The following is a 68027-nucleotide window of genomic DNA, read 5'->3' on the forward strand; positions in this document are numbered from 1 at the left end:
TATCGGCTACGACCAGGAAAGGGGTGAATATACACTGAAATGCACAGGATTGCTAATTTCTTTCCTTACCAAAAACGGGTTTATGTTGATTCAAACTTCTCCACATTTACATTACAGAAGGTTTTACAAATGTACAATTGTACAATCAAAAGTATGTTCCACTACTAGGGTGCAGTATAGATACAGATTAGACATCAAAACAAGAAAATACTACAAATTTGTATATATGCAAAGTCTACACCAAGTATACACTAGATATTTATAGAAGCAAGACCAAAGCCGTGGTGGATTTTTCTCATGCGAAAGAATCGATTCTGACCGTCAATGGGAACAGAAGAAATCAAGAAGCCCAGCCCCCGCCCGCCGCCCCCTCCCACCCCCCCCCGGCGTCCAACCCGCCGCCCGGCCGCCCCCTCCCCGCCCCCCGACCCCGGTCCACCCTCCGAAAGGAGCAATTTAAAAAGTTCCAGAAACTTAAAAAGGCATCTGGGGTGGGAGGCTGGCACCACGGGGAGCTCGGTCCGGGCGCAGCAGGGAAGGTGGCCACGGGCACCGGCCAGCCGGCCACACACTCACCCAGGGGAAGCCGGATGGCCAAACCCGCCTTCCCGCCCAACAATTAAAAACTTTTTTTTCTCTTTGACATCAGCCCTGAGCCGAGTCTCTGGGGGTGGGGGGAACAGGGTGGGGAGCGTCGGGCCCAGGGCCTCTGGGTCGGTTGCTACCTATGTACAAGGATACTATACAACCAGTAAAACAGCAGGGCAATTTGTTAATTAAAAAAAATAATTAGTACATGTTATGCATAATAAAATTAAAGGAATTTACAAAGGGGGAGAGGGACGTGTGTGTGTGTGTGTGTCTGTGTGTGTGTCTGTATGTCCGGTTCCCGGATCCGCGGACCTGCTGGAATATCAGGGGTGGTGGTGGCAGGGGATGGAAGGCAGGGACGGGGGTGGGCGGAGCGCCCCCGTTTTCTCAGATGATGCCGTTGGGGGGGCCGCAGATGGGTCCCAGGTCCACCCCGTTCTTCATGTAGTACTTCTCCAGCTTGGCCAGGATGTGCTTCCCGTACGTGTATTTGCGCAGCGTGGCGATATGTGGCCGGATCTGGGGTGGAGCACAGCGTTGGTGCCAGGAGAGGGGGGCAACGGAAGGGTTAGGGATGGCAAAGGGATCACGGGAGGGATGGGAACACACACACAATCGGTCCTTGAGGGCGGGTTAGGATCAGGGATCGGAGGCAAGAGGCCCGACACCCCAAGGCTCAAAAACTAGGGGAAGCCAGATTCCGGCACCCTGGGCCTGAATCGCAACCCGTCCTCCACTGCCCAGCTGGACACAGGATGGTGACCCCACCTGCAACGCCCTAGCCCCCACCATGGTCCCAACCCCCACCCTAGCCAGCTCAGCTCTTCTGAGCACGTACAGGATCTCCTCACCGAACACCGTTCTCCGTGAGGGCAAGAGTGTCATCATCGCTGGCCCCTATTGGAAGCACAGTCTCCCCTCACCTGGAAGACTGACTCCCAAACCCGCCCGGGAAAGCATAGCTCGCCCTCCCCACTTCTTCCCCCGCCGCGCCCACCTTGTGCATGACGATCTTGCGCTGGGCGGGCTCGGCCACATCGATCATCTTCTGCACGACGTAGTTGGCGTACTGGTCCTTCATCATGGTGTACAGCGCGCTGTGCGGCCCATCGTTCACGCTGCATACCTCATCGATCAGCATGGCGCGCTCCGTGCGCGATGCGTGGGTCACGCACTTCTCCACCACATTGCTGGGCGGTGGCATCGGGGGGAGGAGGAGGTGGAAGGGGAGAAGTGGAAAGGTGGAGGAAGAGAAGGAGGGGGGCGAATCAGAGCCCATAAATTCCCTGCTTCCAGGCTACCCGCACCGGCCCCCTGCATCCCAAATCCAGAACGAGGGATGTCACATCGCTCATGCCAACGAGCAGGACTCCCGAATGCTGGCCGGTCATCTGAAGGGGCACACTACCAGCTGCTCCCGGCCCACCCCTCTTCTCTCTTCCAGTTAGACTCTGTCTAACCTGACGTCAGATCTCCCCCAGGATTTGGTCCGGCGCCGGCCACAGAGAAAACGCTCAAACAGATCCCAAAGTGCCTGTCGCGATTACCTGGCAAACTTGTGCTGACTCAATACAAGTACGTTGCCCCGAATTTCGGCTACAATCTTGCTCTTGTCCTCGGGACGCCCGTGCTCCAGTACGTGCTGGATGACGTAGTTTCCGTACTGGTCCTGGGGACACCAGGTAGTGAATGAAGCTGGGCCCTTCAGCTCTCTGGGTCCCCCGGCTCTCCAGTCCCTCCCTCGGTTCCCTGGCCCCCCGAGCTCCTGGCGGCCACGTCCCCTCGGGCACCTGCACGAGCTGCTCCGTGTGCTGGTGCAGCTCCTCCAGGACGGGCAGCGTCTGATCGGGGAGGCAATGCTCCAGGATCCTCTGGATCACGCGGCAGCCGTACGGGTGCGTGGACAACGCAAACACCTAGGGGAGGGGACACGCACGCACACTCAGATGTGCGGGGTGAAGGTCCCCGGAGCCGCTGCAGCCAGCCACCCCGCCTCCTCACATGGGCGCACTCCACAACACAGAGGATGCGGCGCTGGGCACAGGCCCATGGGCGCCAAGCATGGACTCAGGGGTGCCAAGGCGCTCTGCCCGCTGAAATCTCCTGAAGGCAAAAACCAGCCCCGGCTCCAGTGTGCAACTAGGAGGGGCAGGATTCTGCAGCAATTCCATAACCCGCCGTCTCACGCGCCCCGGGCCACGTCCAGGGCCGCACCTGGCCCTTGAAGGCATCGATGATGAACTGCAGAGACTGTGGCTGGACACACTCGATGCACTTCTGCACTACATGGTTTCCGTTCTGGTCCTTGACGCACTTGAGGACGTGGCCGTCCAGCTCCCGCACCATGTCGTTCTACGAGGAGAGGGAGACCGGGAGCACCACCGGCACTGGAACAGGCTGGCCCGCCGGCACCCCCCTCCCTCCCACTAACCGGGGATATGGGACCCATATGGTGTTGTCAGTGGTGCAGGGTTGGGCTGGCCACGGACTATGTCCGGGAGAAGGAAAGCAAAACTCCCTGCCCCTATTCCTATGCCCAGAACTCAGCTCTCCAACTCTGAGGCCCAAGCACCCACATATCGATCCTGCCCACCTGCCCACCCAGTGAGGCGGAAGTGAGGACAGCCAGGGTATCTGCTGAGACTGCCTGAACCGCCGTCTGGCTTGCCCCCACCCCCTCCACAGCCCCAGAGGGGCTGGACAGAACCCTGCCTGCCTTGTGTTCGAGGTCAGTAGCAGACCCCTACCTGAGGGCAGGCATGCGTGGTGCCTTGGGGGGATCATCAGAGTGGAGTCACGGATGGCGGGGTTTGGCTAAGACTCTACGAGGCAGGAAAATCGGGAGGAGGGGAGGGGAGACTAACTGGAGAAAGTCTCAGGAAAAGGTTGGAGCTATCAGGCCTGGGCCAGGAGGGCTGAGCCCGATTCCCAGAATGTCGGGGGGGCTCTGTGCCGAAGGCACTGGCCATCTGCATCCACTGAGCTTCATCCTGGCCAGCAGAAATGGCTTCTGCAAAGCAGGAGGGCCCGAGGTTGGGCCTGAAGAAGAACAACCACATAGAAGGATGACAAGAGGCCTGCTCTGTTCCGGGCGGATCAGGGGGTGGGGATGCGGGCAAAGGGGAGGGGCAGGGGCTCCCCCAGCCCCCAACCCGGCCTTCTCCCAGCCCGGCGGACCCCAAGAAAGAAGGTAAGGTAAGGCGGAAACTTACAATTACCTGCTGGTCAGGGGGAACGAACTCGAGCGCCTTCTGGATGACGCGGCAGCCATACATCTGCAGTGCCAGGGACAGCACATGTCCCCGGATCCGCTCCGCCAGCGCCAGCTTCTGCTCCAAGCTCCCAAACTGCGGGTGGACACACAGACACATCAGCCCTGGGCAGCGGGTGCCCTGGGTATCGGGCGACCCTCCCTGCAGCGCTCCATGGCAGGGTTCCCGGGGGGGAGGGAAGGGCCCTCTGGTTCTTAGGCCATCGTGCCCGAAACAGCCAGATGCTCGTCTGGGGCGGAAGAGGTGGAGGGTGGGGGGGGCTCAAGTGGTCAGGGACAGGAGAGAGGGCAGGGCAGGGATCCAAGGGTCTGAGGGGCCGAGAGGCTGTGAGCAGGCAGGCTTACTTCAAAAAACTTCTGGATGACATAGTTCCCAAACACGTCCACCATGAGCTGGTAGGCCGCCTGCAGGATCTCACTGAAGACCAGCTGGCGTTCAGCTGGGGTCGCCCGCTCCAGTTTCAGCTGGATGAACCTGTGGGCGGATGGGGAAGGAGGTGAGAGCAGGCTGAATGTCTTGGGAGGCAGCCCCTGACCCCGACTGCCCGCATGGACGGGCCAGGGCGCCGAAGAGAACAGAGCAGAGTCCTGAGCTGAGCACCGTCCTGCACCCTGGGCAGAGAGCCACAGACTGAGAGGCCCAGAAGCCTGGTCCTGGCCCTCCAGGACCTCGCCATCCAGCGGAGGAGACGGATGCTGAGGAATGCTTGGCGGAAGGAAGGAGAAGGGGATCAGTCTACAAGTTAGTGCTCCAGGAATCAGGGGTACGAGGTGGGCCGGACGTGCAACAGGAGGTGGGGAGCTTAGAAGCTGTCAGAGGGCACCGAGGCACTAGATTGGCTGAAAGTCAGGGGAAACGGAAAACCCAATTCATTTGATCTCATCTATTGAGCTCCTACCATGTGCAGAGCACAGTACTAAGCACTCGAGAGAGTAGAGTAAAGCAAAAAGAAATGAGATGAGTTGGGAAAGGCCTCCTGAAGTAGAGGGGAATTTCAGGAGGGCCTTGACTCTGGGGAGAGCATAGGTCTGGTCTGCGAGTAAGAAGGGAGAGGGAAATCAATCGTATTTGGGAAAGGTGCAAGAACGGGTGTGGCGAGGGAGCTGATGGAATAGCTGGTGGTCACTAGCGCTTGTTTGATGCAGAGAAGACAGCAGCCAACAGAGAGGCTTGGGGAGCGGGTCCTGGGGTGAATGCAGGGAGCTGAGCCCACTCCCCAGGGGGTAGTAGTGAGGGGGTGGGAGGGAGGGGGAGGCGGGGTGCCACCGGCCCGGGGGGTCTCACCTGGATCCGTGCTGGTCCTGGGAAAACTCCATGATGTGGCCGGCGATCTCACGCAGCTGCAGGTTGGGGTAGCGGTTGTTGCGGAAATCCTCCAGGAGGCGGCTGCGGCCGGACGGCATGACGTCGGACATGCCGTAGCGCAGGCGGGACGGAGGGAACAGGGCGCTGCTCGGGCTGAACAGGCTGGAGGCGCTGCTGGCGCTGCGGTACTTGGCCTCGGCCCCGGGGGCTGCCGAAATATATCTCCCGCTGCCGTTGGTCAGTCCACCTGTGGAAGCCGCCAGACACACGGCTGTGAACGGTGACGGGGGCCAGGAGGAGGGGTGCCGCCTCTGGGCCCACCCTGGTGGAAGGGGACCGACCCACCCCGGGACTCGTTGACTGCTAAAGGCAGAAAGGTCCTGGGATCGCTCCCCTCCCTTGCCCCAGAGGGCCTGGGTGAGACTTCAGGAAACGCTCCCGCTCATGGCCGGTGAGCTCCTCCACCCTCAGGATGGAGAGAGCCAGGCTCCGGTAGTTTCCTCTCGGCAGATGATGCAGGGGAATGGCCAGGACAGGATAGGAGATGGGGGAGATGCGGCAGGGGGAGGACGCCTCTCTGGATCCCTTACCCAGGTTTAGACTGGACGAGGACCCGTGCGAGGAGAGGGATGGGGGCGGTGTCTGGGAATGTCCCGGGGCCTGGCTGGGCAGGGGCATGCCCACTGGGCCCGGTGACGAGGAGAAGCCCAGGCCGTTGTAGAAGCTGTGTCCAATGGGGGTGAGGTTGCCAGAGGTGCGCTTGTACAGGTCGCTACTGCCCGTCAGAGAGTCACGGCGGGAGGCGCTGCCGGCACTGGAGTTGGCGACTGCGGAAGGACAGAGGCGGACCTGTTTTCCGACCGGCCCCAGGTGCACCTCCCCCGCCCCACCCCGCGTGGCCCCTGGGTTCCCCCTACCCTTTACCTGCCGTGCCAAACCCACCGAGGGCAGAGCCCAGGGTGGCACCCAGAGAGCCGCTGCCCCCAAAGCCCAGGGAGGGGCTGGCAGGCTGGGCCGAGCCCTGGGAGAACAGAGAGCTACTCTGGGCGTTGTTGCTCAGCGAACTGTTGCCGTAGAATGAGCTGGAGGCCAGGTTGCTGCTGGGCTGTGGCTGGGGTTGCGGCTGCGGCTGCTGTGTGCCCAAAGGGCGGAACGGCCCGTTCGTCGTGCCCGCGAGGCCCCCCGCTGCGCCGTTGGCCGAAGCTGCGGCCGCTGCGACTGCTGAGGGCCAGAGGGGGAGATTTGGATTAGGTGCCCAACCCCAGCCAGCCGACCCCAAGGCCTCCGCCCCCTCTCACGGGGCGCAGCCCGCTCACCTGCTTGGGCGGCCGAGGAGCTGATGATGACGGGGGCGGGAGCCACGAGGCGGACGGGTGCGCCCAGGCCGTTGCGGGCTCCTGCGTTCACCACCAGGGCGCCCGTCTGGTCGTAGTATGCGGCGGGCGCCAGGACTGGATAGCCTGTGGAGCCACCGACACACTGTCAATCCATCGACCCATCATCGATTGACCCATCAAGCCCGTGCCCACGCCTGCCATCCCCAGCCCCAAGGACCCCACGGGCCCGAGCCGGTCGCTAACGGGCACCTGCTCTGGGGGTGTCTGTGGCCCGGAGGCTGGCTCAGAACAGCCGAGTACGGACAGATGTTCTCATCAGCAGAGTCTATGCGAGGGCAAGTGCATCATCCCTGCCAGCCCCCGGGGCCCCGCCCCCCAACCCCCCCGGCCCGAAGGTCGCACCCGGCATCCCAGCCGCCAGCCCCTGTCCGAAGGCCAACGCGGAGTTGACGGCTGCAGCTGCCACGAGGGGGTCCGTCTGCTGTCCCTGCTGGTTCTGGTTTGGGGTCAGGGGCCGCTGGCTGGCCGCTCCCCGCAGCACCTAGCGGAGGAGAGCAGGGGAGATCAGCCCCTCCCCCAACGTGGACCGCAGTCTTGCCGTATGTGGCCAGGTCATTCAGGGCAAGAGATGAGGGAGGCAAAGGTTGAGAGGGCTTCTAAAGTTCTCCTCCTACCTCTCTGGATGCTCATTCTAAGTCTCTTTCACAGGCCCCTCCTCTCCCTTGCATCACCCCTAACTGTGGGAGTCCCTCAAGGCTCAGTTCTGGGTCCCCTTCTGTTCTCCATCTACACCCACTCCCTCAGAGAACTCATTCGTTTGGATTGTTTCTGACCCAATCACTGCTCCACCCTGCTATCACTGAAACCTAGCTCTCCCCTGCTGCTCTTTCTAGAGGGGGCTTTGTCTTCGCCTAATCCTCCAGACTCACAGGGAAAGGGGGAGGAGTTGGCTTCCTTCTCGCTCCCCAATGCCGCTTTCGCACCATTCCAACTCCCCCGTCCCTCTCTCCCTTCCTTCGAAGCCCATACCGTCCAACTCTACCACCTACTCCAGATGCTAATCAACGCTACCTACATGCCCCTAAGCCCTACCTCAAATTTTTTGAACCACTTTGATCCCTTGCTCACTTTCCTTCTCTTTCTCCATCCCTACAATGATCCTTGGGCCTCTGCATCAAACCATCAGCTTTAAAGCCCTCAGTCACCTAGCCCCCTCCTACCATACCTCATTGCTTTCCTACAACCCAACTCACGCACTTTGCTCCTCTAATGCCAGTCTTCGGGCTTGTCTAGCTCACCACAGGACCCTTGCCCACATCCTCTCTCTGCCCTGGAACTCCCTTCCCCTTCCCATCTGACAGACCACCACTCTTCTAACCTCCAGAGCCCTACTAGAGGCCTTTACTGACTAAACCCTTATTTCCCCTACTCCTTTCCCTTCTGTATCGCACATGCACATGGATTTGTCCCCTCGAGGACTGGCCTAGGGGGTGAGCGATCACTGCCCCAGAAGGTTGTTTCCAGTAGGGCAGGTTCGGCTTGAGTCTGACAGCAAGGGTCAGATTGCCCCATTCGCTCTCAACGCCCAGAGGCCAGTATCAAGCCAAATGAGCTCGAGCCTGGAATCCTTCCCGGCCTGAGCACCCTCCCAGTGTGGACCCTGCCGGACAGAGAGCCAGGCCCAGAGGTGGCGTGTAGTGGCCAGATGCCACATTCCTGCAAATCCCGGAGGGCTCCGGAAACAGCCGGCCCTTAAGTCCCCCGCCTCCCTTTGGTCCCGAGCCGTGGGGGACGTGGCCAGTGCCCGTGGACACGGAATGCAGAGGGCCGTCATCACCGTGAGCCGGGCACACCTGTTGCTGGCCTTGCTGGGTCTGCTGCGTCGTCTGCTGATTGGCTGAGTTGGTGGCGGCGGCGGCGGCAGCGGCGGCCGCCTGCTGCTGGAAGAGGCTGGCTGGATAGACGCCCCAGGGGGTGACTCCATAGTACTGGTGGGGGACCACGGCAGGGCCTGCAGACACACCGGAGGGGGCGGAAAGAGGGTGTCAGGAAATCCCCGGGGAGGATAGTTGCCGGGAGAGACTGGGCGGATGGACCCAGGAGGGCCTGCTGACCCAAGACAGGACCTGTTCCTGGGCCCACCGCCCCTCCCTGCCCTCCGGTCTCTCCCCTCCTACTGAGGAGGGGCAGCGGGCTGGCAGCTAGACGGGAGGGGAGACACTGCTCCTGGCTCCGGCCTCCCACAGCCGGACCCTGACAGACCGGGCCACACTAGCTGGCCGGTGGCCCCATCTGCCAGGGTCCCCACTCGGGGCTTCCCAGGGGTCTGGCTCAGGGCTCAGCATAGAGCAGGTTCTCATCACCACACTGCAGTGAGGGCAAGAGTGTCATCACTGCCAGACCCCAAAACCTCAACCTCCCTTCGGCCGAGGAATGCTCTCGGGGCACAAGCCGGCTCTCTGCCCCCAACCGCGGCCCCAAGACAACACCGGGTGGGACTGTGTGCTGGCTGTGTCCCCCCCACCCTCAGACACCCACCCTCACAGTTAGAGATAGACCACCCCCACCCACACCTCTTACTCTCCCTCGGGGACCCGGTACAGGATAGCTGACAACTCTGACCGTTCCCTCACCCTGGTGGGCTGGGAGGTGGGGAAACGGCAATTCTGTATGCGCCCCCGGCCAGCCCGAGCCCATCCTGTTCCCGGGACGGCTTGGCTCCTGGGTGGCGGTCCCGGGGCCTGGGGGAGGTGGACTCACCAAGGGTGGCCGCGGCGGCCGCCAGTCCGGCCGTGTAGGGGTCCGTCCCCGGGGGCGCAGCGCTGATGATGTAGGGGTTGGGGACAAAGGCGGCGGGAGCCAGACCTGCTGAAAACATACCTGTCAGTAAAAACAGAGCGGGCTAGCGGCCAGCCCAATGCCCCCTCCGCAGGGGCCACGGCGGCGGCGTGGGGGACACCGCCACGGTGGGCAGGGCCACAGCGGGCAGTGCCATGGGAAGAGAAGGAAGCCGATGGTTGGCATTCCTGTAAACTCCGAGGAAAACTCCAGGGGCCCCATCCAGCCCTCCAGGAGGCGCTTGGCCGGCCCCAGCGGGAACATGTCCATGTGTGCTGTGGGCATGGGGTGGTGCTTGTACGCATGTGTCTGCATCTGCCTGCCCTGCTCTCCCTCGAGCAGACACGGGATCCGGCCCCCTGCCTGGCCCATGCCCTGGGAATTGGGGAGGGACTCATCATTAAAACGGGTCTTCAGGGAAGGCAAGGGGGTTCCAGTTGCCGGGGGGGTTGGGGGAAGGGGTGGGTCCCTGTCGTGACAGAGGCTGCTTACCGATGTGTGGTTGGTGAGCGGCGGCCAGCGCGTACTGCTGCTGCTGGGCTGTGGTAAGTTGCTGGACCGCAAGTGCATTCGGCCTCTGGAACAGCTGAGGGAAAAGGAAGAGGAGCCTGGCACCCAGGTTGGCCCTTCCCTCGAACCCACTGCCATCAACCCCTCCACGAGCCTCTTGAGGAAGGGGGTAGCACTCAGCCAGCGGGAGGGAAGGCGTGCCCGCCCTCCAACGCTCTCCCTGTCCATCAGCCTCCCACAGTCCACACGACCCCCGTGCCCGCCACGCACCTGCTGCTGGGAGTTGTAGTCGAACAGACCCACGGTGGCCGCGGCCGAGTCGACGGGCACCTGTGTGCCGGAGTAGTCGAACTGGAGAGGCTCCATGCCCACGTGCTCCATGGCGTCCAGTGGCACGCTCTGGGATTCCATGGCCGAGAAATCCTCCACGGGCTTGGCCCCGTTGCCACCGCCCAGCTGGGCCAGGCCGTCGGCTCCACCCGGGTTTGGGCCCAGGAGATCCACCTCGGCGGCTGACGTCGGGCAGTTCCCGGGGGTCCGGCTGATGGGAGGGCAGGAACGGGAACGACATTCAGACCCACCTGGAGAGGGGCGCAAGCCCCCACAACCAAGGCCGATTCCTCAAGTCCGACGGCCACCGTCGTCTGCTGGCCTGGGCCTCCTGCCCTTGGCGCAACCAGCTGGGGACATCCGGCTGGGCACAAGGCTCATCAAAGGTCTGTGGGGAGCACGCTCCTACCCCAGCCCCTGGTCTCCTGCCATTGCCCCGCCCTCCCGTACACCCCCACCTCAGAAGGGCCCCAGGCAAGGCTCAGCAGGGGCAGAGGAGACACCCACCTGAAGTCTTTGCCATCCCCGTCAATTCCGTTCTGCACGGGTAAGCACCCATTGGCCTTGTCCATGCTGTCACCCTCCTCCTTCAGCTCTGCCAGCTTGTCCCCGTCAAAGGTGCCTTTGCTCTTCTTCTCCCCTTTGTCGTTGTCGTCGCCATCTGCATCCCGTGGGCCCTGCTCCCGGACACAGGGCTTCCCTTAGTGCCACCGACAATGGCCTAGGCTCCCCTGGTCTCCCCAAGGCTTCAGACTCTTTTCTGGGCCCCTGCTTGCTCAAGTGTGAGAAGCGAGTGGCCCAGGACACATGTGCATTTCCCGCCCTTCAGACCCAAGCTGCCGCCGCCACCACCTCAACCCATCACCCAGGCCCTCCCGTGGTACTCACAAATCCGCCTTTCCTGAGGCAGGAGTCTCCAGGGGAAGAGCTCAGGACGTACTCCACCATGCTGACGCCCAAGCCCCCGCTCTCCGACCGTGGTGACAGTACCGAGTTGACCTCGCTGTTGACATGGAAGCTCTGACCAGGCCGGCGCTGCACCATGATCGGCTGGGAGACGGAGTGGTCTGCAACAAGCACACGTGGTCTGAGGCACGCTCACCTCGAGCCCCGGGCGGGCCACGCCCACTCCGAGCCCTGGCTGACATGACAGGGATGGGGTGGCTCAGCCCAGATTGGCACAAGATCCACCCTGGGGTCCCCGCAGCCCGCCTGTGGCCACAGCTTCGGCAAGGGGTCCTATCCTTAGGCACAGGAGGGGACTGGATTCAGTCAGGCCATCAGTGGTATATACTGAGTGCTTCCTGCATGTGGAGCACTGGACTCAGAGCTTGGAAGAGGGAAATACAACGGGAGACACAATTCCAGCCCCCAGGAAGCTCACAGTCTGGCAGAGGAAACAGGCACTAACAACAATTACAGACTAGGGAAGCAACAGGGTACAAGGATATGGACATAAGCACTGAGGGGCTAAGGGGGTACAGATCCAAGTGCTCAGGTGAGGCGATGCAGAAGGGAGGGTGAATGCGGTGGGGTTAGTAAGGGAAGGCTTCCTGGAGATGTGACTTTAATCAGGTTTTGTAGGTGGGGAGAATGAGCATCTATTGGCTAAGAAAGCAGAGGGAGTTTCAGGGCGGAGAGAGGATGTGAACAAGGGATCAGAGGCGAGACACGCAAAATCGAGGTACAGTGAGAAGGCTGGCATTAGAGGAGTGCCGTGTGCAGGCTGGGTTGTAGTAGGAGATGAATGAAGACTGGTGGTGATGGGGGAGCTGACTGAGTGTCTTAAAGCAGATGGTCAGGGGTTCCTGTTTGATGCAGAGATGGGTGGGCAATCACCGGAGGCTTAAGAGGAATGGGGCGGGGGGGGGGGGGTGGTCCTTGTGCAGAACCACATCAATCAATGGTATTTAGTAAGTGCTTACTAGGTGAAGAGAAGTTCAATAGAACACATTCCCTACCCACAAGGAGCTTACAGTCTAGAGTGGGAAACAGATATTAAAATCAATTACGGATATGCACACAAACACTGTTAGGCTGAGGGTGCGGTGTCAAATCCGAGTTCCAGGGCAATGTAGAAGGGAGAGGGAGATGGGGAAATGAGGGCTAGAATATCCCAGCTCACATGTCTACTTGTTTTGTCACCTGTCTACTTGTTTTCTTTTGTTGTCTGTCTCCCCCTTCTAGACGGTAAGCCCGCTGTTGGGTAGGGACCATCTCTACATGTTGCCGATTTGTACTTCCCAAGCGCTTAGTACAGCGCTCTACACACAGTAAGTGCTCGATAAATACGACAATGAATGAATGAGTGAGGCCTCTTGAAAGAGATGTGATTTCAATAAGGCTTTGAAGGTGGGGAGAGTGGTGGTCTGTTAGATGTGAGAGGGTGGGTGTTCCAGGCCACAGGCAATATGTGTGCCAGGGGTCAGCAGTGTGATAGACGAGACTGAGGTACAGTGAGTAAGTTGGCATTAGAAGAGCAAAGTGAACATGCTGGATCAGAAATCAGTGCAGTAAGACAGGAAGGGGCAAGGTGACTGAGTGCTTTAAAGCCTATGACAAGCTTTTGTTTGATATAGAGGTGGACGGGCAACCACTGGAGTTGCTTGAGGAGTGACTTTTTTTAGAAAAATGATCCGGACAGCGGAGTAAAGTACAGACTGGAGTGGGGAAGGAAAAGAAAGCAGGGAGGTCAGATAGGAGGCTGATTTAGTAGTACAGCTGGCAAGCAGTGAGTCCTAGTGGTTAGAGCACGAGCCTGGGAGTCGAAAGGACCTAGATTCAAAACCTGTTTCTACCACTCATCTGCTGTGTTACCTTGTGTAATTCACTTCACTTCTCTGTGCTTCAGTTACCTCATCTTTTACATGAGGATTAAAGACCGTGAGTCCCATGTAGGGCACGGACTGTGCCCAACCTGATTGGGTTCTACCTACTTCAATGCTTAGTACAGTGCCTGGGCACACAGTAAGCGCTTAACAGATACGATAAAAAAGATAGGATCAACCTTGGACCAAACTTGGTAGCAGTTTGATGAGGAAGGGGCAGATACTAGAGATGTTACAAAGGTGGAACCAACAGGATTTGTTAACGGAGTGAATGTGTGGGTTGAATGGGAGAGATGAGTCAATGAGAATGCCAAGGTTTTGGGTTTGTGAGACATGGTGGCTGTTGATGTCATCTACAAGGATAGGAAAGTCAGGAGGGGGCAGGTTTTGTGTAGGACGATGGGGAGTCTTCCCCCACTGGGACCTGTCCCCCCACTTAAGCCTGACAGTGGCCACGGAGCGTGGGGAAAAGACACGGCTCATTGGTCCTGGGGGTGTTTGCACAGGGGAGGGAGAGGGCCGAGACCTGAGGCCGATACACAGGGCTGGGGAAGTTGGGGCATGAAGACAAGCTCCCCTCCATTGCTTACCTGACGTTCCCCAGGCACTGTCTCGCCACTGGTCACCCAAGAATATCCCCTTTGGTCCGTCTTTGCTGGAATCATCTGTTTCCCAAAACTTTTTCCCTGGCAAGAGCTGCTGCAATAAACGAGGATGAAGACAGGGGTTTCGCAATCAATCATGTGTGCAGAGCACAGTACTAAGTGCTTGGGGAAGTACACTACGACAGAATTGGTTGGCGCGGTCCTTGCTCACAAGGAGCTCACAAGGAGAGACAGCAGGAAAGCTATTGCGCCCGCTGGGAGTGGAGCCCCAACCCACCCTGGGGCCCCTGGGCCATTCCCGATGGCCACCCTCTCCTTCCCGGCCTCTCCGCCTCCCCATAGGACTGGTGGCAGCAGTGATTCTGGACCTCAACCTCCAGGTCTCCCCTCAGATCTGCCATGCTCTCCTGGGGGCTGACAAACCCCACGTGCCCGCCACATCCCCGAACAGATTTGGTTCCCTGACGCCTTTAGAATCCACACTGGCTGGAGTCTGCCTTCTTCCGAAGGAAAGAAGAGAGAGGATGTACGGCAAGGCAGGGGACAGCAGGGGAAGGAAGGGAAGAGTAGGTTCCAGGAAGGCAGGGGAGGAGAGCAAAAGAGGGGAGCGAAGGGAAAGGAGGGAAAGCTGGGGTGGGGAGAGGGAGGGACAAAACAGAGAGAGAAGAGGAAAGGGAGCAGAGGAGGGAAGGAGAAGGTGTGGAAAAAGTGGGCTGCCTGTTCTTGCAGGGGGCTATGGGAGAGGGGTCTGACCCACAGGCTCCCCCAGCTTCACGGCCCCAACCCATGAAATCCCCAGGTGCTGCCTCCAAGGCCAACTGCTTCATTCTTCTTGTTTCCCACTCCCGCTGCTCCCTCCCACAGGCCCAGCTGCAGGGACTCTGGGAACACGTTCCACCACTGTCGGAACAAGTCCTAGTCTCCGCCGGCCAGTGGCACGAGAAGCAAGCCCATCCCATTTGTGCCCAGGTGTTCCCTGTGCCCATCCCGCAGGAGACCTTGCGCTGGATGGACAGGGCTCAGAGTGTCTAGGGTTGCGGGGGAGGGTCAATCAGTGGTGTTTATTGAGTGCTTTCCGTGCAGAGCCCTGCACTAAGCACTTGGGAGAGTATAATACAATGGAGTTAGTAGACACGTTCCCTGCCCACAATGAGCTTTCAGTCTAGAGGCTAGCGGGAACACAAAATTCGAGCACGCCCCTGAAAATGGAAGGCGGTGGTAGAACGCTTGGGGAAAAACCACAGGAAACCACACTACGAGCAGGAGGAAAACTTGGTATTCGACACAAGTCGGGAAACCAAAAAAGCCAGGGGGCTCGGGGGCCTCACGCAGCAATGCCAGATCAGGTGGGGCTCGGGCAGCAGCGCGTAGCCATCAGGGGGCTCTGGCGTCTGTCAGCTCCTCACCCAGCCCCTGCTCTACATGTTGGGAGGGGATGGCTGAGCCGTGGCTGTGCTCTTTGGGGAGGTGAGACCTTCCTCACGGAACAGGTTGGACCAGCTGGGGAAGAAAACCTTGGGAGGCCACCGGGAGGCAGGCAGGCAGCAAAAGCAGCAGGGAAGGCTAGAAATCTCGGGATGAGGAGGTGGGGGGGGGGGGGGGGGGGGGGGGGGGGGGAAACGACGCGATGGAGGAATGGGGTAAAATGGATCCATCTAACTCTGCTATTTCATGATTTCTGGGACAAAAATTCTTGCTCCCTTCTCCAAGGGCTGTCCAGCCCCTGCTGGAGGAGTCAGGGGTGTGGGATGAGGCCTTCCCAGACTGAGCCCCTTCCTTCCTCTCCCCCTCACCCCCCTCTCCATCCCCCCCATCTTACCTCCTTCCCTTCCCCACAGCACCTGTATATATGTATATATGTTTGTACGTATTTATTTCTCTATTTATTTATTTTACTTGTACATACCTATTCTATTTATCTTATTTTGTTAGTATGTTTGGTTTTGTTCTCTGTCTCCCCCTTTTAGACTGTGAGCCCACTGTTGGGTAGGGACCGTCTCTATATGTTGCCAACTTGTACTTCCCAGGCGCTTAGTACAGTGCTCTGCACACAGTAAGCGCTCAATAAATACGATTGATTGATTGATTGGGATGGCTTGTGCTGGGTCACTGGCAGAGAGTCAGGGGTAAGAATAATAATAATAATAATGGCATTTGTTAAGCACTTACTATGCGCCAAGCACTGTACTAAGCGTCAGGGTGAGTACATGCAAATTGGGTTGGACACAGTCCCTGTTCCCACATGGGGCTCACAGTCTCAATCCCAATTTTACAGATGAGGTAACTGAGGCATAGTGAGGTAAAATGACTTGCCCAAGGTCACACAGCAGACAAGTGGCGGAGCCAGAATTAGAACCCATGACCTTCTGACTCCCAGGCCTGTGCTCTATCCACTCTGGTTCAGGCCGGGTCACTGAGGGAGATCCTGGATTGGACTGCGGAGGGGTCAGGGGTGTTGGGTGGGCTTTATTGGAGAGAGTGAGGGGCGAGGGATGGTCTGTTCTGGGTCACTGGGCAAGGGTCAGGGGCGTTGGACAGTCTGTACTAAGTCACTGGGAGAGTCAGCGGTAGGGGGGTAGAGTCAGAAAGCTGGATGAGCCACCCCTCCCTCCAAGGGAGGGTGACCAGAAGGTCACCAGGCCCTGGTTCCTCCCAGCATGGGTCACCAATGTTGGGAGACAGGACCGTGGGCTGGCAGAGTGATGGGTGAGGCTGACCTGGGGGCGATTCTCAGGTTTGTGAATTGGCCTGGGTGAGGGGCCTGGGCCCAGGGCCCAGGGAGTGCCAGGGTTTCCCCGCAGGGAGCGGGCAGGGAGAGCTCTGGGGAGGCAGCTGGGGACGAGCGACCCCCAAGTACCCACCAGTGGGCCCGGCACAGCAGCTGCTTCTGCCCAGCAGGTTTCCGGAGCCCGTGCAGCCGGGACCAGCTTGACCTGAGCTGCCATTTACACCTGTGAACCCTTCCTCCACACTGCCTCTAAACTGTAAATTTCCTGAGGACAGGGATCGTGTCTATTAACTCCACTATATTATACTCTTCCAAGTGCTTAGTACGGTGCTCTGCACACAGTAAGCGCTCAATAAATACCACTGCCTGACCACCCGGGTCATTCGGGGTCAAGTCCTTGCCTGGCACGGATGGGCTAACCTAGGCGGACCGCCCAGTTTCCCCTACAGTAGAGCTCTGCGTTCATTTACCTTTTCCACCTAAGTGGTGACTCTCTGACTATCAGAGACCCCACAGATTCATGCCCACACAGCTCAGGCCTGCTCCTCATTCCCGCCATTGTTGGTTCGCCCAGCCAGGTTTCCTATACTGCTGGAGCGACCCTGGGCCAGAGAGCAGGCCGTGGCTCAGGCCGCTGGCTTTGGCTGAGGGGCCGCTCCCTTGCCCGCTCACAGCAGCGCCCAGTGCCAGGTGGCAGTGACAAGCAAGGAGCCCGGGGGGCCCTGGTCGAGGGTGATCCCAAACCCACACACCCCAGACTGCCACACCCCAGATATACACAGAGTCAAATAAGCACAGATACACACATGCAGACTCACACCCCCAGGATCCACACAGTCTGCTACACCCCCAAATACACAAGCACAGACACGCAGTCTGATACACCTCCCCCATATGCAGGCAGGCGGGCAGGCAGGCGCGCATGCACGCACACACACACATACGCATGCACTCTTGGAATCTGACCCACCCACTGGTGTGCACGTGCAGTCTGACACGCCTCCAGAAGCACACTCACAGACCATCCATCATCCACCCTCAGAAACACCTGCACACGCACACACACACACACACACCCACACCCCCGACCACGTGGAAAAGCCCAAGCAGGCAGAGAGACAGGGAGGCTGTTGGGCACCAGAGTATGGAGGGAAGGGAGGAGCAGAACATAGCAGAGCAGAGCAGAAAGCCTACTTCCCAAAAGAAGACTCACCAAACAGGAAGTTGGCATAACAACCACAGTTAATCACCCACCCGACCGGAGACCTGCCTCTCAGGGGGAGCAGGGGGAGGGTTTCTTGCCAGGCAATGATCCATCCAGCCCCCACCCTACCCAAAGGTGTGCCAGGAGACTACCCAGCTGGCAGAGGTCAGAGGTCTCGTGTCCTAAGGCTGGCAGCTCATCCAGCCATGCACCCAGCACAGGGCTACCGCCCATACATGCTGGTTCGGAGCCACAGCCACCTGGATCGGGTGAGGTTCCTCACTGTTCCAGACCATCCCCTAGGTGACGAGGAGTGTTGGCATGTGGCAAGAGGGCTGAAAAGGGGGCAACCGACACTATTGTCCTGCCTCGGGGCAAGGCCCCTCCCTCTCCTTGGGGCAGCTCATTGTATGGAACTGGCAGCTGGGATGCCAGGGGTGCCAGGAAGCCAGGGAGTGGGGGGGCACCAAAGGGACATGGGGCAGTGAGGAAAAGAGCACTATAATGCCAAGGGACTGGGATGATCTACGACGTCAAAAGGAGTAGGGAGCAAAAGGGATGTGCCAAGGAGCCGGCGGGGGAATGGAAGGGATGGCAGGGGATCCCAAAGGGTGCACCTGGGGGGTCACCAAGGCGGGGCAGAGCCGGAAGGCCGGCGGGGGGCTGCTGACACCCCTGCTCTCCCTGGGAAATGACAAGATGGCTGAACACAACTAATCCCACTGCCCAAAAGGCCCTCCCTGAATCCATCCTGCAGCCTGAGCCAGACCCCAACCATGCAACCCAAGACTGCCTGACCCGAGGCCAAACCCAGTCCCTGAATCCTCCCTGATGGTGTTGGGGAGAATCCTCACCCACGGAACAGAAAGGAGTTTGCCGTGAGAAGGGCCCTCCACCCCAACCCAGGGCAGGCCGCAGGCCCAAGGCCCAAGACCCGAGGCCCGAGGCCCAGGTCGCAGTGAATCAGTGAGATGATGGTACGGGCTCCTTCCTTAGGATCCTCCCCACACCTGACCCCCAAATCACTGCTCTTCTTCTTGCTCCAAAATCAGGGGGCAGTGAAGCTCAGTGGAAATAACCTGAGACCGAGAGTCACAGCTCTGGTCTGCTGTGAGGCCGCAAGCCAGTCACTTTAGCAATCTCAGCCTTTTCCACGCCTGTCTCTTCTGCTGCCCAGGGAATTTATCATAGGAATGTGCAAGCACTCTGGAAAAATTAACAGTGCTGGCTACCACTAGAATTATCCCCCTTCTCTCCAACTCCTCTACAGCATAGGTACCCGAGTCAGAAGGAGTGAAGCCGCACGCGTGTGCGTGTGTGCGCGCGTGCTTGCGCGCATGCGTGGCTCAGTGGAAAGAGCAAGGGCTTTGGAGTCGGAGGTCATGGGTTTGAATCCCGGCTCCGCCACATGTCTGCTGTGTGACCTTGGGCAAGTCACTTAACTTCCCTGAGCCTCAGCTACCTCATCTGTAAAATAGGGATTGACTGTGAGCCCCACGTGGGACAACTTGATCATCTTGTATCCCCTCCAGCGCTTAGAACAGTGCTTTGCACATAGTAAGCGCTTAACAAATGCCATCATTATTATTATGTGGTGGGGGTCAGCGACTGGAATCCATTCCTTCAGGGAGGTGCAGCTGATACCACCCCAATTTTAACCCTGTTCTCAAGACTCAGGTGGCAGGAGGGTGGACACATGTCATCCCGTGGGCCTGCGCGGTCCCCGAGGTATTTCAGAGCCAGGCGTGGGCATGGGCTGGGTCTGCCATCACCGTCCCTCTCCTGAGCTGAGCAGCAGACTTAGCGGGACCAGACGCCCCAACTGCCCAGGCCTGGCCCGAGCTGCCACCCTCAAGGAGTGGGGAAAGGACCCGTGGGGAGGGAGGAAGGGAAGGAGAGAGGGAAGGAAGGAACCCCTCCCTGTCACTGCATGGTCTGGGGACCATCCCCAAGGGAACTGACAGGCAGCCAGCCCAGCTCCCTCCTCCCCAGCTCACTCACCTCGCCCATAGCTCGGCCCTCCAGAGCAAGTGCTTGGAAATCATGATTCAGCTCGTCCATGGAGCGCACCTGCCATGGGGAGAGAGAGAATCAGTCAACTTAGTACAAAGCACTGTACTAAGTGCTTGTGTGAGTACAATACACCAGAATTAGCAGACACGTTCCCTTCCCATGACGAGCTTACAGTCTAGAGGAGAGCCAGCCAGCCAGACAGGCAGACAGACAGAAAAGTCGTCACCTCACATCCAATGCCCATGAACACAAGCCAAACACCTGTGGATTTGGGTCCCCTTTTGGGCCCAAACTGACAACCTCGCCGGCTGGCCACCACGCCACCAACCACCAAGCAGCCAAGTCCACTGCCTGCAGACTGGTGGGTGGACCGGGGGAGGCCAACCTGGAAGAAAGGTGGATGAGGAAGGCCAGTGCCATCGGCAAGCCACTGAGACTACCTGGTTGGATGATCCCTCTGGCACCCAGGACTGCTTCCGGACTAGGGACGGGGAACCCCAACAAGGGGACCGGGGAAAGGGAAATGGGGCCTGGGGGCCAAGGAAAGAAGGCTACGGCCTGGGGGCTCGGGACAAGGGATAGGGAACTGGGAATCGGGACTCTAGGAATAGGGAAAGGGGCCTGGGACCCTGGGCCCAGAGGAATGGGATCAGGGAAAAGCCTGGGACATGCCGCAGCTATGCGCCTTCTCGTTGCGGACTTTGGAAGCACCCATGCGCACGCGTGCTCACACACACAGACACCCACACACCCTCCGCCCCCGGCCCCTTCGTGCCTCGGACCCTGGCTCAAACACCCAGCTCGCCATCACCCGTCTCCAGCTCTACAGTCAATAACATCCTGCCATCAGAATGCTAATATATGCTATAATAACGACATGTTCGGCTAATTCTTAAATCAAATTCAAAGAATTCCATTATAAATCTGCTGATTCGGCCTATCTGTGTACCTTAAAAACCACAAACATTTTCTGTGAGGGATGGGACAGGCAGAGGGAGGCATAATTCAGAAAAACGAAGTCGGGGTGCTGTGACAAACTCTGGAGAGAGTGAGGGTCTGGGGAGGGGGGGAACGGAGCTCCTGGGCAGGGAGCCGAAGCACCCGACTGGGCCAGGTTCTCCTGGCAGGGCTAGGGGCCTTGTCTCAGAGTCCCGGCTGGCACTCGCAGCCTGCAGCCCCTACCCTGCCACCGCCTGCTCCACACCCAACCGGTGGCTCTGTGCAGACTGGCAGGCCGGGGTGGAGAGGAGAGGAGGAAGGGGAGGGACAGGATGAGGGTGAGGAGGAGGAGGAAGGGCAAGGACAGGGACAGGAGGAGGAGATCTGATTACTGCCATCAGCCTCTTCACCGACCTCCCAACCTCCAGCCTCACAGCCCTCATCTTCCTGCTCCTTCTCCTCCACCTCCTTTTCTTCCAGCAGCAGGGCCGCCCAGGCCTCTGCCCATCCAGAAGAACTTCCTGCCTGTTGGCTTCAAGGCTGAGTCCATCAGCACACCTCCTCATAATAATAGTAGTATTAACTGTGGTATCATCATCATCAATCGTATTTATTGAGCGCTTACTATGTGCAGAGCACTGTACTAAGCGCTTGGGAAGTACAAATTGGCAACATATAGAGACAGTCCCTACCCAACAGTGGGCTCACAGTCTAAAAGACGCTTACTATGTGCCAAGCACTGTACTATGTGCAGGGGTAAATATATGATCACCAGTTCCCACACAAGACTCACAGTCTAAAGAGGAGGAGGAACAGGTATTGAATCCCCATTGTGCAGATGAGGGAACTGAGGCCCAGAGAAGTGAAGTGACTTGCCCAAGGTCATATAGCAGACAAGTGGTGGCGCCAGAATTCGAACCCAGGTCCACTGACTCCCAAGTCCGCGGTCTTTCCACTAGTCCACACTACCTCCCATCCCTCCTGCTGTACTGCTCCCCAGCTGGCAGCACGCTTCACTCCTCCCCAGCCAACGTGAGCTCATCGTGGGCAGGAATGTGTCTGTTTGTTGTTATACTGCACTCTCCCAAGCGCTTAGTACAGTGCCTTGCACACAGTAAGGGCTCAATAAATACAACTGAATGAATGGACAGAACTTGCTCCTGGGCCTTGTTCATGCCTCCCTGCTCATGCCAGGGCCTGCCCTACTCATGTCCTCACTTCTGCCAGTAAATCCTTTCCTCTTCAACTCTGCCAGGGCCACCACTCTTCCCATCGTCAAAGCCCCTCTGAAATCCCATCTCCTCCAGGAAACCTTTGCCGACTAATCTCTCATCTTCCCGCTCTACAATCTCTCAACTGACACTTCAGCACTCCTAAGGCACTTGGGTACTCCTGCCCACCGGCCCCTAGCACTTATGCCCATTACCTTTACCCTTTTATTCCCCACTCCAGTTTTTTTCGCACACCTGTCTCTTCCTTCAGATTGTAAGCTCCTTGAGGACAAGGATCAGGTCTGTTAATTTCACCAGCAGAAGAAACAAGGACAACGGTAGGTACCAAGAGGGCCGAGGCTCTGTGGCAAGAGGAGGAACAAGCAGAGTTCGGGGTACGCGGCGGCTAAGATGCCAGCAGGCCCAGCCACGGCTCGGCAACCTTCCAGAAGCTGCGAAAGCCTTTCGCTGCCCCTGCTCCTGCCCCTCCTGCTCCCATGCCCTTGACCCTCCCACTGCCCCTAGCTCTGACCCTTCCACTGCCCTGCCAACTGCAGGAAGAAAGGCACTCTCCCAATCATTTAGTACAGTCTCTGCTCACTCCAGACGCTCGGGAAACATTACTGGTTGATAGGAAAGGATGGGAGAGCTGTGGGAGAAAAGAGACAGGAGAAACGCAGCAGGCAGCAATGTGGGAAAATTGGGGAAGGACCTGGCCTCTTCACACTGCCCTGAGCCGAGAGGTTTGTGCGCATGCCTCTCAGCCCCGGGCAGGAAAGCTACAACCCTGATGACCGTAACAATGCAAGCCCCAGAGGAGGCAGACAAGAACTGAATTTAAGGAATGTTTCTTCATTGGGGGAATGGCACCTCCATCGGCACTGCCGCAAAGCGAACCCACAGATCAGCTCACGTCTCTCCGGGTGTTCGGTCAGAACGGCGAGCCGCTTTAGGGCTGGAGCATGGACTTGCAACCCCTCGTCGCTGCCTAAAGTGGGCCTCCCCGTGCCCCGCTCCAGAAGGGATTCTGGAAACGGACCCCAAGGTGTGGTGATCGTGGTGTTGACGGCTCTCGGAAGGCTCCGGGAGGAGCACCCTCCCGGACAACCCCGCGGTCTTCCCTGAGCCCAGATCCCTGCTCTGCCCGGTTCCTCCGGTCCCCTGGGCCTGCAGGTGCCCCTGCACCGCCCCAGCCCCTGCCCCTGCCCCACCCCAGCCCCTCGCTCCCAACATGAGAGGGGAGTCGGACAGATTCCTCTCAGAGCTGCAACTTAGAATAGCTGTGTCTCTGGAGCAGGTCACTCTGCATGTGGGGGCCTGGGCGGTAGGTCCTCCCTGGCCAGTGTAGGCATGTAGTTCTGCCTGGCCCAGACTCAAAAGTTGGGGAAGACTCAGGCCCCTGCCTCCTATGTGAGATGCAAGGACTTTCCCGCCCTTTGGCCAAGGCAAGCGGCCTTACATAAGCACATGGACACAATGGACACCACGCACACCCGTGACCACAAGCGCGCATATGTGGGCACTCCAGGATGGACCCTCCCCTCACCCACAGAACAGATAGAGGTGGGGTGGAGAGTGGGAGATGCGGAGGGTAGGGAGATGGGTCCTCTCTCCACCCTTGACGGGAGAGCAACGAGGCAGGGCATGTTACGCATGCCACCGCAAGAAATGGGCTCCCAGTCTAGACATGCCCTTGCTCCCTGGTGAGCCCCAAGCAGCAGCGTGACCTAGTGCCTGGGAGGCAGAGGACCCTGGTTCTAATTCCAGTTCCACTATTTGCCTGCTGTGTGACCTTAGGCAAGTCACTTCACTGCTCCTCAGTTCCCTCAAAAATGGGGTTTCCATACGTGTTCCCACTCCTACTTAAAATGCAAGCCCTGTGTGGGATGGGGAGGGGGCGGCTCTGATCTGATTAATGTGAATCGATCCCAGGGTTCAGGATAGTGCACGGCACATAGTGAGTGTTTACCCAACACCACGCTTCTTATGATTACTAGGATTGTTCTTGGACCCACGGGAAGGACACCCGCCCAAGCATGGACATCCGGACCATCGGACAATGCCTCAGAGTGGGAGGAGGGTGGGTAGGCGGGGGTGATACGCACTGGGAAGAGGAAAGAGAGCACTGCTACTTCCCAAAATGTACCTGAGAGGACAGACCAAGTCCAGTGGAGTGTAGACGAGCGGTGAGTTTTCCTGGCTGGCAGGCACCGCACTGCCTCCCCACAACCATGCACTGGCTCCTCACAAGCACACCCTGGCACCACGTGACCCAGAACTGGCACAGACTTGCACCACATATGCATGCGCTGGCACTAGACAGCCCCTCACTAGCCCCGCATGACTATGCCCTGATGCTACACTGGCACTGTGTGTGTACGCACCAGTGTCGCACGGCCCCGCCAAATGGCATGGCACGGGCATGCATTGGTGTCACACACGCCCATGCTGGCACTGCTCAGGCATGTGCTGGTGCCACAACAACCCTCAACGGCACTAAGATGTGGACAGGCACTGGCATCCTACAGCAGCACCACAAGGTTATGAACTGATGCCACACAGCCCTGCGATGGCACCACATGGGTACATACTGATGCGCACAGCCCTGCACTTGCTCTACATGGCCATCCGCTGATGCCACAAAATCCCGCACCGGTACCACCAGCCCCAAGTGGGCTCACATGGTGGAGGGGGGAGCAATCGAAACACACGCCCCATCCTGGCATCGCATTGGCATGGGAAAGAGCTATGGTACCCCGGAGAAAGGAACCAAGATACCTGTGAGGGGAAGAAAGGTGAAATGTGTTTTTCTGACTCACTAAGACAACATGTAACCGAGGCCTTATGAACTACAATCTTACTAATCGGCGGGGCATCTTAGCTAATGGTTTTTCCAACCATGATGAAAAGACCGAAATCTAGAGGGTGGGGATGCAGGATGGAAAATGGAAAAGCTACAGTGCTGTCTTGAATTATTCATCTTCAACTGTGCCCGGTAACCACAACTAACCCACCTGTCCACACCCCTTGGTCTGGGGCCAGGGGCCGTGGGAACCATGGCAAGGGGGGTGAGGGGAGTGGGGGGGCGTGAAGAGCATCCAGGGGCTCAGACCCCATTTACATCTGGAACAGTGACCGCTTCCCTCTGCCCCAGAGGCCAGAGACATGGACGGAGACAGGGCCGGAGACACGGTCAGAGACATAGCCAACTCCCAACAAGATCAGAGACCAGGGGCAGCTGGAGCTCTGATAAGCAACCTGCTAGACTATAGGCTAGGGCAGGGTCCGTGTCTTCTAACTCTGTCTTCCAGTGGTCCAGGCCTCTGTGCACAACTGGTGATCCATAAACTCTACTGACTGACTGATGGACTGAATGACTGATGGATGGGATATGGCCCAGCTCACTGACCAAGCTGGTGGGGCTGAGTCTGTTCCAGGAGCTCCCAGTCTGTTCCAGGAGCTCCCACTCTGCCCCACCCCCTGCCACAGGTCGATCAAGCAGTGGCGTTTAATGAGTGCTTGCTGTGTGCCCTTAGGACAACACAATAGCATTGAGTGGGGGAAGCAGAGTGGCCTAGTGGAAAGTACCACTTTGTGACTGTGCCACTTTGTGACTTTGCCACTGTGTGACTTTGGGCAAGTCACTTCACTTCTCTGGGCCTCAGTTACCTTATCTGTCAAATGGGGATGAAGACTGTGAGTCCCCGTGGGACAACCTGATCACCTTGTAATCTCCCCAGCGCTTAGAACAGTGCATTGCACATAGTAAGCACTTAATCAATTCCACTATTATTATTATTATTATTATTTACCAGGACCCAGGAGTCAGAGGACCTGGGTTCTAACCCCAGCTCTGCCACTTGCCTGCTGGGTGATCTCGGGCAAGTCACTTCACTTCTCTGGGCCTCAGATACCTCACTTGTAAAATGGGGATTAAATCCTACTCGCTCCTCTGAGACTGAGAGTGCCATGTGGGACTAGGACTGTGTCTAACCTGATCATCTTAGTATAGTGCTCTGCACACAGTAAGTGCTCAGTATATATGATAATAATAATGATGATGGCACTTATTAAGCGCTTACTATGTGCAAAGCACTGCTCGAAGCACTGGGGAGGTTACAAGGTGATCAGGTTGTCCCACGGGGGGCTCACAGTCTTAATCCCTATTTTACAGATGAGGTAACTGAGGCACAGAGAAGTGAAGTGACTTGCCCAAAATCATACAGCTGACAATTGGCGGAGCCAGGGTTTGAACCCATGACCTCTGACTCCAAAGCCCGTGCTCTTTCCACTGAGCCACGTTGGTTCTCTATGATTGAATGAATGAATGAATGAATCAGCTTCTATCTACCCCGGCGGTGAGTACAGTGCTTGGAAGACAGTGAGCACTTAAATACCATTGAAAACAAACTAAAAAGTGGACCTGGTCCCTGCTCAAGGAGCTTAGAGCGGGGAGACAGATATTAGAATAAACTCCAGTTGGGGGAAACAGTAGAGTGTAAGGATACGTACCCGAAGTGCTGAGGGTGCGGTGACCCTTAAAGCGCTTAAGGGTTACAGCTCTGAAGGCACAGGCAACACGGAGGGGAAATTCATTCAATCGTATTTATTGAGCGCTTACTGTGTGCAGAGCACTGTACTAAGCACTTGGTGAGGGTTCAGTCCGGGAAGGCCGCTAGGAGATGTGATTTTTAGAAGGGCTTCGAAGATGGGGTGAGTGGTGGTCTATGGAGTATGAAGAGAGAGGGGGTTTCAAGCCAGAAGGAGGACATGGGCAAGATGGAGGTACAGAGCTCTAAGCTGGTGTTACATGAGCCAGGTATGTGGACTGGGTTGAAGCAGGAGATCTGCGAGGGGCGGTATGAGGGAAAGAACTGACTGAGCGCTCCCTGACGGAGGCAGCCCCGAACTCAGCCGATGGGCAGTCACAGCCCGACCCTCAGACCATAAGGGTCCTTCGCTCCTGGGGGCATGAAGCCCTGGTCCGGCTGACTCCCCGTTCCCCACCAAACGCCCACACGAGTACCCCAACAAATCTCCCGCTCCCCTCCCCAGCTCCTTCCTACCTCCCCCATTCACCCTGTCACCCTTCCCAGCTGCCTCTCCAAAGGAGATCTCCCATCTGCTTTGGCATTCTACCCCCTCCACCTGCGTCTCCGACCCCATCCCCTCACACCTCAGCAGCATGGCTTAGTGAAAACAGCACAAGCTTGGGAGTCAGAGGACATGGGTTCTAATCCCATCTCCACCACTTGTCTGCAGTGTTACCTTGGGCAAGCCACTTAACTTCTCTGTGCCTCAGCTACCTCATCTGTAAAATGGGAATTAAGACCGTGAGCCCTACGAGGGACAACCAGATTATCTTGTATCTACCCCAGTGCTTAGAACGTGCTCGGCACATAGTAAGCACTTAACAAATACCATCATTTATTTAAACCACCTGCTCCCTTCCTCCTTCCCTCCTGGACCACCATCTTCAATCCCTCCTTCCCCACTGCCTTTCAGACACACCCATGTCTCTCTCTTCTCCTCTCCCTTGACCCCAGAGCCCCCTCCAGCTATCACCCCACTTCCCTCCTCCCATTCCTGCCCACACTCTTAGCACGAGTAGCTGCAATAATGGAATCTGTGATGCGCTTACTTACTAGGTGCCCAGCCCACGTCCTCCACTTCCTGTCCTCCTTTGAAACAGTTCTTCTCCCGGTCACACGTGACCTCCTCCCTAAATCGAATGGCCTTGACTCCATCCCAATCCCCCTGGACCTCTCAGCCACCTTCGACACCACGAACCATCCACTTCTGGGAATGTTATATCTAACCGTGGCTTTGACCCCTTCTGGAAAAATGTTCTAACCGTGGCTTTGACCCCTTCTGGAAAAATGTTCTAACCGTGGCTTTGCCGACACTGTCTTCTCCCGGTCCTCCTCCCCCTAGCCTCTCTGGCCATTCCTTCTCATTCTCCTCTGCGGGCACCTCCTCCGCCTCCCACCCCCATCTGCAGGCTCTGTTCTGGGTGCCCTCCTCTCCTCCACCTGCTCCCACTCCCTTGGGAGCTCACCTGCTCTCCTGGCTTCAACTCCCACCTCTAGGCAGATGATTCCCAAGGCTACCTCTCCAGCTCTGACCTCTCTGCTTCACCTCAGTCTCACATGTCATCTTGTTTTCAGAACATCTCCACTTGGATGTTCTGGTGCTGGGACACATCAACTCGTCCCCCTACCCCGAATCCTCTCCTCCCCCTAACTTTCCCAACATGCTGACAACATCACCATTCTCCGCACGTCTGAAACCTACAACCCCTATCCCACCTCTCTTGATCGCTCTGTTTCTCTCTCTTTACATATTCGGCCAGTCACTAAACCCAGTCAGCTCTTTCTTCACAGGGTCACTAGAATCATCCCCTTCCTCTCCATAAAGAGCGCTTCCATCTCCGTATCAAGCGGACACCCCTCTCACCATTCCCCCACTCTTCCTCGCTCTTTTCACCCTAGTTCTATATTCTCATTCATTCATTCATTCATTCATTCAATTGTATTTATTGAGCGCTTACTGTGTGCAGAGCACTGTATTAAGCGCTTGGGAAGTACAAGTTGGCAAAATATAGAGACGGTCCCTACCCAACAGCGGGCTCAGTCTAGAAGGGGGAGACAGACAACAGAACAAAACATATTAACAAAAAAAAATAAATAGAATATGTACAAATAAAATAGAGTAATAAATATGTACAAACATATATACATATATACAGGTGCTGTGGGGAGGGGAAGGAGGTAAGGTGGAGGGATGGGGAGGGGGAGGAGAGGGAGAGGAAGGAGGGGGCTCAGTCTGGGAAGGCCTCCTGGAGGAGGTGAGCTCTGAGTAGGGCTTTAAAGGGAGGAAGAGAGCTAGATTGGCGGATGTGCGGAGGGAGGGCATTCCAGGCCAGGGGGATGACGTGGGCCAGGGGTCGATGGCGGGACAGGCGAGAACGAGGCACGGTAAGGAGATGAGCGGCAGAGCAGCAGAGGGTGCGGGCTGGGCTGGAGAAGGAGAGAAGGGAGGTGAGGTAGGAGGGGGCGAGGTGATGGACAGCCTTGAAGCCGAGGGTGAGGAGTTTCTGCCTGACGCGTAGGTTGATTGGTAGCCACTGGAGATTTTTGAGGAGGGGCGTAACATGCCCAGAGCGTTTCTGCACAAAGATGATCTGGGCAGCGGCGTGAAGTATGGATTGAAGCGGGGAGAGACAGGAGGATGGGAGATCAGAGAGGAGGCTGATGCAGTAATCCAGTCGGGATAGGAACATATAGAGACGGTCCCTACTCAACAGCGGGCTCAGTAAGTACCCGATAAATATGACTGAACTGAAATGAATGAATGGTACAGATCCAAGCGAACGGGTGACACGGAAGGGGGAGGGAGTTGGGAAGTGAGGGAGGAAGGCCTGCCTCCCAAAGGAAATGGGTTTCCAGGCCAGCTTCCCTCAGCCTGGAGCCCCCTCCCTCCCTCCCTTTCTCCCTCTCTGCACCGTGCTGACTCCGGCTCTCCCCTTCTCCAGAGCCGTTCTGAAGGCCCATCTCCTCCAGGAGGCCTTCCCTGCTTCATTTCTCATCTCCCTACCCTATTTCCCCCTCTCCCACCACTTCAGCACCTCTGTCACTCTTACAAAGTTGGTACTCAACCCCCAGCCCAGAGAGAGCACTCAAGCAATACGACCGACTGGCCGCCTAACCTTGGTCACACCAGATGGAGAGTTTTAGAAGCCAACGATTCCCTTATAATCCTCACATGCCAATTCTGCCCACATCCCCCAGCCCAGAAATCACCTCAGGGTCATACATCACTAACTCCTAAGCCACCCATAACTAGCCAAGTTCCCCATAACTAGCCAAGTTCCCCATAACTAATCCCCAAACTGCCCATAATTAACCCCCAAGTTACTCCCAAGTAACCGTTTTACCTAGAACTGACCCCCTAGCTCCCAGTACTTCCCGAGTGGCCCTTAATTAACACCTAAGCTCCCCATAATTAACCCGAGTTACCCAGAACTAACCCCCCAAGTTCCTCATAATTAACCCCCAAATCTCCAGTAACTAAAACTTCGAGTTCCCCAGTACAAACCCCTGAGTTACCCAGAATAAACCTCAGGTTGCCCAGTACTAACACTGAGTATACCAGAATGAATCCCTGAATGACCTGGATCTAAATCCAAAGTTACATGGAACTGATCCCTGTATCAATCACCGTTCTGGGAAAATCAGGGCTAAGTAATAGGTAACCTATGGGTTAGTACCAGGTAATTTGAGGGTTAGTAATGGGGGATTGGGGGATTAGTTAGGGGAAGCCCGAGCTCTCCAGAACAAACCTCTAGGTCACCCCAACCCTAAATCACCCCTACTTAAGTCCCAATGTACCCAGAACTAATTTCCAAAACGCCCACCGATAAACCCCAAATCACCACGGATTAACCCCCAAGTCACCATTCATTAACCCCCAAGTTCCCAGAGCCAAACCCCAAGTCTTCAGCACTATCTTGTGAGCTCCTTGGCATCTACCCCCAAGATCTGGTGATGTGGGGTGGGGGAGAGGGTCAGGCACCACTCAGAAGGAGACTTGTTCCCTGTGGCAGAAGCTGCGGGCAAGGCACCAGGCTAGGAGTCTGTGCCACCAAGAGGCTATTGGGGCCCTCCAACCCCCGGAGCTCCCCCGAGCTCCACAGCCGGGCAGCGCCAGGGAGGGGAGAACACCAGCTAGGTGGGCCTGGCCGGGTGGGGTCTCTGGCCACCCCTTGGCAGGTATGGGCACCCCTTCTGAACGCAGGCCCACGGGGTCACACTTGGGCTGGCCTCCCGGACTCCTCACGGTCCAGATGGCCAGGGCCCTCCCGCATCTGGGCCTGGAAGGTTCACACCAGGCCTGGGTGCAAGCTGTCTGGCCTGGGAGGAAGGGCCTCTGCCTCTGCTTGATACCAGGAGACAGGAAACAGCAGGGCTCCAGGCTGAGGAGGGAGGTGGGATGCCAAGCAGCCGGCAGCTCTGCGCCCGCAGCTCCGAGAGCCCCAGGAGTTCCGGAACTGGGCAGCGCTCTGGGTGCCTCCAACTCGTGGGGGTCCCGGGCCCCAGCCAGGCCGGCGGGACCTGTCCTGCCCTGGCTAAGAAGGCTCCTGATTCCCACTGTCCCCACTTGGGAGTTAAGGAATGCCGATGGCCTGGGCTGTGCCCAGAGGTCAAGCGACAGTCCCAGCGGCAGCCCGAGCAGCATGGACTGAAGAACGTGGCAGCCGTTGCAAGCCCTGGGAGCCCGGCAGCCAAGGCCTCGCAAGCAGTCTCGGCTGTTGGACCTCGCGATGGCACACCGTGCCCCTCCTGGTGCCCTTCCCCGCAAACAGTTCTCTCCCCACCTCCCTCCTTCCCACTCTGGGCCCAACCCCAACCCCTCTCTGACATGAAAACTCTCCCCAGGCACCAGGCGCCTCCCGGTCACAGACTTTTCCACCCGCGGAGGGACCAGGCTGCATTCACCCTCTCAGCCCCTCCGGCTTCTGGGCCCAAGCCCCGAGGAGGCGGCAGCACTGGCGGTAGAGGTGGTGGTGGTGGGAGCGGAGGCGGCGGTGAGGGGAGCGCCCAGCCAGGAAGCGAGGGAGATGCCGGGCTACTGGGCCCAGCCACGGGGCACCCCGGATGCTCTCCGTCCCCACAGGATGGCACCTGCCGAGCGGGCCTTATGGGCGGCGAGGCCCACTCCGGCCCCCGGCAGGCAATGGCGGGCCAGTCACCTGGCTTTACCTGGTGCTCGGCGTGGATGCTGTCCCCGGTGGGCCAGCGATGTTTGCTGTTACTATAGCCGCCTCCGCCGCTGCCCCCTCCGCCGAGCTGCTCCCCGTGCTGCCTCTGGAAGAAGTAATCCACCATAGCGTCGTCCTGGGAGCGTCCGGCGCCGCCACCGGAGCCTGGTGCGGGGCTGGAGCGGGTCCCTGCGGCGGCGGCGGCGGCAGCGGCTGCGGCGGCAGCGGCTGCGGCGGCAGCCAGGGCCTGGCTGGCCGCAGGGGGTTGCTGCGCCTGGGCCCCGGGTCCAGATGCCAACACCACGGGCATGTTGGGATGAGCTGGTTGCTGAGGGAGTGGCTCCAGGTGGGGGCTGAAGGAGTCCTGCCAGAGGGCTGCTTTCCGCTTCAAGACGCACGCCACGCTCATTCCACCAGCACCTGAGGAGACAGGCGGATGGCTCAGTCGGCGGGATGGAGGGGCGGAGGGGACGAGGAGGGGAGTCCGCGGCAGTCCGGCAGCCCCGCCGGCCAAATTGGAAAACCCCGGAGGACGGAAAACCCCGGAGGACGGGTCGGCTCTCTTGCCACCAGCTACCTCTCTCTTACAGGTGCCCAGAGATGCCCTGCCCCAGGCGTGCGACCCCCGCAGATGGCACACGGCCACGGTCAAGAGGCTGACCGTAGGGCATCTTCATTCACTCATTCATTCGATCATATTTATCGAGCGCTTACTGGGTGCAGCTCACTGTACTAAGCACGGAGGAGAGTACAATATAACAATAAACAGATACATTCCCTGCCCACAACGAGTCTGGAGACAAGTGGGCCAGCGTGGTGGGTGCCGCTTCTCAGGCAGGTGATTTGAGGCCCCTGCGTCCATCGCTGCCAACCAGCGAGTCGCGTCATGGCAACCGGAGCCCCAGGGTCTCCACGGCCCAGGCTGCTTGGGGCCACCTGAAGCCATCTGGACCTTCTGAATCTGTCTGGCCACGGAGCCCCGGCTTCAGAGAACCGGGCCGTGGGTCATCCCTGATCCGACTGCTGCAGCCGGGAGGAACCAGCGTGTGCTGGTGGGACATTGGGGCGGGGAGAGATGGGGGCACACGCCCCAGGCCCCCAACAATCCGCACACCTGCCCTGCCCCAAAGCTGTCCTGAAGAAACAGTAAAGAAGCCAGGTGGTGTGGACAAGGAGGACTGGGGGAAAGCCCTGCGCCGAGCTGGACACCGAGCACTGAGCCACACGCTGAGGTGAGCACCGAGCCCTACACAGAACCAGGCACTGAGCCCGACGCGGGGCCGAGCCCACAGCTGGAAACAGAACCAAGCCCCAAGCCGGATGCCAAACACCTAGCAGGATGCACAGCTGAGCAAGTAACAAGCTGAGCACCAACCCGAGCACCAACCCAGACGCGGAGCGAAGGATCAAGCCAAACACCAAGATAAAGAGCCGAGCAACGAGTCGAGCGCGCATCTGAACCCAGAACTGGACGCAGAGATAAACACCTAGCCGGACACAAAGCTGAAGACAAAGCCGGACGCGGAGCTGAGCTCCAAGCCAAGCGCCACACAGGACACAGAGCCTAGCACCGAGCCGGGCACAGAGCCGGGCACAGAGCCGGGCACCGAGCCGGACACAACGCTGAGCCCCGAGCCCAATTCAGAGAAAAGCCCTGAGCCTGACACAGAGCGAAGCCCCGAGCCGGACACTGAGCGAAGCACCGAACCGGACACAGAGCCGAGCACCAACCAGGACGCCGAGATGAGCACCGAGCCCGACACAGAGCTGAGCACCGAGATGGACGACGGGCCGAGCAGCGAGCCGGACACTGAGCCGAGCACTGAGCCGGATGCGGAGACGGGCACCGAACCGGATGCTGAAACAAGCATCGAGCCGGACGCCGAGCCGGGCACCGAGCCGAACACAGGCACAAGCTCCGAGCCGGAACACAGAGCGAAGCCCCGAGCCGGACGCCAAGACGAGCACCGAGCCTGATGCCGAAACAGGCACTGAGCCGGACACTGAGCTGAGCACCAACCCGGACGCTGAGCCCACCGGAGGCTACTCCCCGTGAGAAAGAAACCACCCAGATGCTTGACTGGCAGATGCTGCTTGGGTTCGGAAACCCCAAACCACATGGCTTGGCTCCTAGAGGGATCTTTCGGACCGGCCCCCAAAACACCCCCGCCGCCACCGCCTCTGGCTGGAAGGGACGGAGCTCCGGTCCTCTGCACCGGCCATGTCTCAGGCCAGTCCCGATGACCGGACCCCTGGGAGCGGCCCGTCCGTTCCAACAGAAATAGCTCCGGCACAATTCTGGGGGCGAGGAGGGTCTGACGAGAGCGTAGAGCTCGGGGCTCCGCGGGAAAGCCGGCCAGGTTGGGCCGCACCGTGCCCCCCTCCCGCCTCCAGCCCGGACCCTGTCCGCAACCACTCCTCCCAAACCTCCAGGTTCCAGCTGCAATGACTCCCCCGACTCTGTGCCCCAACCAGGACCACCCCGCCCCTCCATCTCTCACCCCATCCCGGCCACGACCACTCCCCCTCCCCCTCCCTCTCCCTTCCCGGCAACGGCTCAAGCCAGAGTCCCAAACTTCCCAGGATCCTGATGACTCCGACTGGGGTGACGACCGACCGCTGCGGCCCTGGTTGGGGAGCCTTGGGCTTGCCGAGTCAGCCCGCTTCCAACGGCAAAGACTAGCTTCCGCTGGGGGCCTCCGCCCGGGGCCACAACTGTATGTCTCACCCGGGTTTTAACCCCGTCCGGAATACTAAAACCGACCAAGGCCTCTTTGCAGAAACAAAAGCAACTGGATCCCCGCTTTCTTTATTCCCTCCTCGGGAAGCTATTGTTCATCGTGCACACTGATGGTCGGCCCCCACTCCTCCCCAGGCCCCCATGTCAGCTCTGGGAAAACCGACTGAACCAAGGCGGCAGAAAGCTCAGACCCCGCGCCGGCGGCCGAGCCCGGGAGTTCCCTTCACGCCGGAGACCCCGCTCTCCCTACAGGGAGCCCCACCTCCCTTCATCCTTCCCTCTCCCTTGGTTCCTCCCTCTGTCCCTCCATCCCTCCATCAATCAGAGGGAAAACCCTCCCACCAAAACGCTCCTCACACAATACATCCGCCTGGGCCGAGCCCTTCAGCGCTCTAGGAACGAAGGCGAGGACGACCAATCGGGTTGAGACCTGAACGGAGCCCAGTGGCTCCGAGGACCACCGTACCACAGCTAGGCAGCCCCAATGCACCCCCCCACCCTCCGCGCCGCCTCCCCCCCACACCACAAATCCACATCATTACTCCTTCCCCTTCCTGTTCCCACAGAGGAAACAGGGACTCTACTCTCCCAATCACTTAGTGCAGTGCCTAGGTCTCAGTATGCGCTTAAAAAAGGGCCACTGGCTGATCGACTGAACTCGAAGTACTTTGAAAAGGGCAGTTTTTCACTTGAGTTGGGGCCGTTCTCTTAAAAATAAACTTTAAATCTCTAAGGTCAAGGCCTTTCTCAAAACTTCCACATTGTTGACACTAACATCGCTTCCCAGAGTTGTCACTGACCCCCTAATTTGACAGACGGTGAAACTCACGGCTAAAACGAACCCCAGATCGGGGGCTAAACAGATGTTACTTTTACCCCACAAGGTAGCCGGCACAGCTACTAGTGCATCAGGTCAATTTCGGTTTACTTTTTAAAGAGCGTAATTCTGGGAACGAAACCAAGCAAATCCTAACTCTAAAAAGCAGCGGCCTTGGAACCAAAGGAATACAATGATGCGCAGAGAACAGAGAATTGGTCGGAGTTTACCAACCCAGTGAGTACCCTCTCGAGATGCGGATATTTTTAAAAGCAGCTCCCAGAAGCATTTTAATAAGTAAAAAAGGAAGAAAATGTTGGTTTCACTTGAAATTCTACGCCAGGAGCCACTAGATCTGTAACCAAGCCGGTAGAGATGGGTAACAAAGTGAATCCCAGGGCGGAGGCGACGATTTCAACGGTCGCCGGCAAACAAAACCCACATTCACAAAAACTACTGAGCCCCTTCAAGCCTAAGGCAAACCAGTTTGAACCTTGCCTCCTGGCCTGCTTTATACATTTCCTCGTCCCCAAAGTATCTCTCACTTGACAAAATAGGGAGGCTTGAAAGCCAAGCGACAAGGTGGGTTTCTTGAGGACGTCCACCATGCTAACAACCCACACCCTGGGGAAAGGCAGAGGGCTCGCCGGGCTGACTGTATCCGAGTGAGTGTGTGGGAATTGGGTGAGTGTGCGCAGGCGGGTGTGCATTCGAGTTCACGCATGTGTGCAGGCAGGCTTTCAGGGGTTGGGCAGACACGCCTGTGTGTACATGTGCTTCTGTGTTCGTGGGGGGGTGCATTCAGGGGATGGGCAGACATGCCTGTGTGTACATGTGCTTCTGTGTTCGTTGGGGGGGTGCATTCAGGGGATGGGCAGACACGCCTGTGTGTACATGTGCTTCTGTGTTCGTGGGGGGGTGCATTCAGGGGATGGGCAGACACGCCTGTGTGTACATGTCCTTCTGTGTTCGTTGGGGGGGTGCATTCAGGGGATGGGCAGACACGCCTGTGTGTACATGTGCTTCTGTGTTTGTGGGGGGGGTGCATTCAGGGGATGGGCAGACACGCCTGTGTGTACATGTGCTTCTGTGTTCGTTGGGGGGGTGCATTCAGGGGATGGGCAGACATGCCTGTGTGTACATGTGCTTCTGTGTTCGTGGGGGGGGTGCATTCCGGGGATGGGCAGACACGCCTGTGTGTACATGTGCTTCTGTGTTTGTGTGGGGGGGTGCATTCCGGGGATGGGTAGACACACCTGTGTGTACATGTGCTTCTGTGTTCGTGGTGGGGGTGCATTCCAGGGATGGGCAGACACGCCTGTGTGTACATGTGCTTCTGTGTTCGTGGGGCGGGGGCATTCAGGGAATGGGCAGACACGCCTGTGTATACATGTGCTTCTGTGTTCGTGGTGGGGGTGCATTCCGGGGATGGGCAGACACGCCTGTGTGTACATGTGCTTCTGTGTTCGTGGGGCGGGGGCATTCAGGGAATGGGCAGACACGCCTGTGTATACATGTGCTTCTGTGTTTGTGAGGGGGGGGGGTGCACTCTGGGGATGGGCAGACACGCCTGTGTGTACATGTGCTTCTGTGTTCGTGGGGGGGGGGTGCATTCCGGGGATGGGCAGACACGCCTGTGTATACATGTGCTTCTGTGTTCGTGGGGGGGGGGGGGTGCACTCTGGGGATGGGCAGACACGCCTGTGTGTACATGTGCTTCTGTGTTCGTTGGGGGGGGTGCATTCCGGGGATGGGCAGACACGCCTGTGTGTACATGTGCTTCTGTGTTTGGGGGGGGGGGGGGGTGTTCCGAGAATGGGCAGACACGCCTGTGTGTACATGTGCGTCTGTGTTCGTGTGTGGGGGGGGTGCATTCAGGGGATGGGCAGACACGCCTGTGTGTACATGTGCTTCTGTGTTTGGGGGGGGTGTGTGTTCCGAGAATGGGCAGACACGCCTGTGTGTACATGTGCTTCTGTGTTCGTGGGGGGGGGGGGTGCCCTTGGGACCGGACGTGTGTGCACATGTGTGAGTGCGCAGGCCTGGGGCAGAGGGCAGGGGAGAGGGGGAGGGGGACGGGTGTCATGGCCGTGTATTTCTTTGTGTGGGCCCGTGTCCGCGAAGGCGGAAAGGCTGGCGTGCAGGCGCGCGCCCGGGGATGCCCCGCGCGCGCCTCGCCCCTCCGTGTGCCGGGGTATCCGCCCGGAGACGCTTCGGAGTGTCGGCGTCCGGGCATTTCCGTGCACGTGCGCGTATAGCTGGCTGTGTGTGTGCGCGCGCAGGCTTCCCGGGGCGGCCGGACCGGCGGGCCCAAGGCCCCGGCCCCCCCCCCGTCCCCCTCCCCCGCCGCCTCGGCCCTCCCGAACTTTCCGTGCCGGCCGAGGGGGGCCCGCCCCCGCCCCCCGCCCCCGGCCCGGTTCCATCCCCCCCCCGCCCCGCCCCGCCCCGCGCGGCCCCCGACACAAAGGGGCCCGGGCCCGCACGGGACGGGGACTAGGGCCCGCGCCCCCCCCCCCCCCACCCTTTCTCCGGTCCCCCGGTCCCCCGGTCCGGTCGGGTCCCCCGGTCCGGCGCCGCGCGCGCGGTGGGTCCGGCCCCGGGTCCGGCCGCCGGCGCCGATACTCACGGGCGGGCGGGCCCCGGGCCGGGCCGGGCCGGGCCGGGCCGGGCCGATCGAGCGGATTCCGGGGCTCCGGGCGCGGCCCCGCGCGTGCGCGCTCGCGCGCCCCGGTCCCTCCCCCGTCCCCCCCCCGCGCGCGCGCGCGCCCCCCCGCGGCCCGCCGTCCCGTCGGCGGTCCCGTCGGCGGCCCCCGGTGCTCCCGCTCCCCCTCACCTCTCCCTCCGACAACATGGCGGCCCGCCGGGGACGGGGCGGCCGCGGTGCACGCTGGGAAAGCGCCGGCGCCGGCCCCGGCTCCGGCCCCGCACCGGGGCCCGGCCCCCGCAGCGGGCCCCGAGCCCGGGCCCCGCCCCGGATCCCCCCGGCCCGGCCCGCAGGCCCCGGGGACGGAGCCGGCCGGGCCGGGGACGGAGGCGGCCGGGGCCGGGGCCGGGGCCCGAGCCCGGGCCCGGGCCCGTTTTGGCGGCGGGAGCGGGAGCGGGAGCGGGAGCGGGCGCGGGCCGCGGAGGTCCCCTGGCCATGCCGGCCCCGGAGCGGGGGGTGGGCGGCCCCCGGCGGCCCCGGCGCGGCGGAGAGGGGGAGAGGCGGGCCGGGGATGCCTGTCCCGCGGGCGGGGGCCGGGGACGCTCCCGGTGCCCGCCCGCCTGCCTGCTTCCCCCAACACGACACTCTGACACCCCCACCGGGCTGGGGCCGGACCCCCCACCCCACCCCTACCCCGGCTGGGATTGATAGGGAGAACCCCCCACACACACACACACCTGACAGGGCAGGGGGCCCAACGTCCGTCCACCTTGACCCCCTCCACCCCATGTGTCATAGGTAGAGAGAACCCCCTTCGGAGGCACACACACACCTGACAGGGCAGGGGGCCCGCCGTCTGTCCACCTTGACCCCCTCCACCCCACGTGTCATAGATAGAGAGAACCCCCTCTGGAAGCACCTCCCTCCCACCTGACAGGGCAGGGGGCCCAGCGTCTGTCCACCTTGACCCCCTCCACCCCATGTGTCATAGGTAGAGAGAACCCCCTCCGGAGGCACCCCCCTCACACCTGACAGGGCAGGGGGCCCAGCGTTGACCCCCTCCACCCCATGTGTGATAGATAGAACCCCCTCCGGAGGCACCCCCCCACACACATACATCTGAGAGGGCAGGGGGCCCACTGTCTGTCCACCTTGACCCCCTCCACCCCATGTGTGATAGATAGATAGCGAGAACCCCCTCCAGAGGCGCACACCCCCCCACACACACATACACACACCTGACAGGGCAGGGGGCCCGCCGTCTGTCCACCTTGACCCCCTCCACCCCACGTGTCATAGATAGAGAGAACCCCCTCATAGATAGAGAGAACCCCCTCTGGAAGCACCTCCCTCCCACCTGACAGGGCAGGGGGCCCAGCGTCTGTCCACCTTAACCCTCTCCACCCCATGTGTCATAGATAGCGAGAACCCCCTCCGGAGGCACCCCCCTCCCACCTGACAAGGCAGGGGGCCCAGCATTGACCCCCTCCACCCCATGTGTGATAGATAGAACCCCCTCCGGAGGCACCCCCCCCCCCCCACATACATCTGAGAGGGCAGGGGGCCCACCGTCTGTCCACCTTGACTCCCTCCACCCCATGTGTGATAGAGAGAACCCCTCCGGAGGCACCTCCCTCATACCTGACAGGGCAGGGGGCCCACCGTCTGTCCACCTTGACCACCTCCACCCCATGTGTGATAGAGAGAACCCCCTCCGGAGGCACCTCCCTCACACCTGACAGAGCAGGAGGCCCGGCGTCTGTCCACCTTGCCCTCTGAGCTGGGCCCGGCACACCCACCCCGGGGCCCTGGCTGCACAACCTTCTTCCTAGCCCGTGACCCTTCCCCCCACCTCCTGCCGAAGCTCCATCCCCTGCCTCCCAGGGGCCTTCCCAAGCACCCACCACCATTTGGCCACCCACAGGAGCAGGGAGAAGCTTGGCCAAATGGAATGAGCACAGGAGTCGGGAGGCCTGATTTCCGATGGCAGCTCTGCCATTTGCCTGCTGGGTGACTTTGAGCAATTCACTTACAGCTTCTCTGTACCTCAGTTTCCATTTCCATAAAATGGGAAATCAACACCCCACCTCACACCAGTTCTCCTTCACCTTTAAAACTCTATATGGGGCAGAGCCTAACTGGTGTGATTGTATTATATCTACCCCCAGCATTTAGCATGGTGCTTGACACATAGCACGTAACAGATACGACGGTTATTGCGGTTATTATTATCTGGGAAGTGACTAGAGCATGGTCCAGGGAGGCCGCCCTCTTGATGGAAAGGAAGGGGTGGGTCTGGGAGATGTTTTGGAGGAAGAATTGACAAAAGGTGGGCATCAGCTCTGGATTCTGGGCCCAGATGCTCAGTCGGATGGCCCACCCCCAGGGACGCCCAAGGACACCATCACCACAGCCCCACTGGCCTGGCCTGAGCTGGGCTTGGGGCCTGGGAGAAGAGACAGAGATGGCACCAGAATAATAATAACAATGGTATTTGTTAAGCATTTACCGTGTGCCAAACACCATAGTCAGCACTTGGATAGGTACAAGTTACCTAGGTCAGGCGTAATCTCAAATGGGACTCACAGTCGAAGGAGGGAAAATGAGTATTAAATCCCCATTTTACAGATGAGGAAACTGAGGCACCAAAGTTAATCGATGGTAGTAACAGTGTAGCGCACTGTACTAAGCACTTGGGAGAGTACAATTCAATAGAGTTGATAGACACACACCTTGCCTACAAGAAGCTTACAGTCTAGAGGGAGATCTAGAGATAAAAACAAGTTAGAGATATGTACATGGTGCCACGGGGCTGACAGTGGGGTGAATATCAATGCGTAAAGGTCACAGGTCAAAGTGCATAAGCAAAGCAGAAGGGAGAGGGAGTAATAATAATACTTGTATTTAAGCACTTACTGTGCGCCAAGTACTATACTAAGTGCTGGGGTTGACACATGATAATCAGATCCCCCGTGGGGCTCACAGTCTAGGAGGAAGAGGAAGTAGTAAGCAGGAGATGCGGCGTTAACTAGAAGGAGCAGTGGAGTCAAGGGATGTTTGTCGTTTAAGATGGGGAGACGTGATTCTGTCTGAAAACTGGAAAAGAAGACATTGGAAAGTGAACAGTCGAAGATGGTGGTGAACAAGGGAATCAGTAAATCGATCAATCATATTGAATGCTTATTGTGTGCAGAGTACTGTACTAAGAATTTGGGAGAGTACAGTACAATAGAGTTGGTTGACAAGTTCCCTGCCCACAGTGATCTTACAGTCTAGGGCGAAGACAGGCATTAACATGAATAAATAAAATTACAGATATGTACGTGAGTGTTGTGGGGCTGAGGGAGAGGTTAATGAAGGGGCAAATCCAAGTGCGAGGATGATGCAGAAGGGAGTGGGAGAAGAGGAGATGTGCCTTCGGTAAGGCTTCGAAGGTGGGCAGAGTGATCATCTTTTGGATATGAAAAGGGACGGCATTTCGGGCCAGAGGCTGGACATGGGCGAGAGGTCGAAGGCGAGATAGAAGAGATCGAGATAGAGGGAGTAGGTTGGCATTAGAGGTGCAAAGTAGGTGGGCTTGGTTGTGGTAGGCTGTGTATATAGCTATAATTCTATTTATTCTGATGATGGGATTGACACCCGTTTACTTGTTTTGTCGTCCGTCTCCCTCTTCTAGACCGTGAGCCCGTTGTTGGGTAGGGACATGTTGCCAATTTGTACTTCCCAGGCACTTAGTGCGGTGCTGTGCACATGGTAAGCGCTCAATAAATATGATCGAATGAATAGTAGAAGAGCAGCAAAGTATGATAGGAGAAGGCAAAGGTTGCAAACTTTCAAGCTGATTGTAGGAGTAGTTTGTGTTGCTGTGGAGGTGGATGGGTAATCACTGGAGGTTCTTGAGGAGTGGGAAAACATGGCCTGCATGTTTTTGTAGAAAATCATCCGGGCAGCAGAATTTAAGTATGGACTGTAGAGGGGAGAGACAGGAGGCAGGCATGTCAGCAAGGAGGCCGATACAGTAATTAAGGCGGGATAGGCTAAGTGCTTGGATTAACACGGAAGCAGTTTGGTTAAAGAGGAAAGGGCAGATTTTAGCAAGATTGTGAATGTTGAACCGACAGGATTTAGTGACATTGCAGGAGGGAAGGAAGGAAGGAAGGGGACAAGTATTTTGATAAGGTGAGAGGGGATCGGGCCAGAGGCACAGGTAGAGAGGAAATCGAGTTCTCCAAGGAAGTGTGTGTAGATGGTGAATAGAAGGGGATCCAGAACTGAACCTTGAGGGAGATCTACAATTAGAGGTTGGGAGGCAGAGGACGAGCCTACCAACCAGATGGGGAAACAGAGGCCAGAGAGATAAAGAGGTGATTCAGGAGAGGACAATATCGGTGAAACCAAGGTTAGATAGTGAGTAACTTACCCGAGGTCCTACAGCAGGCCAGCGGTGGAGCTAGGATTAGAACCCAGGACCTCTGACTCCCAGGCCAGCGTGATTTCCCATTAGGCCATGCTACTTCTCTAAGCTCAGCAAGCCCCTCAGCCCCCCTGAGGAAAGGGACCATGATCACGAGTGCCTTTTTTGTTTGTTGTGCTTTTCCAAGGATCCAATTCAGTGCTCTGCGTACAGTAATCAATCAATAAACGGTATTTATTGAATTCTTACTGTGCGCTGAGCACTGGACTGAGTACTTGAGAGGGTACAATAGAGTTGGTAGACACGACCTCTGCCCTCATTGAGCTCTCAATCCAGAGAGGGAGACCGACATTAAAATAAATTACAGATAGAGGAGGCAACCAAGTATAAGGCTATTTACCTAAGTGCTGTGGGAGGGAATTACTATATCACAGTGCTTAGGGGATACAACTCCAAGTGAATAGGTGATGCAGTAGGGAGAGCAAAAAAGGCTGGGGAGATGAGAGGTTAGTCGGGGAAGGCTTTCTGGATGAGATGGGATTTCAGTAGGGTGTTGAAGATGGGCAGGGTGCTTGTCTATTGGGAAAAAGCAGTGTGGCCTAGGGGAAAGAGCATGGGCCTGAGGGTCAGAGGACCTGCGTTCTGATCCCAGCTCGTCCACTCATCTGTTGTGTAACCTCGGGTAAATCACTTCATTTCTCTATCCCTACCTGTAAAACAGGGATAAAGACTGTGAGCCCTATGTGAGACAGGGCCTGCGTCTAACCCGACGATCTTGTATCTACCCCAGTGTTATGTGCCTGGCAGGTAGTAAGTACTTAACAATACCACAATTATTATTATTATTATTATTACTACAAAGAGGGAAGGAGTACCAGGCAGGAGGAAGTTATGAGCAAGGGGTCATTGCGAGAGACCTCATCTAGTAGGTTGGTGTTAGAAGAGCAAAGTGTGTGGGTTAGGTTGTAGTAGGAGAGGAGTCAGGATAGCTAGGAATTGAAAAGCTGATGTTGAGGAGTTTCTGTTTGATGTGGAGATGGATGGGCGACCATTGGTGGTTTCTGAGTAGTGAGGAGATGTGTGCAGAATAATGTTTTAGAAAAATAAGCCAGGCAGCAGAGTGAAGTGGGAACTGGAGAGAAGAGAGGCTGGTGGCAGGGAGGTCAGCGAGGAGGCTGATCTACTGATCGAGTTGGGATAGGTCAAGTGCTTGGATCAGCGTGGCAGCAGTTTAGATGGAGAGGAAGGGGTGCGTTCTAGAGATGTCGTGACGGTAGAAAGTGCTCTCCACATAGCAGATGCCCCAGGACAGTGACCTGCACGGGGCAGGCACTCAGCAAAGCGCTCTGCCCACAGTAGGTCCGCGGCACAGTGCTCTCTACCCAGTAGGTCCGCAGCACAACACTGTTGCACACAGTAAGTCCGCAGCACAGTGCTCTGCACACAGTAGGTGCACAGCACAGAGCTCTGCACAGTTAGGTACTGTGATCACCTGTGTGACTATAGGAAGGAATGTGAGTGTGTTTGTGTGAGGAAGGAGGGAACGCCACTGACCCCAGACATTTCTCCCCCAGCTGCATGTGGCGGTTCCAAGTGGTCGCAAGACTGGCACATGCAGCTGATCTGTATATTTCAGGTGAGTGGGAATTCAGTTGTCCCGTTCATTCCTGTGCATTGCAGTAATAACTATCAAAAAATAAACTTTTCTACTACTACTAATTGCTGCCAGCAGACCTGCACAGCTGGAAACACCCTGCTGCCCGGCCCCAGCCCCTGGCACGAACTTCCCTGCTGATCGGCCCCTGCTCTGACGGGCGGTCCGCGCAGCTGGCGACACCTCACCCGCTAACGGGCAGGGGAACAGAGTACTCTGCCCCTCTTCAAAGCCTTACTGAAGGCACGGGCTTAGTGGAAACAGCACGGGCTTGGGAGTCAGGGGTCATGGGTTCTAATCCTGGCTTCGCCACTTATCAGCTGTGTGACTTTGGGCAAGTCACTTAACTTCTCTGTGCCTCAGTTACCTCATCTGTAAAATGGGGATTAAGTCTTTGAGCCCCATGTGGGACAAACTGATTACCTTGTATCTACCCCGATGCTTAGAACCGAGCTTGGCACATAGTAAGTGCATAACAAATACCATCATCATAATTATCTCCTACAAGAGGCCTGTCCCAGACTAAGCCCCACTTTTCCTCATCTCTCACTTCCTTCCGGGTCACCCTGACTCACACTGCCTTTGCTCTTCCCCACCTTTCCCCACCCCACAGCACTTATGTGCCTATCTGTCATTGTATTTATTTATATTGCTGTCTGTTTACTTGTATTGATGTCTGTCCTCCCCCCCCCCCCCCCCCCGCCAGACTGTGAGCTCGTTGTGGGTAGGGATTGTCTTTATTGCAGTATTGTGCTTTCCCAAGTGCTTAGTACAGTGCTCTGCACACAGTAAGCGCTCAATAAATACGATTGAATAAATGAATGAATGATCCCGGAATACCAATTGACGGAACGGCCCGGGGCGGGGCAGTTACCGGGGGGCTGGAGGAGTCCAGGGGGCGGAGCAGGTGCAGGTGAGGAGGAGGGACCCAGGTAGGCCCCGGGGGCTGGACAGGTAAGGGGAGAGGGGGCGGGACAGGCCCGGCATGGGAGGTTCCCGGGCCTGCAACTGGGTGGAATCGTGTTTCCGAAATCCTTTTATTCGAAACTCAGGAGGCTGCGGCAGGCAGGACGCGGAGCCTTGCGGGTCGGGCAGGGAGCCCACCTCCCACCCCGCAGCCTCGCCAGGCGGACTCAAAGGCAAACATTGTCTTTAATCATCCCACCAGCACAGAAACCGGGACCCACTCGCGGGTGGAGACAGTAGTAAAGAAACCGTTGCTACAAAGACCGTCGTATAAAACCAAGACGCTGAAAGCACCGATGGTGAAATCCACCGAGAAGAAGAGTGGGGAAGAGGCGGCGCGGGGAGACCAACCGCGGATCCTGCTGGACAGCAGGAGGAAGGGTCTCTGGTGTGTATGTGTGTTGGGGGGGGCGGGGGGGGGCTTGTCTCGGACTAAACTACGGTGAGGTGGGGCGGGGGGGGAGGAACGGAATCTCGCTAGAGGTGAGCCCCCACCCGCTCCCCCAAGTAGCCCTTCCCCTTCTCCCCACACCAGCAACTAGGAGAGAGTCCTACCCCCCCCCCATGACAAAACTGGACCCTGGGGGAGGGGCCCCTGATCAGCCGCCTCCCCTCGCTGAGATTGGAGAGGTAGGCAGGTCGGAGGGATCCGGGTAGATGTTATCGTACTCTCCCAAGAGTTTAGTACAGTGCTCTGCGCACAGGATGTGCTTAATAAATAGGATTGACTGACTGGAGAGGTAGGTGGGTCGGAGGCTAGACTGGAGAGGTGGTAGGAAAGGAGGGATTGGGGTAGACTGGAGATGTTAGAGGATCAGAGGGATTGGGGTAGACTGGAGATGTTGGTGGAACAGAGGGATTGGGGTAGAATGGAGAGGTAGGAGGGAAGGGGGAATTGGGGTAGGCAGTTGGAGGGAAGGAGGGATTGGGGTAGGCAGTTGGAGGGATTGGGGTAGACTGGAGAGGTAGGTGGGTCAGAGGGATTGGGGCAGAGGGGTCAGAGGGATTAGGGTAGACCCTACCCAGACAGCAGAGTTCTGGGCTGGGAAGGCCGCATTCCCCCACTTGGCTCTTCTCCTTCCCCCGTCTCGGGGCCCCTGGAAGACGCCAGACTTGAGGCTGGTCAATGGGGTGGGCGCGAGCCTAGGGGATACAGGCTGGAGAACCGGGGGGGGGGGGGGGCGGGGAGGAGAACTCACCTGTCGCGGCTGGCTCACGGGCCCCTCTCACAGCCGGCCGCCCAACCTGGGATGAGGGAGGGGGAGGAGGAGGGCTAAGCCCTTGCTAGGCTCCCACGACCCCTTTGGTCCGGTCCGTGCCCAGCACGGAGGACTGGCGTATTGCTTAATAGAAGGAGGCGGGGTGGGGAGGGGAGGGGGTATCTGAGCTGGAATGTGCCCCGGTGACTTGCCAGGCTACCTGAAAACCCGACTGCGGCTTCCCCGACCGGAGAGAGGCCCGGGATAAGGACAGGGGGGCAGAGAGGTGCAGAGCTCAGGGCGAGGTGGGGGGTGGTATGCCTCTGTCCTTGACGCTCCGTCCATCGGGCCGTGGCCTCGGCAGGAGAAGCTGGGCCCGGCCGTAGGCACTCCCTGGGCACCCCGGCATCCTCAGCTCCTCCCAGTCCACAGAGCTGCAGGGGGGCCGGGGTTAAAACTGAGAGGTCCCCGGGGGTCGTGCCCCTGCCCGGCCGGGGCGAGGGGGCACGAGGCAGGTGGCACGGCAGGCCCGGGGGGGCGCTGGCCGCCAGGGGGCGCTCCCGTCCTCCCTTCGGGCCCTCGGGTCCCCGCAAGGCCGAGCCGGGCCGGGGGCGGCCTAGGCCTCGCCACTTCACGGGGTCCGGTGTCACCCTGACCTAAAGAGGAAGGGGAGGGAAGACCGGGGAAAGACGGTTACTAGGGCCGGCGGGGGCTCCTCGGCCTCTGCGACCCTCTCTCCGGCCTCCGGCCCCCGGCCCTGACCCACGTGTAGAGCGGCTGCAGCTGCAGGTGTGACGTCTTCTGCGGTGCCTGGTAGCCATAGGCGTCAAAACCCCCGATGAAATCAACTGCGGAGAGCGGAACGATGCGGGTGGGCCAGGGCAACGGGCCGGGTGGACTGAGGCCCACACAACCGACCCGCGCCCTCACCAGCCAGTCAAGGGATGAGCCCCCTGTGCCGGCCTCCAGGCCCCAGCCCCCACCACCTCCCTACACCCTTTGTGGAACTGCTGCGGGGGTGAGGAGGGGGCAGGCCCTCAGCTGGAGAGGACATAGGTCATGACCCTGGGGCCACTGGTAATGGCCTGGGCCCCTCTTCCCCTTTAACAATAATAATAATTATTGTTATGGTATTTGTTAAGCACTTTCTATGTTCCAGGCACTATACTAAGCACGGGGGTGGATATAAGCAAATCAGGTTGGACACAGTCCCTGCCCCATGTGGGGCTCACAGTCTCAATCCCCGTTTTACAAATGAGGTAACAGGCCCAGAGAATTGAAGTGACTTGCCCAGGGTCACACAGCAGACAAGTGGCAGAATCAGGATTAGAACCCATGACCTTCTGACTCCCAGACCTGTGCTCTATCCACTATGCCGTGAGCACCTTCTCCCTTTGAGCCACCAAGACCCCCAGTCTTACGGGTCATCACCGTCCCTCCCCCCATGACTGGACAGTGTTCAAGGCCCCTCTCTACCGGGTTCTGGGGGTGCAGGGGAGCTGAAGGAGACTCTTCTCCTACCTGAACCCACTCCCCAAACCCCCTCAGCAGAGGCCCCCACTCACAGCTGTCCTCTTCTTCTAGAAACACTTTGCTCACGTAGCAAGCGAACACGAAGCCAAACAGCTGTGGTGGACAAGGAGGGTGATGGGGGGAATCCGGTGAGTGGGGCGCAGAATCCCAGCACCTCCGCCCCGTCCCACCATCTGATCACCCCTAGATGGGACAGTCGATGAAGACGGGAGTGGAGGCGGCCTGGGCCGGTCCTGAAGGCAGAGGGTCCGGAGAGGATGGGAGAAGAGGGCGGAAGACAGGGTCTGGGCAGGGAGCAGAGCGTGGGGTGGAGGGCAGAGCCCCAGGTGAGGTGGTGGCTCCCCCCAGCCCCACTGACCGCCAGGAAGATCTGCAGGGCGCTGCTGAGCACCTCGATGTAAGGATAGTCCAGCAGGCAGCCGGTCACAGCGATGACGTGGTGGTCCTCTTGGGGTGCCAGCTCGGAGGAGACCACGGGGGTGACCAGGCAGCCCGGTCCATTCTCCATCCACCACGAGCGGTGCAGGGACGTGTTGAAGGTCATGACGAAGTCTCGGTCCTGGAGATACAGGGACCAGGGGCGCGGGGAAGGCAGGGACCGGAGTGGAGGGGCACGATTCCTGGGGACCCAGCCCTCCCCCTCCCCTCCCTGAAATCACCAATATCCTATAGCTAGGGAAGTGGGGGGGGGGGGGGGGCAGGTGGGATTTGGTGAAGTTGGACAGGGATTGGGGAGGTGAGCGTGCCTGTGGGGCTGAAGGCCCCTCCCCCAAGCCCGGAGGTGGGTCTGGCAGGGAGAGCCAGGCTGCCCTCCATGGGGTTACCTGGGACAGTTGTCCGACCTCCAGGTAGAAGCAGATGATGAAGGTGTTCCAACCTAGCCACAGCAGCAGCCAGCCCGCATACTGGGAGACAGGATGGGTGTGAGGGGGGCCCAGGGGAGGGGCAGCGAAGGGAGAAACAGGGTGGAGACCCGAGATGTGGCAGGCAGTTGGGGTGGGGACAGCGAGGGTTAGGGACAGTGAGGAGAGAGACATGGATGTGATGGGGACATGTGTCGGGGCCAAAGGAACAGGGACTTGGGGAATGGCAAGGTCTCGGAAGGGGGCTGGGGACGGGGGCTCACCAGAGTGAGGCAGCGGGAGCGGCCCTGAAGTGCCCCAAAGATCCCCAGGATCACGGCCATGATGTGTAGGAAGTTGGCCAGAATAGGTGCCCACTGGAAGCCCAGGAAATCAAACACCTGTCGCTCTAGCACTGCCACCTGGTCGGGGGGGGGGGGGGGGGGTTGTCAGAGGTCGAGCTGAGCCCCCCAGAACCATCTTCAGGGGGCCATAAGACCCTTTTCCTTTCCTGCTCCCAGCCCTGGAGTCCCAGCTGGTGGGGAGAGCAGAAGACAGAGCAGCCAGCCCCAGTGCCCACCCCACCCCCACAAGATTGCCCCCAGATTGGATTGGCAGCATAGAGGCCTGGGAGCCAAGGTGCAGGAGAGCCTCCAGAGGCTTTGTGACAGAGAGAAGCAACGACCACTCGACCACCCTCTCCCCAGCCCTGCTGCTCTGGGACAGGCGGCAGGGTGGGTGGGCCGATGGCTTAAGAGGAAGGGGAGAGGAGGGCAGCAGCCCAAGATTCAGTCCCCACCAATTCATTGGGCCACCTATTTTTTGTGTGTGTTTTTGGTAATCTGTGAAGCTGTGGCTTTGAGTCTCTCATTGTCGCTCTGTAAGCCTGAGTCTCTCCTTGTGGCTCTGGGACTGAGCTAGTGGAGACCAGGCAGCCCCTGCGGCCATGGTGGCTGAGGGGGGCCAGGGGAGACACATCTGTCCTACCCCAGATCTAGACCCCCTCCTACTCCTATTAATTATGTATTAGGGAATTAGCAGAGGAGAGGTAGTGGTTACCATAGGGACTCTGGACCAGCCCCTGCAACCGCCCCCAACCAGGGGTCCCCACACCCAGGAAACCTGCAGAAATAACTGAACTGCTTCCCTCAACCCATTGGACAAAGGATCCTCCACCCACGAGAAGCCCCTTCGACAGCTGCCTCTGGCTCGTACCACGCCCGCTCCCCCCGTGGGGGGGGGCATGTCTCTAAGCCCCCCTTTCCACTTCTTCCACTTCCTTCTAGGTCGCCCTGACTTGCTCCCTTTGTTCATTCCTAGCCCCACGGCACGTACATATGTACATATTACTTATTGATGTTAATGTCTGTCTCTCCCCCTCTAAACTGTAAGCTCGCTATGGGCAGGGAATGTGTCTGTTTACTGTTGTATTGTACTCCCCCAAGCTCTTAGTACAGTGCTCTGTACACAGTAAAGTGTTCAATAAATGATTGACTGAATGAATGAATGGGCACGGAAAGAGCTGCCACCACACGTGCTGGAAGTCTGGAAGCCCCTGGAACTTATGCTGCTGCCCACGGGGTCCTCCATGGGGACCATGCAGAATCACCCCTGGAAAGCCCCATATGCCCCGCTGGCCCCTCACTGCTCCCCGATGGCTCCGAGCTGGAATCCCCCTTACCCCCAGGAGTCTTGTTATGGAGAGGGGGCACAGCACACAACGGGAGGGAAGTCTCGATACAGGAGACACAGGGACCAAGAGGAAGGGAGGCAAGGAGGGGCAAGAGGCGATGACCCCAAGGGATCAGGGATGTGCCAGGAGCTTGGAGGCCTGGGAATTCGGAGACCTGGGAGCCCAGGAACCTCAGTCAAGCCTCCGTGGGGGGGAAGGGGGAATAGAGGGGAGCAGGGAGGGTGGAGGCAGGGCCCAAGCCCAACATCACGTCCCTGCTGGTGAAGGATGGAGCCAGGCACAAATCACACTCTCCCACCAAATTAGGCAGGGGGTGACTGGAGATGGGGCTGCTTCCTGGTTCATTCCTTGAGGTAACACTGACTGTAGTGAGGAGGGTCTGTGAACCCTCCCATTGCTCTCTTCCCCAACCCTGACCCCAAATTATTGGAGGAAGGAAAAGCCCTCCGATTGGCTGAGTTATTTAGCAGCTAGCGACTTGGGTAATTGATTCTCCCGGAGAGAAATTCTGATTAAAGTCAACCCCCGTTGCCTTGGAAACCACCCCAACACACACACACACACACACACACACACACACAGAGAAAATTAGCAAGCAAATGCTAAAGACAAAGCGGCAAGTAATCTGCCTGGTAACAGCGACCCCCCAGCCCCAGCATCATCAGGGTGAAAGGGGACGGGAAAGTGCCAGCTCCCCCCTCCCCTGAGATGGCTGGGAGAACGTGGCCAGGAGGGTGGGGTCAGAGAAACCCCCTAGAAGAAGTGACTCTTTAAAAAAAAAATCTTCAGAGTAGGGGAGGGGCGAGGTTTGGTGAGGTTGGACAAGGATTGGGGCATTTTAGAAGTGCTCCACCCCCGACCTCCAGGACATCCTCAAGCCTTCCCAGCAGCCAATCCCTCGGCCTAACTTTATTCCCACATGCTGCTACCCGAATCTTGTTCCCCATCCCTCCCTCCCTCCGGACCCAACACAGCTGCTTCTGATCCGAACCAGAGGGGCTCTCAGGCTCTCTCGCCCTAGATCCGGGGCGCATCCTGAGAGGGGCCCTGGGTCCCGCTGAGCATCAGTCAGGTCCACAGACAAGGGGGCTGGGCAGACTCGCGTCTCCCTGGGTCGGTGCTCCAGGCTGATCCCGGGATCCTTCTCCAGACAGGGCTCTCACCCTCCCCACAAGGCAGGCAGGCAAACTCCAGGGGGGCTGAGGCCCAGACAGTGACACTGCCCCTGGCCAGCTGGCCACACACCCAGCACAGGCTGATCCAGTGGCTCCACACACGAGGTCAGATCAGTGACACACCAACACAGACATACAACCTCGCTCAGGGGCGCACACACACACGGACGTTCAGTCACACGTATGCACAGTCACACACACTCCCGCGTCCATCAGGGTGCGGGATGGAGAAGCTGAGCCGCTGACCGTCCAGCCGCACCGACCAGCAGCTGGGCAGGCAAGCTCCCAGAAGGCAGGGTGGGAAGCGCTCAGTTGCTATGGTGACCTGTCCAGTCACTCGAAACGAGGGGATCGCTACTGAGGGGAGGGGGCTTGGTTGCCAAGGCAACATCTCCCTCGGTGAGGTGGGGGGGGGTTCCTCCCGCCCCCCACACTGTGGAGACCCCCGCACTCCCTTTACTCTCGGCGTCTGGGCTAAGGAGCCGGAGGGTCTTGGTGAACGTCTCCCTGGCAACGGGGCCGGCTCTGGTTTCCATGGCGACGGTCCCCTCCCCTCGGCACGGTTCACTGACTCTGAATTCCCCACGAGCGAGCTCCGGAGAAGGGGCGGGGGAGAAGCGGAGCGAGGGGAGACCCGGAGGGATCCGGGGACAGAGACAGAGAGCCCGGCCCGGTTCCGGGGGGTCAGCGGGGCCCGCGGCGAGGCGAGGCGAGGCGAGGCCCGGCCGGGGCGGAGCAGCACGGGGGGGGGGGCACGGGGGGCGGAAGGGCTGGCGCGCCCCAGCTCGCCGAGTTACGGATCTGCATGCATCTACACCAATGTTTACGGTTCGCACCCACCCCCTTGCACGCCCAACTCCTACATGTCCGGTAATTACGGTACGTACTACCGCTCCCTCCCTAGCGCTAACAGCGAGGGCCAAGCCGGGGCTCGGGATTGAGCGCAAGGCCGCTGTGGGGAGATCCTTCCCCTGCACACGGTAATCGCTCAATAAATACGAATGAATGAATGAATGAATGAATGAATGAATGAACCATCCCCGAGGGTCCCAGGTGTCCCGTCCCCTCCACCCGGGGACCACCCTCGCAGCCAAGGCCGAGCTGCCCCAGTGTGAGCGGGTCAGGGGCCGGTGGAGGTCCTCCGCCCGGAGAGGTCAGGATCAGGCCTCTCAATCAATCAATCAATCGTATCTATTGAGCGCTTACTGTGTGCAGAGCACTGTACTAAGCGCTTGGGAACTACAAGTTGGCAACATCTAGAGACAGTCCCTACCCAACAGTGGGCTCACAGTCTAAAAGGGGGAGACAGAGAACAAAACCAAACATACTAACAAAATAAAATAAATAGAATAGATATGTACAAGTAAAATAAATAGAGTAATAAATATGTACAAACATATATACACATATACAGGTGCTGTGGGGAAGGGAAGGAGGTAAGATGGGGGGGGATGGAGGAGAGGGAGGGTCCCCCCCGCCCCCCAAAAACTTCAACCCCTTACCGCCAGGCCCCCGGCCCTTCCTGGGTTGAGGAGGCTGGGGTGGGGTCCTTTCCTCTAGGGAGGGCGTGTCTTCTAACTCCATAGCACTCTCCAGTTACACGTACCTCTCCGTATTAAGCAGAAACTCATTCATTCATTCAATCGTAATGAGCTCTTACGGTGTGCAGAGCACTGTACTAAGCGCTTGGGAAGTACAAATCGGCAACTTATAGAGACTGGATTTAAAGCACGCCTGCTACTCAACCAGTCTTCTCCCACCTACACCCCAGCTCACACTCTCCGATCTGCTCAAGCCAATTTATTTACTCACCAAGCCTTGTTCTCTTCTCTCCCGCCCCCTCTTGAAACCTGACACACCACAAAGCCCTTTTTAAATCACACCTCTCTCAAGAGGCGATCCTGGATCAAGTTCTTATCTCCCTAATTTAATCTCCCTCCCACTGACACTTCAGCACTACCTCTCTTAAAAGGTGAGTCCTCACCCTCAAAGCAGTTATATATAATCTTATCACTTCCTCCTATCTGTAATTCATTTTAGCGTCTGTCTCCCTTGCTTGATTGTAATATCCTTGAGGACAGGAATCATGTCTATTAATTCCATTGCACTCTTCAAATACTTACTACATTGCTCTGCACACAGTAGAGGTCGTTGTCCTAGTAGTAGTGGCATTTATGACACACCCACTGTGTGAAGTGCCCTCGGGAAGCACAAAACAAAGAAGTGCCAATTTTCTGTCCATAAGGAGTCCACTCAGTCCACTCTCTCATTGTTTATATGTATATGGATGTACACATATATGCATATATATCTGGCCTTCCTATTAGAAGAACACTCCACTGACAATGAAATTCACATTTGAGTGTGTAGGTGTGTTTGTGGCCGAAAGGGCCAATGTGGAATCCACAGTCCTGACCACATTGTGCATACAAAACGCTGCCTCTTTTTGTATTACGTTTAATGCTCTCAGTGCCTGGGTGGGACAGACACAGAGGTATTTAAGAAAGAGAGCAGACAAAATAAATATCGTCAGAAGGGCCGAGGGTGACTATAAATAAGTCGTTAAATGCTAGAGCTTGTTGATGGGTTTGAACGATTTAGGGTCCTGGGAAATGAGAATTTGCTGGCCACTGACTGATTCAGTGAGGCAGAGCGAGAAGGTGGGCCATTTCCACCTGGATGGAGCCTGTGATCGGCACCCCCCGCTCCAGACCACGCCCCTCATCCAGGCCACACATTGGACGGGATCCCGGGGCAGGCAGGGAGAGGCGGAGCGGAAAATGGGTCCAGAAGTAGACGCCGGCGTCCGGAACTCCAGCCTGACCCCTTCATTCATTCAGTCGTATTTACTGAGCGCCTACTGTGTGCAGAGCACTGTACTAAGCGCTTGGGAAGTACAAGTTGGCTTCTCCTCTAGGCCCAACGAGATAACCGTTCCGGCCCCCTCCCTTGCCCGGGGCCGGACTGGGCGCTGGGAGGGAAGAGAAAGAGGCCGGGATTCCGGGGCGCTTCCGAGACAGTACAGTGCTAAGCGCTTAGTACAGTGTTCTGCACACAGTAAGCGCTCAATAAATCAATCGTATTTATAAATACAATACAATACGATACAATACAATAAATACGATTGATTGAGACCATGGGTCCCCGTCCCCCCCATCTCTCCCGGTCTCTCCCCGTCTGACCAGTGTCGCCAACCCGAAGGCCACGGCCCCCGTCCCCTCCGGCCTGGCCCCCAGCCGCGGGCCCTGGGGGCTAGATCGCCCAGGGGAGGAGGGGGGCGGGAGGACGGGGGTCTGGAGAACAGAAGGGCGATAAGAGGGGGACCGGGTGATGGGAGGAGAGGGGCGGGAGGACGGGGGTCTGGAGAACAGAAGGGGGATAAGAGGGGGACCGGGTGATGGGAGGAGAGGGGCGGGAGGACGGGGGTCTGGAGAAGAGAAGGGCGATAAGAGGGGGACCGGGTGATGGGAGGAGAGGGGCGGGAGGACGGGGGTCTGGAGAACAGAAGGGGGATAAGAGGGGGACCGGGTGATGGGAGGAGAGGGGCGGGAGGACGGGGGTCTGGAGAACAGAAGGAAGGGCGATAAGAGGGGGACCGGGCGATGGGAGGAGAGGGGCGGGAGGACGGGGGTCTGGAGAACAGAAGGGGGATAAGGGGGGACCGGGTGATGGGAGGAGAGGGGCAGGGGGCCGGGGGGCGGGGAGCCGGCAGGACGGGAGCAGAGGGATGGGATGCGGGGCGGAGGGCAGGCGGGCACCGGGGGGCAGGCGGGCACCGGGGGGCAGGCTCACCAGCTGGAGGCAGCAGAAGGCGACGAGCGAGCACCTCCCGCTGCACTGGCCCATTGTCCGGGCGGCGGCGGCGGCGGCGGCGGCGGCGGTGGCGCGGGTCCTGGCGGCTGCGGCTGCGGCTGCACGGCGGGGGCTCCCCGCCCGCCCGCCTGCCCCGCCCCCCGGCCCCCCCGGGCCCGCCGCGCCCCGGCCCCGCCCCGGGCCGCCAGCAGCGGGGCGGCTCCGTGTCGAAGAGCCCGGGCTGTGGAGTCAGAGGTCATGGGTTCCAATCCAGCCTCCGCCACTCGTCAGCTGGGTGACTTTGGGCAAGTCACTTCTCTTCTCTGGGTCTCAGTTCCCTCATCTGGAAAATGGGGATGAATCAGTCAATCGTATTTATTGAGCGCTTACTGTGTGCAGAGCACTGGACTAAGCGCTTGGGAAGTACAAGTTGGCAACATATAGAGACGGTCCCTACCCAACAGTGGGCTCACAGTCTAGAGGATGAAGACTGTGAGCCCCTTGTGGGACAACCTCATCACCTTGTAACCTCCCCAGCGCTTAGAACAATGCTCTGCGCATAGTAAGCGTTTAATAAATGCCATTATTATTATTATTATTATTCTCTGGGCCTCAGTTCCCTCACCTGGAAAACGGGGATGAAAACTGTGAGCCTCCCGGGGGACAACCTGATCACCTTGTAACCTCCCCAGCGCTTAGAACAGTGCTCTGCACATAGTAAGCGCTTAATAATTGCCATTGTTATTATTATTATTATGTCCGGGCGCCGGGAGTCTTGGGGGCGGGGATCCCGTTCCCCTTCCTCCCGGCAGGGGCAGGGAGGAGGGGTCAGGGAGGAGGGGTCAGGGAGGAGGGGGCAGGGAGGAGGGGGCAGGGTCCGGGAGCACAGCGGAACCGGGGCAGGGTCGGAGTCCCGTCGCGTGGCTCAGTGGGAAAGAGCCCGGGCTTTGGAGTCAGAGGTCATGGGTTCAAATCCCGACTCCGCCTCCTGTCAGCTGTGTGACTTTGGGCAAGTCACTTCACTTCTCTGTGCCTCAGTTCCCTCATTTGTAAAATGGGGATGAAGACTGTGAGCCCCACGTGGGACCTCATCACTTTGTATCCCCCCCAGCGCTTAGAACAGTGCTTTGCATATAGTAAGTGCTTAATAAATGCCTTCATTATTATCATTACTCTGCCCGTTGCCCCTTTCGACTATCGCACCCACGTGACTCACCGTGTTCCCTGGCTGCCGCCTCTCCTTTCACCAGTCCATCCTCAACTCTGCTGAGGGGTTCACTTTTATGTACCCTATTATATGCACAAAGTTATACAAGAAATCTTTCTGGACTCATCTCTCCCCTTAAGACCATTCACTGGTTTCCCAACCTTGTCACCATCAAGCAGAAACTCCTCACCCCATGCTTTAAGGCAGGCAGCCAGTCAACTGTCCCCAGAGCCCTTCCCTTACTCTTCTCCTGTGCCAACCGCCTGTACGCTGGCTTCCTGTAAGACCAACCGACTCACTGTGCCTCCTGCCTGGAACTCCTGGGTCCCTCCTGCCTGGAACTCCTCCCTGCTTCTCATCCTCCACATCACCATTCTCCCCCCTCTTCAAAACCTGACTGACCTCACACCTCCTGCAAGCTTCCCCTAAGTGCTCCTCGCTTCACCACCCCACCACTCTCCCTTCCTACTGCATCACCTCTGCCCCGGTGAGTCCAAAAGCCCCAAGCACTTTGAAGCTCACCCCCAACACCCCCCCACCCCAGCACTCACGGACCTCTACTTAGACTCTGCTGCCTCCCCCCTCCCTCTACTTCAAGGTCTCCCTCTCCCCAACTAGATGTCAGCTCCGTACAGGCAGGGATCATGTCTACCAATTCTAGCACATGGTCCTGAATGTTTCTGTTATACTGTACTCTCCCAAGCACTTAGTACAGTGCTCTGCACACAGTAAGAGCTCAGTAAATACGACTGAGTGCTTCATTCAGTGCTGCATACACAGTGCTGACCAGAGATCACTGATTGATTGACAGTGATTTGCCAAGAGACCAGCAGCCCATCCCCGCTACCAGTGGCCAAAGGTCCCCACCCCCCCACCCCCTCAGCGGGTGGGTCCAGCCCCTGTGTTTCTGACAGAGGAGACTGTTACCCTGTGAGACCCTGACCCCAAGCGGGCCAAGATCAGTGTCAGGTGGAGCTCACTGGGCCGGAGGAGCCCGCAAAGGAGACTGAGAATGAATGGCCGGAGAGATAAGAGGAGCTCCAGGAGAGGACGGAGTCTGTGAAGCCAAGGTTGGATAGCGTGCTTAGGAGAAGGGGGTGGTCCACAGTGTCGAAGGCAGCTGAGAGGTCGAGGAAGATTAAGGTAGAGTCGGAGACATTGGATTTGGCAAGGAGGTCATTGGTGACCTTTGAGGGAGCAGCTTCGGTGGAGTGTAGGGGATGGAAGCCAGATTGGAGGGGGTCTAGGAGAGATTTAGAGTCGAGGAAATCGAGTCAGATGACTCATTCTAGGAGTTTGGAAAGGAAGGGTAGGAGGGAGATAGGGCGATAACTAGAAGGGGCAGTAGGGTCTAGAGGGTCTTTTTAGGATGTGGGGATGTGGACATGTTTGAAGTCAGAGGGGAAGGAACCAGTGGAGAGGGAGCAGTTGAAGATGGAAGTTAAGGAGGGGAGGAGGGAAGGGGTGAGAGTTTTCATAAAATGAGAGGGAATTGGGTGGGAAGCACAGGTGGGTGGGGTGGCACATGACTCTGGGAGTTGAAGGCCCAGCTGCACGGAGGACAGCGGCACCTTGACCCCCTCCCTCACTCCCCCAGCTCCCGGGGGGCAGCAGGGCAGAGACATGAAGTGGATGCGCCATTCTGCAAACATCTTCTATTTGTGTAGAAAAACATTGTTCCAGGGAGCACGGTCCAGCTCTGAAGAGGCTGGGAGGTTGGATGAACACACACACACGCACGCACGCGCACACGCTTGCACACGCACACCACGCCCCAAGCACGTCTTCAGCCATGGGGCTTGTAGGGCCAGGAGCCACGGTCAGTCTGAGACAAGGGCCGTGCCCTAAATGGGCGAAGATGGGTGGGGCTTGTCCAATGGCAGCAGGCGGCCGTGGCCATCGAGTCATCAGGAGAGGAAGCCGAGGGTGGGGGCCCCCCAGCCCCTCGCTACTGAGGGTCCCTGCGGAGGCATCACTGGATCTCGCCCATGTAGAGACGCTTGTCACTAGATGCAGACAAGACTGGGGGTGGAAACGAGCAGCCGCTGATGATGATGTCAGGAGGGATGGGGGTGGGGGCGCTCATCCCACACCCACCCCCTGACAGATCAAGCGGGAAGGGGCAGCCAACATGGCAGCTCCAGGGGAAAAGAGGGGCCACCAATGTTTCCTCTGACGGGGAAGAGGAGGGAGCTCCCAGCCACGGTGTGTGCCCACCCACCCACCCACCAGGCAGCCCCAATGGACTCACCGATGGGCTCGTCGGGGTGGAAGGCCACCTCGTTGACGGAGCCGGCATGGCCAGGAAGCTTGTACAGGATCCGCCGGCTCGTGGTGTCCCACACGTACACAAACCTGGAACGTCGGGGCGAGAGGATGTAACCAGCATCCCAACCCCCAACTCCCGGGTCTGGACTGGCTGGCCTGGGACAAGGAACAGTAACCCAGCAAGACGCTCCAAGGGCAAGACAGGGTAGAGCCCGGGGGGGACTCTTCTACAGAGCCAGACCTGAAGGGCCCAGGGTCCCACTCCACTGCTGGAGCCCCAGCAAGGTGTGGGGGGCGAAATCTCCAAGGAAGCAGGAATTGAGCCAAGGCCACCTAAGGGGACCTGGGACATGCCAGGCGGAGCTGGCCGGAGCAGAGGCCCACGAAATTCCCTGCCGGTTCCGGCCTGGTTGTCCTGGCTTGCAACCACAGCCCTGACCACATCCACACTCAGGAGCAAACCCGGTGGCTCTGGTGGGGGGGTGCGGTGTACAGGGGATGGTGTGGGACCACAGGACTCCAACCCGGAGGACTCTCTCCTGGCTATTGGACATCTGGACACAAAGCAATTGGTCCCGATGTGAGTTCAGCTCTATCTTCACCCACTGCCCGTGGTGACCTTCCCACACAATTACCCAGCCTTTGCTGCACTCATGCCCAAGGCCCCCCACAGGTCCCCCACCCCTCCTCACCTGTCTGCTGAGCCACCAGCAATCTTGCTCCCGTCCGGGGACCAAGCACAGCGCAAGAGATTCTACAGAGACACAGCCAAACATCAGCATCAGCATCCTGTCCTGTACACACACCACCCACCCAAACACCCCCCTCGACCAAGGAAAATGCCCACCACAGTGCCAGGTCTGCATCCACCCTGCCACCCTGACCTTCTCAAAGTTGTGGACATTCCCCTGGAAGATCTTGACGCATCGCTCCTTGGGGGCAAATGGGCGCACATCCCAGATCCGCACTGCAAGAGAGAGAGAGACCGTTGGTTTGTGCAGGGATGAGAGGCTGCACCAGTTCTCCCCTCTCCTCTACAGGGCTGGCCGGGGGCTACCCCCGACCCGCCCTCCATCCTCTCCCCTGCAGCAGTACCGGTGTTGTCCATGGCGTTAGACAATAGATAGGAGCCTTCGGAGCTCAGGCTGAGGCCAGTCACCGAGTCCGCGTGGCCCCTCAGCGTGTAGCTCAGCTTGTTCTGGCGCAGATCCCATACCTGTCAAGGGCCAACCAGGGCGGGATTCCAGAAGCAGCCCCAGCAGAATGCCTGCCCGCCCCCCTCCACCCCGCCACCCGTCCACCGCCCCAGAGCAGCCAGCCTGGCTGCAGGGGGCCGGGATAACGTGAGCAACCCTGGAAAGGTAATGACTAAACACACCCACCCCAACTCCATCCAGTGACGCAACACGGCCCAGCCAACATCCCTGACACGCCTTTTCCACCCCTGACGCTCCAGCACGGACCATCCAAAACCCGATTCACCCCACTGACCTGGTACACCCCCTCCACCAACTGGGACTCTCCCCCTGTGACCCAATGTCACAGGGCCACAAGGCAGCCCTGTCCTTCTCTCCGTCCCTGGATCCCCGCTTTAGACCTGAGACAGGCCTGGGACAGCAGCAGAATCAGAACTACTCTGGGCAGGGCCCAGTCCACCTTCTCCTGGCTTTGTGGGAATTTGCAGACTGCCTTCACTACCTCCAGAGACTGGAGGTGATGGGGTAGGGAAACCCAAGCCGCAACAAAAATCCCGCTTCTCTCACTCCTTCCACACACACGAGGCCAGCGGGGAGCAAGGAGCTGGGTGCTGGGAGCTGGTCCCACTCCAGACAGTCAAGCAGGCGGGGCAGAAGCAGCCGGTCAAGACACCAGCAGCCTGGGGGATCGAGCCGGCTCACCTTGATGTCATTGTCTATGCCCCCAGATACGATCTGGTCGCTGGTGTCGTTGAAGGTCACGGCAAGCACCTGGTAGGTGTTCTGGAACGTCTGCACAGCCGCCTTCTTCCGGATGTCCCACAGCTGCCACGACAGCAGGATGAGCAGGGCGGGCGGCTCCCCTTCACCCCGGACCCCAGGGTCCTCCGACCTCGCCACCCCTCCACCGGCTCCAGTGCTGCCGCGGTTCTGGCTGACAAGGGTGCCCAGGCAGGTTCCTCCACCCCCGCCAGACACCAGTGGGCCCACAGCAGCCCCGCACGGGCACGTCCCCACCCGAGCACATCCTACCTTCACGGTGCCGTCATCGCTGCCCGTGCAGACGAGTTGGGGGCCCCTGCGGGCAGGGTAGCAGGAGTTCACAAAGGACGTGTGGCCTTTGAGTCGCTTCACTCTCTCCCCAGTCTCGCTGTCCCACACTGCCACAGTCTTATCTGTGGAGGCTGAGAAGAGCATGCTGGGGAAGGAGACGGGGAGAGAGAGAAGGTGTTGGTGGGCTTGGAGGGAGGAGGGGTCAGCCCTGAACCTGGACAGTGCTCCACTTGAGGCAACTGCAGCTAGGCCTGCCAGCACCACCTTTCCACCTCATTTTTCACAGCAGAGACCAGCTCCGGCCCAATCAGATCAATGGCATCTGTTGAGTGCTGTTTGCAGAGCACTGTATTAAGCGCTTAGGTGAGGACAAGACAATAGAGTTGGTAGGCACAATTCCTACCCACAAGGAGCCTATAGCCTACAGGGGGAGATGAACATCAAGATAAATTACGGCTGGGTAACTGGCAGGGCATAAGGGTAGGTACACAGGCGTGTGGGGTGGATAGCAAAGCGCTTAGTACAGTGCTCTGCACACAGTAAGCGCTCAATAAATACGATTGATTGATATCAAATGCTTAGGGGAGGTACGCATCCAAGTGCCCAGATGACACAGAAGAGAGAGCGAGTAGGGCAAACGAGGGGCTTCGTCAGGAAAGGCCTCTTGGAGGTATGATGTGGGTAGGGCTTTGAAGGTGGGGAAAGCGGAGGTCTGTCATATATGAAAGGGGAGGGGGCTCCAGGTCAGAGGGAGGCTGTAGATGAGGGGTCGTCGGTGAGCCAGACGAGATGGAAGCTCAGAGAGGAGGCTGGCGGTCGCGAGGCCCCATTGGTCCCTGGGGGAGGGTTCTCACCTGCCGTCTGTGTTGTAGTGAAGCTCCATGATGGCTCCGCTGTGGCCCTTGAGCGTGGCATAGTTGTCACAGTCTCCGTACACGGTCCACAGCACTGGACAGAGACCGGGAGACATGGCATTCATCATCTCTTCTGCATGCTCTCCCGCGCTCAGTCGCGGCTACCGACTGATCATCTGACAGGGTTTCCAGGGGCCTCTCAAGTAGGGCAAATGCTGTCAGCCTGCAGCTGGCCACAGGACTAAAGCCAGCCCCACTTTACACTTTCCTTTTCTTTACAGTTATGCTAAGCACTTACTATGTGCCAAGCACTGTATTAAGCCCTGGGGTAGACGCAAGCTAATCAAGTAGGACACGGTCCACTGTCACACATGGGGCTCACCATTTTACAGAGGAGGTAACTGAGACCCAGCAAAATGAAGTGATTTGCCCAAGGTCACTCAGAAGACAAGTGGGGGAGCCGGGACTAGAACGCAGATTCTTCTGATTCCCAGGCCTGTGCACTAATAACAATAACAATGATGGCATTTATTAAGCGCTTACTAGGTGCAAAGCACTGTTCTAAGCGCTGGGGAGGTTACAAGGTGATCAGGTTGTCCCACGGGGGGCTCACAGTCTTAATCCCCATTTTACAGATGAGATAACTGAGGCATAGAGAAGTGAAGTGACTTGCCCAAAGTCACACAGGTGACGTGGCGGGGCCGGGACTTGAACCCATGACCTGTGACTCCAAAGCCCGTGCTCTTTCCACTGAGCCACGCTGCTTCTCGCGGGAGGCCAATCGGCAGTTACGAGGGCCGGCACCCGGTGTGCCCCGAGTGTGGAGGAAGACCTTCCTGGGTCCTCAGGGGAGGAAGCGCCTGCCCTGCTGCCCCCCAGTTTGGACACGGCGGGGGCCAAAGCTGCCCATCCTCCCAACAGAAGCCGTGGTCTCCACTCAGGCCCTTGAGGCTGGGGTCGGCCTCCCCGGTTCACCCTCCCGTCCTCGTCCTGCCTTGGCCCAGCCGCAGCCCCGTGGGTGGAAACCCTGGCCGTACCCGGCGGCCCCCTCTCGGGGACGGGCCGGGTCACCGGGGTGGCGGATCTACGCTGAGGCCCGGAGGAACCAGGGCGGGCGTCACTCATTAAACAACCAACTGTGACATTCCCCGGCCACAGCGAGCTTCCAGTCTACAGTCCATCTGCGAGGCTCGGCGAGGACTTACGGATCAGCCGGTCAAAGCCCGCCGAGGCCAGCGTGGAGCCATTGGGGTGGAACTTGCTGCAGTAAACTTCCCCTTCGTGTCCGGACAGCAGCATGATGGGGGCCTGGAGAGAGGAGCATCGCGGCGGGCCCTGCGGCGGGGACACTCGGTCAGGCCGGGCCGGGCAAGGGGGACCCTGCGAGCCACTGCCTGCGCGCCCCCGGCCCCAGGCTGAGACCCTCCTCCCACTCATTCATTCATTCAACCCTCTCCATCCCCCCTGTCTTACCTCCCTTCCCCATAGCACCTGTATACATGTTTGTACGTACTTATTACTCTATTTATTTATTTATTTTACTTGTACATATCTATTCTATTTTAGAATAGCAGCGTGGCTCATTGGAAAGAGCACTCTGGCTTTGGAGTCAGAGGTTATGGGTTCAAATCCCGGCTCTGCCAATTGTCAGCTGTGTGATTTTGGGCAAGTCACTTAACTTCTCTGGGCCCCAGTTACCTCATCTGTAAAATGGGGATTAAGACTGTGAGCCCCAAGTGGGACAGCCTTATCACCTTGCATCCTCCCCAGCGCTTAGAACGGTGCTTTGCACACAGTAAGCGCTTAACAAATGCCATCATTATTATTTTACTTTGTTAATGCGTTTGGTTTTGTTCTCTGTCTCCCCCTTCTAGACTGTGAGCCCACTATTGGGTAGGGACTGTTGCTATATGTTGCCAACTTGTACTTCCCAAGTGCTTAGTACAGTGCTCTGCACACAGTAATCAATTAATCAATCAATCAATCGCATTGAGTGTTTACTGTGTGCAAAGCACTATACTAAGCGCTTGGGAAGTACAAGATGGCAACATATAGAGACAGTCCCTACCCAACAGTGGGCTCACAGTCTAAAAGGGGGAGACAGAAAACAAAACCAAACATACTAACAAAATAAAAAGAATAGATATGTACAAGTAAAATAGAGTAATAAATATGTACAGACGTATACATATATACAGGTGCTGTGGGGAAGGGAAGGAGATAAGATGGGGGGGATGGAGAGGCGGGACGAGGGGGAGAGGAAGGAAGGGGCTCAGTCTGGGAAGGCCTCCTGGAGGTGCCTCGATTGATTTACTGAGTGCTTACTGTGTGCAGAGCGCTGTACTAAGCGCTTGGGAAGTCCAAGTTGGCAACACATAGAGACGGTCCCTACCCAACAGTGGGCTCAGAGCCTAGTGTCTCAGCCCCGGCCCTGGGCTGAGACACCGCCCCCGCCCCCATCCCCATTGGGAAGCAGCGTGGCTCAGTGGAAAGAGCACGGGCTTTGGAGTCAGAGGTTCAAATCCCGGCTCCGCCGCTTATCAGCTGGGTGACCTTGGGCAAGTCACTTCACTTCTCTGGGCCTCGGTGACCTCATCTGTAAAATGGGGATTAAGACTGTGAGCCCCCTGTGGGACAACCTGATTACCTTGTATCCCCCCGGCGCTTAGAAGAGTGCTCTGCACATGGTAAGCGCTTCCTAAATACCGTCAGTATTATTATTATTATTCTGATTCTTATCCCGGATGGTCCCGGCCCGGGGGGGTCCTCACCGGCTGCATGAGGGCGGCCGTTGGCCCCTGCGGCTGCGGTCCCCCCGGCGGGGCCTGTCCCGGGCCCGGGCCCTGCGCGCCCAGCAGCAGCTCCGGCCGAGGCCGCTTCAGGGGCACGAGCGGAAGGTCCGGACCCTTACGCTTCTGGGGATCGATCATCATGAGGAGGAGGGTGAGGGGGATGAGGATGATGATGGCGGCGGCGGCGTCCGAATGGGGACCCCGCACCAACTCCCCCGCCCTGCCTCCCTTTGGCTCCCGCCTTTCCCCTTCCCCCGACTACTTCCGGCCCCCTGGCGACCAATCGGCAGCCGCACTTCCCCCCGGGAGGCGCTGATTGGTCCCCGGGAGTCCCGCGGATTGGCCCGGCGCGCCTGACGTCACGCCGTCCGTGAAGCGCGCCAGGAGGCCGCCGCAGTAAGGGCAGGGAGCCGGGGGGGGGGGCGGGCGCTGGGCATTGTGGGTAGCGCCGATTGGCCGACGAGGCGGAAGCTCCCGGACCGCCGGGACCTGAGGGGAGGTGGCGGCGGCGGCGGCGACGGTGAGTGGGATCAATCAATCAATCAATCAATCGTATTTATTGAGCGCTTACTGCGTACAGAGCACTGTACTAAGCGCTTAGTAAGCTCTCTTCCTCCCTTCAAGGCCCTACTGAGAGCTCACCTCCTCCAGGAGGCCTTCCCACACTGAGCCCCTTCCTTCCTCCCCTCCTCCATCCCCCCATCTTACCTCCTCCCCTTCCCCACAGCACCTGTATATATGTCTGTACATATTTATTACTCTATTTATTTCACTTGTACATATCTATTCTATTTATCTTATTTTGTTAATATGTTTGGTTTTGTTCTCTGTCTCCCCCTTCTAGACTGTGAGCCCACTGTTGGGTAGGGACTGTCCCTGTATGTTGCCAACTTGGACTTCCCAAGCGCTTAGTGCAGTGCTCTGCGCACAGTAAGCGCTCAATAAATACGATTGAATGAATGAAGTGCTTGGGAGAGTATGCTATAATAATAATCAATCGTATGTATTGAGCGCTTACTGTGTGCAGAGCACTGTACTAAGCGCTTGGGAAGTACAAGTTGGCAACATGTAGAGACAGTCCCTACCCAACAGTGGGCTCACAGTCTAGAAGGGGGAGACAGAGAACAAAACCAAACATATTAACAAAATAGAATAGATATGTACAAGTAAAGTAAGTAGAGTAATAAATACGTACAAACATATATACATATATACAGGTGCTGTGGGGAAGGGAAGGAGGTAAGATGGGGGGATGGAGAGGGGGGCGAGGGAGAGAGGAAGGAGGGGGCTCAGTCTGGGAAGGCCTCCTGGAGGTGGTGAGCTCTCACTAGGGCCAAGGGTATGGGCTTGTGAGACAGGAAGGGTAATGCTGTTTTCTACAGTTATGGATAAGTCCAGGAGAGGACAAGGTTTGGGTGGGAAAATGAGCTTTGTTTTGGACATGTTGGAAGGCAGAGGGAAAGGAGTTATTGGACAGTGACTGGTGGAAGATGGGGGTCGGGGGGGGGGAAGAAGAGTGGTCTCAAGTGTTTTAATAAGATGCAAAGGAGTAGTTTTGAAAGCGCGGGTGGAGGGGTAGACTTTGAAAACAGGCTGGAGGCCTCCACTCGAGGGATGCTGGGAAGGAGAGAGGGTGGATGAAGATGCGGGGAGCTGGAGCTGGTGAGGTCAAGGGGAGATCTTGGGGAGTTCACGCCCGATCATTTCAATTTTGACAGTGAAGGAGATGGCAAGGTGGGCAGCAACTTGATAAATCAGCCAACTTGGCCGTGCACTCTGGAGCTGGTTTCCTTTCCAAAATACTTCCCAGCCTCTGGCTGTTTTGTGACCTCAGACAAGTCACCTAATCTCTCTGTGCCCCAATTTCCCGCGTGGTTTAGTGAAAAGAGCACAGGCCTAGGAGTCAGGGGACCTGGGTTCTAATCCCAGCCCTGTATTTGCCTGCTGGGTGATCTTGGGTCAGAGCAGGGGCCTGAGAGTCAGAAGGTCCTGGGTTCCAATCGCGGCTCCATCGCTTGTTTGCTGTGACCTTGGGCAAGTCACCTCACTTCTCTGTGCTTCAGTTTCCTCATCAGTAAAATGGGGATGGAGACTGTGAGACCCATGTCGGACTGGGACTGTGTCCAACCGGATTCACTTGTATCCACCCCAGCGCTTAGTACAATGCCTGGCACACAGTAAGCATTTAACAAATACTATTATTATTATTATCTTTTCTGCGCCTCAGTTCCCTCATCTGTAAAGTGGGGAGTAAATCCTGCTCCCTCTGACTTAGACTGTGAACCCCATGTAGGGCAGGGACTGTGTCCAACAGCGTGGCTCAGTGGAAAGAGCACGGGCTTGGGAGTCAGAGGTCATGGGTTCAAATCCTGGCTCTGCCAATTGTCAGCTGTGTGACCTTGGGCAAGTCACTTAACTTCTCTGAGCCTCAGTTACCTCATCTGTAAAATGGGGATTAAGACTGTGAGCCCCACATGGGACATCGTGATCACCTTGTATCCCCCCAGCGCTTAGAACAGTGCTTTGCACATAGTAAGAGCTTAACAAATGCCATCATTATTATTATTATTATTATTATCATCTACCCTAGCACTTAGTACAGTGCTTGGTGCATAGTCAGTGCTTAATAAATACAATACCATAATTAATCTGTAATTTATTAGTATTATTATTTTTATCACTGTTATTCCACATCTGCAAAATGGTGTTGATGATGATGGTATTTGTTAAGTGCTTACTATGTGCCAAGCACTGTTCTAAGCACTGGGGTAGATACAAGGTTATCAGGTTGTCCCACGTGGGGCTCACAGTCTTAATCCCCATTTTACAGATGAGGTAACTGAGGCACAGAGAAGTTAAGTGACTTGCCCAAAGTCACACAGCTGACAAGCAGAGGAGCCAGGATTAGAACTCACGACCTCTGACTCCCAAGCCCAGGCGCTTGCCACTCAACCACACTGCTTCCATAGGATAGGAGTCTCCAGGTCTCATTTTGAGTTTGGGGTGCTGCCCCAAGGGGCTGGGGCCTGGGGAAGACACGAGGAGAGAGACAGGGAGGAAGACGTGTAGCTCCGGCCTGCCTGCAGCTGCTGCTCCTGCCCCTGCCCTGCTACTGCTCCTTCTCCCTCAGTGCTTTGGGGGATCAGTGCAGGAGAAGCTGAGGCCCGCATTGTGGGGCTGGCAGCTTCTGATTTCCTCCAGCAGCCCAAACGTCTGCTGGGAGGGGCACTTATTGTGTGCAGACACTGTACTCAGTACTGGAGGGTACATTATAACAAAAGCTTATCTCTGCTGGGTCCAAGCCCAGCCAGACTGGACAGGGCAGCATCGGCCCCACTGCCCCAACTCAGATCCTCCAGGCGGAGCGGGGTGGGAGATGTGCGGCCGGCCCCCAACGCGGGCTCTGCTCCGGCCCGGCCCACCCCACCGCTCTGGCCCCTGTCGCCGGCGGGAGGGATCTGTGTCCTGCCAGCTGCGTCTCCTGCCCTGTTGTTAGGTTTAGCCACCTCCTCGGGGTGGCTAAACTTGCCAAAATGCCACAGGGGTGAAGTCAATGGCGGCATCCCATGGTGCCTGGGTCACGGCCCCTTCACCCCGCAAACCCCTGAGTTGGAGAGTCCATGTGGGACAGAGACTGGGTCCAGGGTCGTGACTCATACCCACGCTTTGCCCTCGTGCCCCATTCCCCGTGCTTAGCTCCAGAAAGCACTAAACACC

The 68027-nt window shown here is 58.1% G+C and overlaps 4 protein-coding genes and 3 non-coding genes across 9 annotated transcripts in view; 1 reads left to right on the top strand and 6 right to left on the bottom strand.

The window, feature by feature from the left end:
- Positions 1-434: 434 nt before the first annotated feature.
- PUM1 (pumilio RNA binding family member 1) lies at positions 435-37919 on the bottom strand. Its single transcript, XM_038757876.1, has 22 exons — positions 37862-37919; positions 31473-31891; positions 19550-19618; positions 13602-13710; positions 11072-11250; positions 10691-10860; positions 10124-10394; positions 9836-9929; positions 9266-9370; positions 8359-8516; positions 6908-7046; positions 6485-6628; positions 6093-6389; positions 5759-5995; positions 5148-5415; positions 4208-4337; positions 3810-3938; positions 2806-2943; positions 2382-2507; positions 2139-2260; positions 1589-1781; positions 435-1110 (listed from the first exon to the last, which is right to left on the bottom strand). The coding sequence occupies exons 2-22, from the start codon at positions 31878-31880 to the stop codon at positions 979-981; spliced, it is 3618 nt and encodes a 1205-aa protein (XP_038613804.1). The 5' UTR covers positions 31881-31891; positions 37862-37919; the 3' UTR covers positions 435-978.
- LOC119938919 lies at positions 1403-1486 on the bottom strand. The gene has a single exon (XR_005454606.1). It is a non-coding gene; the product is annotated as a small nucleolar RNA SNORD103/SNORD85 (small nucleolar RNA).
- LOC119938920 lies at positions 6783-6863 on the bottom strand. Its single transcript, XR_005454607.1, has one exon. It is a non-coding gene; the product is annotated as a small nucleolar RNA SNORD103/SNORD85 (small nucleolar RNA).
- LOC119938922 lies at positions 8831-8906 on the bottom strand. The gene has a single exon (XR_005454608.1). It is a non-coding gene; the product is annotated as a small nucleolar RNA SNORD103/SNORD85 (small nucleolar RNA).
- Positions 37920-45935: 8016 nt separating the features above from the next.
- On the bottom strand, positions 45936-55000 carry NKAIN1 (sodium/potassium transporting ATPase interacting 1). Of its 2 annotated transcripts, none has more exons than XM_038758257.1 (7): positions 54941-55000; positions 48565-48702; positions 48263-48343; positions 47830-47997; positions 47471-47531; positions 46672-46753; positions 45936-46561 (listed from the first exon to the last, which is right to left on the bottom strand). In XM_038758257.1, the coding sequence occupies exons 1-7, from the start codon at positions 54992-54994 to the stop codon at positions 46552-46554; spliced, it is 594 nt and encodes a 197-aa protein (XP_038614185.1). In that variant the 5' UTR covers positions 54995-55000; the 3' UTR covers positions 45936-46551. The 2 variants fall into 2 exon arrangements, with proteins under 2 accessions (XP_038614185.1, XP_038614184.1); XM_038758256.1 differs by having other exon boundaries at positions 47797-47997.
- A 2787-nt stretch (positions 55001-57787) lies between these two features.
- SNRNP40 (small nuclear ribonucleoprotein U5 subunit 40) lies at positions 57788-64473 on the bottom strand. The gene is made up of 10 exons (XM_038758116.1): positions 64290-64473; positions 62724-62853; positions 61519-61612; positions 60644-60809; positions 60314-60436; positions 59511-59631; positions 59300-59382; positions 59108-59169; positions 58399-58502; positions 57788-58169 (listed from the first exon to the last, which is right to left on the bottom strand). The coding sequence occupies exons 1-10, from the start codon at positions 64449-64451 to the stop codon at positions 58120-58122; spliced, it is 1095 nt and encodes a 364-aa protein (XP_038614044.1). The 5' UTR covers positions 64452-64473; the 3' UTR covers positions 57788-58119.
- Positions 64474-64805: 332 nt separating this feature from the next.
- ZCCHC17 (zinc finger CCHC-type containing 17) overlaps positions 64806-68027 on the top strand; it is an 8796-nt gene continuing 5574 nt past the window's right edge. For both annotated transcript variants that reach the window (XM_038758308.1, XM_038758309.1), the window contains exon 1: positions 64806-64830. The gene's annotated coding sequence lies outside the window, so the exon portion shown is untranslated. The remainder of the gene's footprint in view (positions 64831-68027) is intronic.

This window comes from Tachyglossus aculeatus, chromosome 16 (genome assembly GCF_015852505.1).
Source record: "Tachyglossus aculeatus isolate mTacAcu1 chromosome 16, mTacAcu1.pri, whole genome shotgun sequence".
In the NCBI taxonomy this organism is placed as follows: Eukaryota; Metazoa; Chordata; class Mammalia; order Monotremata; family Tachyglossidae; genus Tachyglossus; species Tachyglossus aculeatus.

Excerpts from the sequence above, each read along its gene's own strand:
- NKAIN1 (XM_038758256.1), bottom strand. The coding sequence starts at position 54,994 with ATGGGCCAGTGCAGCGGGAGGTGCTCGCTCGTCGCCTTCTGCTGCCTC. Across the intron at positions 48,703-54,940 it reads CCTTCTGCTGCCTCCAGCTG|GTGGCAGTGCTAGAGCGACA; the intron begins GTGAGCCTGCCC and ends CCCCCCGACCAG. Across the intron at positions 48,344-48,564 it reads GCTCCCGCTGCCTCACTCTG|TATGCGGGCTGGCTGCTGCT; the intron begins GTGAGCCCCCGT and ends CCTGTCTCCCAG.
- PUM1 (XM_038757876.1), bottom strand. The coding sequence starts at position 31,880 with ATGAGCGTGGCGTGCGTCTTGAAGCGGAAAGCAGCCCTCTGGCAGGAC. Across the intron at positions 9,371-9,835 it reads CGCTCACCAACCACACATCG|GTCTGGCTCCCGCCGCCTTT; the intron begins GTAAGCAGCCTC and ends TGTTTTCAGCAG. Across the intron at positions 6,629-6,907 it reads GCTGGCGGCTGGGATGCCGG|GCTATCCAGTCCTGGCGCCC; the intron begins GTGCGACCTTCG and ends GTGGCTCCACAG.
- SNRNP40 (XM_038758116.1), bottom strand. The coding sequence starts at position 64,451 with ATGATGATCGATCCCCAGAAGCGTAAGGGTCCGGACCTTCCGCTCGTG. Across the intron at positions 60,810-61,518 it reads CACTACAACACAGACGGCAG|CATGCTCTTCTCAGCCTCCA; the intron begins GTGAGAACCCTC and ends CTCCTTCCCCAG. Across the intron at positions 59,632-60,313 it reads GCATAGACAATGACATCAAG|GTATGGGATCTGCGCCAGAA; the intron begins GTGAGCCGGCTC and ends GGCCCTTGACAG.